Raw genomic sequence first — 72089 nt, 5'->3', positions numbered from 1 at the left:
TCTTCTGGGAAAATGATTTTTCTTATGAACATGAAACTATATCCAAAAATCATGGTTAAACTCAAAGTGGAAGTATGTTTTCCAAAATGGTCATCTAGACGTCGTTCTTTCGACTGAAATGACTACCTTTACAAAAATGACTTGTAACCTGTAATTTTGACTATAAACTTATACTTTTTCTATATAGATTCATAAATTTAAGTTCAATATGAAACCATATCAATTTGATTCACTCAAAACGGATTTAAAATGAAGAAGTTATGGGTAAAACAAGATTAGTTATTTTTGCTTGTTGTAGCTACGTGAAAATTGGTAACAAATCTATATTAATCATATCCTAGCTAACTTATATTGTATTATACATGTATTCTAATATATTATGTAATCTTAGGATACCATAGTATGCAAATGTTTTGACATATCATATCGACCCATCTATATATATTATTTGGAACAACCATAGACACTCTATATGCAGTAATGTTGGAGTTAGCTATACAGGGTTGAGGTTGATTTCAAAAATATATATAGTTTGAGTTGTGATCTAGCTTGAGACGTGTATACACTGGGTCGTGGATTGATTCAAGATAATATATATCGATTTATTTCTGTAAATCTAATTATGGACAACTAGTTGTAGGTTATTAACGAGGACAGCTGACTTAATATACTCATATCTTTAAAACATAATAAAAATGGTTGTAATTATATTTTGATCATACTTTGATATATATATACATATTTGTATAGGTTTGTGAATCGATCCGTGGCCAAGTCTTATTTTCGAGGAAGGAAATATCTGTGAATGTGAGTTATAGTCCCATTTTTAAAATCTAATATTTTTGGGATGAGAATACATGCAGGTTTTATAAATGATTTACAAAATAGACACAAGTACGTGAAACTACATTCTATGGTTGAATTATCGAAATCGAATATGCCCCTTTTTATTAAGTCTGGTAATCTAAGAATTAGGGAACAGACACCCTAATTGACGTTAATCCTAAAGATAGATCTATTGGGCCTAACAAACCCCATCCAAAGTACCGGATGCTTTAGTACTTCGAAATTTATATCATATCCGAAGGGTGTCCCGGAATGATGGGGATATTCTTATATATGCATCTTGTTAATGTCGGTTACCAGGTGTTCACCATATGAATGATTTTTATCTCTATGTATGGGATGTATATTGAAATATGAAATCTTGTGGTCTATTATTATGATTTGATAATATATAGGTTAAACCTATAACTCACCAACATTTTTGTTGACGTTTTAAGCATGTTTATTATCAGGTGATTATTAAGAGCTTCCGCTGTTGCATACTAAAATAAGAACAAGATTTGGAGTCCATGCTTGTATGATATTATGTAAAAACTGCATTCAAGAAACTTATTTTTGATGTAATATATTCTTATTGTAAACCATTATGTAATGGTCGTGTGTAAACGGTATATTTTAGATTATCATTATTTGATAATCTACGTAATGCTTTTAAACCTTTATCGATAAAATAAAGGTTATGGTTGTTTTAAAAAATGAATGCAGTCTTTGAAAAACGTCTCATATAGAGGTCAAAACCTCGCGACGAAATCAATTAATATGGAACGTTTATAATCAATATGAACGGGACATTTCACTTTTAGCTGAAATTTCATACAATATCATCTATCACTCAAGTAGATCCCCACTGTAATTAAGTGTAAACTTTGCTTTAACAAAACGTTGGCCGAATGGTAATTTTTTTGTCAACACTTCCTGTTAATTAAAGTTCATACATTTCACATTTCGAATCTTAAAAAGTGTCTTGTTGATGACATACTCGTTATTCCCTTGGATGATCTTCGCAATGATGATAAATTGCACTTCACCGGAAAACCTATAGAAGTTATGGATCGTGAGGTTAAACGTTTGAAACAAAGCTCTATTCCTGTTGTTAAGATCCGTTGGAATTCACGAAGAGGCCACAAGTATACCTGGGAATGTGAAGACCAGATGAAGCGGAAATATCCTTATATTTTCTCAAACGTTGATGCATCCGAGAAGTCTTCCTGAAACTTCGGGACGAAGTTTAAATTAACGGGGAGGTACTATAACAACCCTCATATTTCCATTCCAAAGTGACTAAAATGCCCTTAGGGTTTCACCAGGTTGTTTTGTATATTTGAGTTAGGGTTGTTATCCGTTCATAATTAATGATCTTAATTAATACTATAATTTATTAATTAAAACCCAAACCCTAATATTATTTAAAAATCCTAAACCTAACCCTACCTATTAAATACTAAACCCTAACCCTAAAATATAAACTATAAGTATTAATTTAAGTGTGACATTATATAACCTTTAAAAACCAATATAAACTAATTAAAGTCAAGTTAAAAAAAAATTAATAAAAGTTAGGGACTAATAATTAAATAAAATGTAATGTAAATAAATGTAACTTTAATAATAATAATCATAATAACTTTAATAAAAAATTAATATAAGATATATATTTAAATATAGACTTTCCGAAATAAAAAAATATATAAATAAATACATGTATAACAATAAATCGGCTAGGCTAGGAAATAAAATAGGAAAACATCTTGACCACTAAGTTAACCACTAATCATAATCTAATCCTAATTCCTAACCCTTTTATCTCAAGAAAACCTTGATCTTTAAGTAATTCTAATGGGATTAAGACTTCCAAAAGTCATCTATAAAAGGCTCGTGATTTTTCCTTATTGAGCATCACAAAATAAATCCCATAAATCTCCTTTTTGTTGGTGCATTAAGTCGACAGGTTACCAGCTGTTCTCCCTCCTCTTTGTCGACTAAAACTGTAACGACCCTGGATTTTCCAACGTTTATTTATTAATAATTATTATTATTAATACGTGTGATTAAACGAATGTATGTTATTACATTTACATGTAGCCATGATTGCCCGTACTTGACTTTAATTGCCCGAAACGTCTTTGTGACACACGAAACTTTCACGAATAATATTTTAGATATTATTTACATTCATGATTAAGTTTTATTAATCATTTTAATTAACTATGGTTATTAGTTAGTTACATGGGCTTTAATTGGACTTTTATTGGATTACTTGTTAATTACTTACAAACTTGGGCTTTATTTTTGTACATGGACTTGATTAGCCCACTCTACTTCTTTAATGGACTATTTAGCCCAAGTCTTTCATGTGTAAGTATCACTTAGGATGGAAACTAGTTAGTTTGTGCAATTGGAATCTTGTTAGCTCATAATCCCCATGAGACCCCATCCAATAACCACCATTTTGAACTTTAACATACAAGTAACCACCAAACAAAGTCCTCCCTCCATTTTTCTGCTGGAAAACCGTGGCCTTTAGGCCATGTGATAGAGTTTTGTTTTTCATTTTTCATTACTTACACTCATCCATTCCTCTCATTCAAACACACACACATTTACTTGCAAAATCCTCTCAACATTTCCTCTCTTTTTCTCTCTAAACTTGTAAGTTACATGAGACTTTTTCTCTTCCTTTCTTCTTGTCTAAACCGAATTCAAACACCCCTTTAATCATCATCATCTTTTGTTACTTGTTCTTGATTATTATTTAACTACTTGTCTTTGTTAATTGTTGTTACTTACTTACATGTTACAAGAATAAACTTTCTAGTTTGATTCTTCTTTTATCTTGTATCTTCAAAAACACACAAGAACTTAACTTACTAGTTATGTTCTACATACACTTTCTTAAAAGATTGCAAGTTCATGTGTTGCAAATCATACTTGAAAGTCATGTTAGTAAACTTTAAAGTTTACTTTCTTAAAGATCAAACTTTGGTTTGAATCTTTAAAGTATGAACAAACCATGAACTAATTACTTGTTTACTTAGTTTATTTCTTCATATTATACACTTTAATTTCTTGTTTGTTGGTTGTGATTGGTCAATTGTTACTAGTTAACTTTGGTCTCATTAATCTTGAACTAAAAGTAACTTTAAAAGTTCAAGAACATGTAAATGAAACATTTTAATTATAACTTTGTACACTTATGTTAGATCTAGACTTTTGAGTCTTGGATCTTCAAGATCAAACTAAGAACTATGTTCTACAACTTAAGATCTTGATTTCATAAGTTCACTTTCAAGTTTGTAACTTATCATTAGTCTTAAAGTTCATGTATGTGTTAGATCTAAGACTTTGATGTAACTTTGGTTCATCAAAACACTTACAACTCTTAAGTGAAGTTGTGCTACATGTCTTAGACTTACACAAGGGTTATGATGGTCCAACCTTGGTAAAGATGATGTAAACACATCAATGAGTTGTACACTTGAAGCTATAGGCATCAAGGATGGGAACCATGATGAACATCAAGCACCAAACTCACCGGAACCCATTATTTTTCTGTTTTCTGTCTGCTAAATAATGTTTTATGGTTTCTGTAACAGACCAGTAGACCTGGGCTGTTGTGATTATGATTTTCAAATAGCTCTTTTTGAGTAGATAACTTTTCATTTAATACTCGTCTTCATCCGAGTTACGGTTTAGGATTTATGGCCCTCCGATCGTCACTAGGTCCTTTTAACGTTGTGCAGAAATTTCAGACCTACTCACACTTAAACCGTCACCACGGTTAAACGAAGTCGAGTTTGCTTTTGTAAATTTTACCACACTTAAGGGACTCATATACGGAGCCATGGCCACTGGTCTCACCTTAATTCAGTAAGTTTAGAGGCCGTGGTGACTGATCGAAGTCAGCTTTTGTTTTAAACTACTTTCATGAACGAAACCTACTTTACACCTTTTGTTAAATGATGAATGATGATGACCCTTAAGACCTTATTTACATACTTTTAAACCTATTAAGACGATTTACTGACTTAGTACTATTTGCCTTAGGTTGAGGACCTTCGGACCGATTACTTGCACACCTTTTCCGAACCGACTTTACGACTATACTATCATTGTGAGTTATAGCATTCCCTTTTTACTTTAACTTATTTTGGGAACTGAGAATACATGCGGATTTTATGTTTTACATACTAGGCATGAGTACTTAAACTTATATATGTGTGGGTTATACAACGGCATAAAAATTCCGTTTAGCTCGGTAACGTTTAATCATTGGTTTTTGAACCGTGAACGCGAATCTTAGATATGGATCCATAGGGTTTGACATCCCCACTCGGGCTAGTAGCGCTAGCATTTAACGAGTGTTTAATACTTCATAAACATACGCACTTGCCAAGTGTACTTTCAGGGGGTATAAACGTTAAGTTAGTTACCAAGTGCCCACGGTTAACATATACTTTATCATACTGTTTTGAAAAGCTCTTTGTAGCACTGAAATCTCGTGGCCTACCTTACATACTGTTATACTTAAACTATAGCTCACCAACTTTTGTGTTGACGTTTTTAAGCATGTTTTTCTCAGGTGCTTGAGGTTAGCTTCCGCTGTGTACTAGTCGTGCTGTAGACACCCGCTGCTTAGAGTTGTCATCGCATGAACTACTTTACCTTGCATTCAAACTTTAGTACTTTTGAACTATGACTTGTAACGACCATTGTGGTCACATACACTTATTATTTGCTTCTACTTAGTGAAGCATGCTTTTGGAATGTAAAACATTCGATGTTGGTTTAGACATCACTTTATTAATGAATGCAAACTCTTTTTAAAAATGCAAATAGTACTTAACCTTGTAATGATCCTGTTGTTGATGATTCGTACACGATTATTTTGTACGGGGCATAAAATTTGGTATCAGAGCATTGGTTGTAGGGAATTAGGTTGCATTAGTGAGTCTAAGACCGACCCGAGTAGGATTCACTAATAGGACTAATCTACAACTTGCTATATTACATGTTTCTGCTGAACTTACTGCATGCTGCTGCTTACTTTTACTGCTATATGCCTTATGCTATTACATGATTTCACTACTGCATGCTATTACTTGCTTTCGATTGCATGCTACCTTCGTACGATTTGCTGTTATTGCCATGCTACTTATTGTTATACATGATTTAAACTGTTGGCCTAATACGTGCTTGCTTTATGACTTACTGACATGGAAAATTTATTTTCCTTATTCAGATGTCGGATGTACCACCTGCTAGCGTTTTGGGCAGTTTAGACTCTTCAGCTACTCCACCTACCACCGTTGCCGATCCACCGATCCCGATACGCACGAGTGACCCCGGTGCTTCATCTTCCGGGACTAGCAGCCAGCCGCCTGCACCAGTGGCTACTATCGATGGACACATGGACCCTGCGGAGATTCCAGCTCCGTCTGCTCCCGGACCCTCGGAGTCACAGCCCCGCATCGGTGGTGTTGTGATCCCCACGGAGTTCGGGGAAGGGCCATTTCGTAACCATATGCGCGTGTCGTGCCGCCGCGCTCCAGATGGACGTTTAGTGCCGATTCCGCCAGGCAGACACAGAGAGATGTTGGCCGCCTTCGGACTGCCAGTTCAGCCACACGTACCACTACCACATGATTCTGATGATCCTTCATCCGATGACTCCTCTACAGATGACTCCAGTGACTCCGACGAAGAGAACCTTGATGACGTACCTATACAGGCACCCTCCACCCCGCCGAAGAAGCGGTACAGTCCTGATGGCACCGTCATTCCAGGGGTGAATGGAGGTCGTGCTTTCACTGACGCTTTTGGTCAGCGTCGGAGGGTTACTGCCCGTAAGCGGCTTGTGCCGTACCCTGCCGACCCACTCATACGTAAGGCACCTCGTTACGTGCTGACTATTTCTGGAGCCGGGACATCTGCACCCCGTTTCGTGCGGTCTGCACCACCCGCTCCACCAGCACCATCTGCTCCACCGGCCCCACCTGCACCTCCAGCACCACCTGCCCCACTAACTTCCACTGTCAAGGAATTGACAAAGGAGGTGGAAATCCTCCGAGCTCGGGTTACTGAGCTCGAGGAGCAGTTGGCTCAAGTTTTAAACATCCTTCACCCACCTTCACCGTAGGACTTTTGAATTTAGATTTCGTTATGTAATCTAGTTGTAGTTTATTGTATTACTCATGTATTGTACGGACTTATCCAGATGTATGAAACTTATTATTATTAATGGAACTTTGCGTTATTTAAATTCTTGCACGATGTTCTATTTACATTACTGTACGATGATTATGTGGTATTTGTACCTAGATGCGTTATTTAATAACATGTGATGTTTTGATTCCATGTTGGTTACTATATACTGTATTATTACTACTTATATACTGGATTTTGACTTGAGTCAAAATTTTTGTTTAGAACACCATGGCTAATGGTCGATCCACACCTACTGCTGCTCAAATTGAAGAGATGATCCAAGAACATGTAGCCGCAGCCCTAGCAGAAAGAAACCTCCAAGCTCCACCGCCACCACCACCGGTTATCCCACCCGTTCAAAATGGATGTACTTACAATGAATTCCAGAGCTGCAAACCACATAACTTCAGTGAAACCGAGGGACCGGTTGGTCTCACCAGATGGTTCGAGAAACTTGAATCAGTATTCCGAGTTAGCAACTGTTCGGAGGACAGCAAAACCAAATTTGCTTCTTGCACGCTATCTGACGGCGTGCTCACGTGGTGGAACACAATGGCACAGGCACAAGGCATTGATGAGGCGTATGCTACGCCATGGGAAGCATTTAAGTGTGCCATGATTGAGGAGTATTATCCGAGAACCGAAATACAAAAGATGGAGATGGAATTCATGCAGTTAAAGTCCGTTGGGAAAGACCTTGATAGTTACAACATGAGATTTTTGGAACTAGCCCTGATGTGTCCGACAATGGTCACCCCGGAATTCAAACGAATGGAAAGGTACTTCTGGGGACTCCTTAAGAGCATTAAGGGAAACGTCACCTCATCCAAACCCCCAAATGTTCCCGAAACGATGCGCATGGTGCATATTTTAATGAATCGGATAACCATTGATGAACCGGAGAAAACTAAGTCTGAAGCGCGTACTAGTGAGAAACGCAAATGGGATAACCACAACAACAACAACAACAACAACAACAGGGGAAGAAACTATGAACAGAACCCGGCGAAACGACATGAGGGTTTCAGAGGAAACAACAACGGTGGAAACCCCAACCCCAACAACAACACCAACTCCAACCCGAACTACAAGGGAACCCTACCTCAATGCAAGAGGTGTTACAAACATCACACTGGGTATTGTAATGTTGTGTGTGAGAAGTGCCAACGGGCTGGGCATATCGGAAAAGACTGCAAGGTCACCACTTTGAATGGGAAGCCGAATACCAATGGACCTAAAAAGTGCTACGAATGCGGGCAGACGGGCCATTTCAGAAATGCGTGCCCAAATAAGAGAAAAAATGGCGGACCACCGCGCGCTAGAGCTTTCAACGTTAATGCAAGGGACGCACGCGAAAACCCCGACTTGGTGACAGTTATATTCAAAATCAACAATATTTTAGCTTCTGTCTTGTTTGATACTGGTACGGATAGAAGTTATATATGTAGACATTTTTGCGATAAGATTAATTGGTCATTAGTCCCGTTAAAAGAGAGTATGCTTGTCGAGGTCGCCAATGGAAAACTTGAAAAAGTTGACCATATTAGTCAAGGAGCTATTATCAACATAGCTAGTGCAGATTTCGAAATTGATTTGATACCCATCAAACTGGGAAGTTTTGACGTGATCGTCGGTATGGATTGGTTGAGCAAGATAAGGGCCGATATTATCTGCAGAGATAAAGCACTTCGCATACCACAAGGAGATGGCGAACCACTGGTTATCTATGGAGAAAGATGTACCTCGAAGTTGAACCTCATTAGTTGCGTGAAAGCGCAAAAGATTATGAAGAAGGGACGTTTTGCTATCCTAGCACATGTGAAAGCGGTAGAAACTGAGGTGAAGAGCGTGAACGACGTTCAAATTGTGAACGAATTTTCCGATGTCTTCCCAGAGGAACTTCCTGGATTACCGCCACAGAGAGCAGTAGAGTTTCAAATTGATTTAGTGCCAGGAGCTGCACCTGTAGCTCGCGCACCTTATAGACTCGCACCTTCCGAGATGCAAGAATTACAAAGCCAACTACAAGAACTACTTGACCGTGGATTTATCCAAACAAGTTTCTCGCCTTGGGGCGCACCTGTTCTGTTTGTGAAGAAGAAGGATGGATCCTTCCGTATGTGTATCGACTACCGTGAACTCAACAAATTGACTATCAAGAATCGGTATCCTCTTCTACGAATTGACGATCTTTTTGATCAACTACAAGGATCGAGCGTTTACTCAAAGATCGGTTTACGATCCGGGTATCACCAGCTGAGGATGAAGGAAAGTGACGTGATGAAAACTGCATTCAGGACCCGTTATGGTCATTATGAGTTTCTCGTGATGCCATTCGGTTTGACAAATGCACCTGCCGTGTTTATGGACCTCATGAATCGTGTCTGCAAGCCGTACTTGGATAAATTTGTTATCGTCTTCATATATGATATCCTCATCTACTCTAAGAGCGAAGAAGAACATGAGCAACACCTCCAACTAGTGCTTGAGCTCTTAAGACAAGAGCAACTTTACGCCAAATTCTCCAAGTGTGAATTTTGGTTGAAGGAAGTTCAGTTTCTGGGTCATGTTGTGAGCGACCAGGGTATCAAAGTTGATCCCGCCAAGATTGAAGTCATCAGCAAGTGGGAGACCCCCACTACTCCGACGCATATTCACTAATTCCTAGGTCTCGCCAGTTACTACCGAAGATTCATCGAAGGATTTTCTCTGATTGCACGTCCTTTGACCGCACTGACTCACAAGGGCAAGAAGTTCATTTGGGAACCCGCACACGAATCAGCATTCCAAACTTTGAAGAAGAAGTTAACCACCGCACCTATCCTATCACTTCCTGAGGGCAGTGATGACTTTGTTGTTTATTGTGATGCATCGAAGAGTGGTTTTGGTTGTGTACTGATGCAATGATCGAAGGTTATCGCTTACGCCTCCCGACAACTGAAGATTCACGAGCGGAACTACACTACGCATGATCTTGAACTTGGAGCCGTTGTATTTGCACTCAAATTGTGGAGACATTATTTGTATGGAACTAAGAGTACTATCTTCACCGATCACAAGAGTCTCCAGCACATCTTTGATCAGAAGCAACTGAATATGAGACAGCGTCGATGGATCAAGACGCTCAACGACTACGATTGTGAACTTCGTTATCACCCTAGTAAGGCCAATGTTGTAGCTGACGCTTTAAGCCGAAAGGAGAGGACGACACCTCTTCGTATCCGGGCACTGAACATCACCATCCATTCGAACCTCAACAGCCAGATCAGAGTAGCCCAAGATAAGGCTCTCAAGGAGGAGAACATATCTCACGAACATTTGAACATACTTGTCTCTCGATTCGAGATTAGGGAGTCTGGACTCCGATGTTATGCCGGAAGAATTTGGGTACCTTGTTATGGAGATTTACGGAACCTTATACTTGATGAAGCACACAAATCAAGATATTCGATTCATCCTGAAGCGGGCAAGATGTACCACGACCTTAAAGAATAGTATTGGTGGCCGAATCTTAAGAAGGACGTTGCGACTTATGTTAGTAAGTGTTTGACTTGCTCGAAGGTTAAAGCCGAGCATCAGAGACCTTCTGGGTTGCTTCAACAACCAGAAATCCCACAATGGAAGTGGGAACAGATAACAATGGATTTCATCACCAAGCTGCCGAAGACGGTGGGCGGATACGATACTATTTGGGTTATTGTTGACCGCCTTACCAAATATGCACACTTTGTAGCGATGAAGGAAATAGATACAATGGAAAGACTTGCTCAGCTATACATCAAGGAGGTTGTATCTCATCACGGTGTACCTTTATCGATCATCTCAGATCGCGATCCCCGTTTTGCCTCTAGATTTTGGCGTTCTTTGCAAGAAGCCATGGGAACTCGTCTTGACATGAGTACTGCTTATCATCCTCAGACTGACGGGCAAAGTGAATGAACGATTCAGACGTTGGAAGACATGTTGCGTGCATGTGTCATTGATTTTGGAAAGGCCTGGGAAAGGCATTTGCCACTAGCCGAATTCACGTACAACAACAGTTATCACTCGAGCATTAACGCTGCACCTTTTGAAGCATTGTATGGCCGTAAGTGTCGATCCCCTATTTGTTGGGCCGAAGTAGGCGAAAAGCAAATCACTGGACCCGAGGTAGTCCACGAAACGACGGAGAAGATTGCTCAGATTCAAGCTAGACTTAAGACTGCCCTCGATCGTCAAAAGAGTTATGCAGATCTTAAACGTAAAGACTTTGAATTCAACGTTGGTGATCGTGTAATGTTGAAGGTTGCACCTTGGAAAGTTGTGATTCGCTTGGGAAAACGTGGAAAGTTGAACCCACGATACATTGGTCCTTTTGAAATTTTGGAACGCGTTGGACCCGTTGCTTACCGGTTAAACCTACCAGCCCAATTGAGCTCAGTTCATCCTACCTTCCATGTGTCAAACTTGAAGAAGTGTCTTGCTGCACCTGAACTTATCATACCACTGGAAGAACTTACAATTGATGACAAACTCCACTTTGTGAAGGAACCTGTTGAAATTATGGATCGTGAGATCAAAACTTTGAAACGCAACAAGATTTCGATCGTCCGAGTGCGATGGAATGCCAAACGAGGACCTGAGTTTACTTGGGAGCGAGAGGATCAAATGATGCGGAAGTATCCTCACCTTTTCCCGACTCCTCCATCTACCTCAGCTTAAATTTCGGGACGAAATTTTCTTTAACAGGTGGGTAATGTAACGACCCTGGATTTTCCAACGTTTATTTATTAATAATTATTATTATTAATACGTGTGATTAAACGAATGTATGTTATTACATTTACATGTTGCCATGATTGCCCGTACTTGACTTTAATTTCCCGAAACGTCTTTGTGACACACGAAACTTTCACGAATAATATTTTAGATATTTTTTACATTCATGATTAAGTTTTATTAATCATTTTAATTAACTATGGTTATTAGTTAGTTACATGGGCTTTAATTGGACTTTTATTGGATTACTTGTTAATTACTTACAAACTTGGGCTTTATTTTTGTACATGGACTTGATTATCCCACTCTACTTCTTTAATGGACTATTTAGCCCAAGTCTTTCATGTGTAAGTATCACTTAGGATGGAAACTAGTTAGTTTGTGCAATTGGAATCTTGTTAGCTCATAATCCCCATGAGACCCCATCCATTAACCACCCTTTTGAACTTTAACATACAAGTAACCACCAAACAAAGTCCTCCCTCCATTTTTCTGCTAGAAAACCGTGGCCTTTAGGCCATGGGATAGAGTTTTGTTTTTCATTTTTCATTACTTACACTCATCCATTCCTCTCATTCAAACACACACACATTTACTTGCAAAATCCTCTCAACATTTCCTCTCTTTTTCTCTCTAAACTTGTAAGTTATATGAGACTTTTTCTCTTCCTTTCTTCTTGTCTAAACCGAATTCAAACACCCCTTTAATCATCATCATCTTTTGTTACTTGTTCTTGATTATTGTTTAACTACTTGTCTTTGTTAATTGTTGTTACTTACTTACATGTTACAAGAATAAACTTTCTAGTTTGATTCTTCTTTTATCTTGTATCTTCAAGAACACACAAGAACTTAACTTACTAGTTATGTTCTACATACACTTTCTTAAAAGATTGCAAGTTCATGTGTTGCAAATCATACTTGAAAGTCATGTTAGTAAACTTTAAAGTTTACTTTCTTAAAGATCAAACTTTGGTTTGAATCTTTAAAGTATGAACAAACCATGAACTAATTACTTGTTTACTTAGTTTATTTATTCATATTATACACTTTAATTTCTTATTTGTTGGTTGTGATTGGTCAAATGTTACTAGTTAACTTTGATCTCATTAATCTTGAACTAAAAGTAACTTTAAAAGTTCAAGAACATGTAAATGAAACTTTTTAATTATAACTTTGTACACTTATGTTAGATCTAGACTTTTGAGTCTTGGATCTTCAAGATCAAACTAAGAACTATGTTCTACAACTTAAGATCTTGATTTCATAAGTTCACTTTCAAGTTTGTAACTTATAATTAGTCTTAAAGTTCATGTATGTGTTAGATCTAAGACTTTGATGTAACTTTGGTTCATCAAAACACTTACAACTCTTAAGTGAAGTTGTGCTACATGTCTTAGACTTGCACAAGGGTTATGATGGTCCAACCTTGGTAAAGATGATGTAAACACATCAATGAGTTGTACACTTGAAGCTATAGGCATCAAGGATGAGAACCATGATGAACATCAAGCACCAAACTCACCGGAACCCATTATTTTTCTGCTTTCTGTCTGCTACCTAATGTTTTATGGTTTCTGTAACAGACCAGTAGACCTGGGCTGTTGTGATTATGATTTTCAAATATCTCTTTTCTAGTAGATAACTTTTCATTTAATACTCGTATTCATCCGAGTTACGGTTTAGGATTTATGGCCCTCCGATCGTCACTAGGTCCTTTTAACGTTGTGCAGAAATTTCAGACCTACTCACACTTAAACCGTCACCAAGGTTAAACAAAGATGAGTTTGCTTCTGTAAATTTTACTACACTTAAGGGACTCATATACGGAGCCATGGACACTGGTCTCACCTTAATTCAGTAAGGGTAGAGGCCGTGGTGACTGATCGAAGTCAGCTTTTGTTTTAAACTACTTTCATGAACGAATCCTACTTTACACCTTTTGTTAAATGATGAATGATGATGACCCTTAAGACCTTATTTACATACTTTTAAACCTATTAAGATGATTTACTGACTTAGTACTATTTGCCTTAGGTTGAGGACCTTCGGACCGATTACTTGCACACCTTTTCCGAACCGACTTTACGACTACATTATCATTGTGAGTTATAGCATTCCCTTTTTACTTTAACTTATTTTGGGAACTGAGAATACATGCAGATTTTATGTTTTACATACTACGCACGAGTACTTAAACTTATATATGTGTGGGTTATACAACGGCATAAACATTCCCTTTAGCTCGGTAACGTTTAATCATTGGTTTTTGAACCGTGAACGCGAATCTTAGATATGGATCCATAGGATTTGACATCCCCACTCGGGCTAGTCGTGCTAGCATTTAACGAGTGTTTAATACTTCGTAGACATACGCACTTGCCAAGTGTACTTTCAGGGGGTATAAACGTTAAGTTAGTTACCAAGTGCCCACAGTTAACATATACTTTATCTTACTGTTTTGAAACGCTCTTTGTAGCACTGAAATCTCGTGGCCTACCTTACATACTGTTATACTTAAACTATAGCTCACCAACCTTTTTTGACGTTTTTAAGCATGTTTTTCTCAGGTGCTTGAGGTTAGCTTCCGTTGTGTACTAGTCGTGCTAGTCGTGCTGTAGACACCCGCTGCTTAGAGTTGTCATCGCATGAACTACTTTACCTTGCATTCAAACTTTAGTACTTTTAAACTATGACTTGTAACGACCATTATGGTCACATACACTTATTATTTGCTTCTACTTAGTGAAGCATGCTTTTAGAATGTAAAACATTCGATGTTGGTTTAGACATCACTTTATTAATGAATGCAAACTCTTTTTGAAAACGCATATAGTACTTAACCTTGTAATGATCCTGTTGTTGATGATTCGTACACGATGATTTTGTACGGGGCATCACACAAACACTCTCCATCACAGCCCATTTATAGTCGACAATCACCACCACCAAACCTGCTGTTTTCTATCGACTAAAAACAGCTTTCCCCAGCCTCCTGCAATTTTCCAATCAACCCACAAAACAAGCCTGCAGTCGACTTCCATTAACCCCAATCGAACAGCCTTTCTCCAGCCTGCAATTCGCCACTATCCTGCTCCTGTCCAACTACTATTTTGACACCCAAACAGCCCACAATCATCCCTTGTTGCTGCGTTCTGTTGGGTTTTTCCTGCTGCTGCTGTCGAGTTCAAACAAGCCAAGAAAAACCTTGTTTTGGGTCGTAATTGTTCCTGCTGTACCTGCTGTGTTTGTCAAGCCAAAAACAGTCCAAGAAACCTCAAGTGGGTCGTTGTTGCTGCTGCTACTGGTTTCTATTTCTGTCTCGCATCACCATCATCATCATATTCTTAGTCTCATTCCTCATAAGGTAGTCTAAAACCCTAGTTTAATCATGCGTTTGAATCAATTACTCTTAAGTTGTTATTAAATTTTATGTTAAGTATTATAAAGTTGATTAATGAATAAAAGATTATGAATGCATGTGAATAAGGTTAAAAGATAATGAAGATTATGATTAATAAGATTGTAAAATTTAAAAGTATTAGGTTATAAACTAGTAATATAACTATGTATGAATAAAAAGTTTATGATTTTATGTGTTAAGGTTTAATGAATTAGTGTTGAACATGATTTAGTAATTGATTTGATCATGAAGCAAGTAAATATTAAAAATTGAAGATAAAGGTTATGATCATGATTATTGGATATGAATATGAATTGATTAATAAGTTGTTAGGTTGTGATTAGGTGTATTAAAAGATTGAACATGAGTTGATTATGATTATTAGGGTTATAAGATTTGGATAATACTTATGGTTAATAAAGATTAGGGTTGGTGAATGTTAATGTTATTAGCTTATGATTACGTTGAAAGTTATGATTTTATGATTAGTAAAGTATAATGATCATGATGTACTTACATGCATGCATGCATACGTACGTATGCACATATATATAGGTAGGTATATGCTTGTGTATATATTTAGATATATACATATGTGTATGTGTATATGTATGTGTATATATGTATGTATATGTACGTGTGAGTGTATGTATGAATGTGTATTATGTAAGTTATATTAATTTAGTAAACATAATAAGAAAAGTAATAAGTGCATATATATATATATATATATATATATATATATATATATATATATATATATATATATATATATATATATATATGCACTTATCATCTTACACTTATATATATATATATAACAGATATACCTAATATGTATATACTATATAGTTATGAACGTGTATAATAGTAATAAAGAATATATATGTATGTATCATATAGGTATATTCATACATGTAACATAATAGTTGATTAATTAAAGAATAATACTATTATTAGTATAACTTATACACCTAACTATATAGTAACACCATAAAGTACACTAAGTATATTATCACTTATATATATAACTAATAAGTACATTAATAACTTGTTATGTGTATACACCTTATAACATGAAGGTTATAATTAAAGATAGCGTACAAAGACTACAAACATCACCGCTACTTGTGGCCTAGGGTGATCCTTGTTGCTATTATGGGATACGCTTGTGGATCTCGAATGCCAAGACTTAGATTCTGGTCAAGAGTCCTGGGCTCCCGGTAACAATAGATCATTCGAGTGACTTGCATGTTAGCAACGAAGTTTGGGCGAGATTGTACAACATCTTTGTTAAAATTATAACCCAACTTCTTAAACTAGAAGCTTACTATAAGTGGAAGCTTTCCATAAATAGTAGGTTTCCAAGTATAGAAACTTTTGAGAAATAGTAACTTTTCTCGAAAACCGTCACTGTTAATATAGTTTGCTATATTAATAAACAAATTTATGTCTATTAGACATTAACTAATTAAAAATTATATCTCTAGGTTGAGATCTCCGATTACATACTCCGTTCATACAACTTGCGTGGAATTTCTTAATTGCTATTAAGGTGAACTTCATAGCCCCTCTTTTTACTATTTCTTAACTGTTTGATAAACTTTGGGGTGAGACACATGCTTGCTTTCAAACTGTTTTACGCTTAGACACAAGTACACGAAAACTTTATTTTGATTAGTTCAAACTGTGCTATGTGTAAGACCCAAATATTTATATTACGTACTTATGTACTTATAACATTCGGGTTTTGGTTGCGTTGGCTATTTGTATTAGTTAAAAGGCAAAAGAAGCTGGAACTGGCCTGTTGCGCGCCGCGCGGTTCTGGTGCGCGCCGCGCAAAATGGCGCTGACAGAACTCCCTTGTTTTTATTTAATTAAATGAGGGGTAAAAGGGTAAAATCACATGGGGCCGGATTTGTGTGCCATATTAGCTACTTTGGATCAGTTTTGGATCAGTTTTCATGTCCATTCATCCCTTCCAAATATCTAGAGAGAGAGAGAGAGATATTTAGAGAGAGATTGGAGGTTTTGGTGAAGAAGAAGCTCGAATCGTTCAAAGTCTCGGGTTTTAAAGTTGTTCCTTTCGTTCTCGGCTACACGGTGATAGTATTGGTAAGCTCAAACTCCGAATTTCAATTATTTAATTTGATATTCAAGTTAGGGTTTTGAGTTAATTAGTTGTAAAACCCTTTTATGTGATGAAATGGGTTTAGTGAAGCTAGTAATCGGGTTTGTTGTTAATTGTTGGTGGATTTTGAGTTGGCGAACTAATTGGCCATGTTTAGAACTTTAATTTGAGTTTAATCACTTAAGTAGGTGATTATGGAAGTGTTGAAACCCATTTAGGGTAATTTGGTTGACTAGTTGTGACTTTGGGTCAAATTAGGGTTTGGTGGTGATTATGACCCATTTGGCGATTTAATGAGGTTTGTAAACTTAAAATGGATTAAGTTGAAGTATTAAACCAAGTTAAATGTGTTTTGGTGTAAAAACTTGTAAAGGATGAGATTTTGACCTTTATGGGTCAAAATTAGGGTTTAAGTGTCAAAATGGGTATGACACGTGTTTGGCACTTGTGTTCGGGTTTAATGGATGTATTAGGACCATTCTCACTCGTGTTAGTGATTATTGATTAGTTTTGGGCGCGGTTTGTACTTGGAAGTGCATTTGGGTCGAATTTGCACTAAGGGTCGAATTGGGTGGTTTATAAATCCATCCTAATTGTATTGTTGTAATTGTGATAATGGAATAGGTATCTTCCATTAGCAAGTTACGGATTCACTTGGAAGCTTCTTCAAGACTTCAAGGTGAGTGATAATATCCTATGTGCATATGTATGTGTAGGATGGGTGCGGGTCGGGTGAAGTGATTCTCGGTTATAGAGCTCACTTCACATATAGGTGGTTTTGATGGACTTGTGTATAAGTCCAATCGGCACGTTGTGCGTTTTGGTTGACCATCTTTGGCGAGATGCACATTTTGTGTGCACATTATCACACTTGGTTGTGATTTGGTTGTTGTAACCCTAATGGCGAAGGGTTGATATGGTTGTGTTGTGGATGACCCCGATTTGGTGGATTTTATAATCCCGTGACCATGGGTTTTGGTATTGAGAAATGAATCTCGGGTAGTGCGGATTCATGGTGACTCGGGTTGTTCGGTCACCTTATTTGAGGTAGTGAATCTCGGGTAGTGCGGATTCACGATGACTCGGGTTGTTCGGTCATCTTATGGTTGAGAAGTGAATTTCGGGTTGTGCGAATTCACAAGGCTCGGGTTGTTCGGCCAATGTTCGTGTGATTGAGGTTAAGGGGTTAACCTTGTGTATTATTATTATTGTATTATATTAATGTGTTGTTGTGTTGTAGCTAACCCTCCGGGTGTAGCTATTTGGCGATGTTTACTTTGTCGTTGGTGGACTATCTTTTGTGTTGTATCTTTAGCTCGTTGCTTAGATCGTACGGTATGCTTAGTGTAGATGCTTTATACTTGGATGCTTCGGTATGCGGTATTTGTTTTGTGTGGCGTATTCATTTTATACATATATATGTATGTAGTATATTATCATTCACTAAGCATTAGCGTACCCTCTCGTTGTTGACTCTTTTTATAGATTGCATGCGGATGGTGGCTCGGGTAAGCGCGAGGACTAGAAGACTTGCATAGTTGCTTTAGTGACTTGCTTTTGGATTGTTTAGGATTGGGTAGTGTATTCCCGATCGCCATGCTCGGCTTTGTTTTGTATTAAAATCTTAAAGTCGAAAATTGTATTTTTGGTACTTAAGGTGGTAATATGGGTCGATGTCGGACCCACTCCGTAAACTTAATTTTATTAATTAAACGTGCTAGTTTTATATATATGAATTCATGGTTGAAAGCGTTTTGGCTAAAAATGTCGGGAACTAGTCGAACATTTTCGTTAAATTGACTTCCGGGGACAGCGGGCTGTCCAGGTGGTTTGGCGCGCCGCGCACCCACCTGGCGCGCCGCGCAATTGAACTGCACCAGAAATTTTTTTTTTTTGTTGTAAAATTTAACGGGAATTGCCGTGGTTTGGTTTGGGTTGTTACAAGTGGTATCAGAGCATGGTCTAAGGGATTTAGGTGACTTGAGATAGGTGCCTAGACTTAGACTTTTGTGTGCGCGTAATTTGTTGCGGGACTTGTAGGATTACGGGTCAGGAACGGGTTTAGTTAGTGCCTTGTTTATAGGTCGACTAACGTTTATATTAGTAATGCGGATATTATTAACATATTATTTGTGTTGTGGTGTAATTCTCGCGTGTGCTTCTATCGCGTAGAATTTTGTTTGTGTTTGTTTATAGCATCGAGCGAGGCGGTCGTTGTACTAACGAGTCGATGCGGCGTGCGTGCGTAATAAGAACTTGCAGACCTTATTACGGGTGCAAATCGTGTCTAACAAGTGATGTACGACGAGTGTTTAGCAAGATGGGAGGGTGTTGTGCGTGTCGTTTTATACGTGCGTGGACTAATCGTTTTGCATTCTTTAGAATGACGACGCGAAACGAGACCGAGACGAACGACACGGAATTTAACGCTAGAGTTACGGCCGCCGTTGCGGAGCAAATGAGGGCGTTTCGAGAAGAAATGGATGGGAAGTATTCCGAATTCCAAAATAGGGGTGAAATGGAGCGTTGTCTTAAGAGCTTCATGAGGACTAAACCCCCTATGTATGATGGGAAACCGGATCCTTTGGTGAGTACGACTTGGGTTTCGGATGTCGAAGGGTGTTTTCGTACTATGGAATGCCCACCCGAGAAAAAGACGAGACTCGCTACTAGTTTGTTGCGAGGTAGGGCGAAGGATTGGTTGGATGGCAAGATTGATCTTGTCGGTGGTGAGACGTTTATGGCATTATCATGGGACGAATTTAAGGAGGAATTCTTCGAGGAGTTCCGAACTTCAGCCGATTTATCGGAATTGCGTTGTGAGTTGCGAAATTTGCAACAGGGTTCTATGGACTTGAATACTTTAAAGACGACTTTTATGTCGAAGGCTCGTTTTTGCCCGGAATATTTGGGGAACGATCGTTTGTTGATGGAGGATTTCTATCGAACTTTGAGCGATGACTTGAAAAGCAAAATTAGCCGGGGTTACGCGAAGTCGTTTGCGGAGTTATTTGCGGTGGCTAGAGGTTTCGAGTCTTATACGCGATCGAAAAAGGCCGAACCTTCAAGTGAGAGAAGGGTTATTACTTATGGTGCTCCGAGTAAGAGGACTAAGGGTCCGAGTGCGAGTACGAGTAATGTGGTAAAGGGCGCGGTGGATTCTCGTGCACCTAGGTGTTTCAATTGTGGCGTTAGGGGTCACAAGTTGTGGGAATGCATAATGCCGAGAAGTGATGACGGAATGTGCTACTATTGTCATAAAGAGGGACATCGCAAGCCGGATTGTCCCGAGTTGGCGGCGGCGAATGCCGCAAGGAGACTTTGAGGTACGTTTCGTTTTAATAAATATGTCTTTTGAATATTTATTTATGTGGCGTTTAGGTTCGGATTTGTTAGATGCATTGTGTTGTGCATGTTATTGTTAAGGGTGACGTTCCTAATGGAAGTACCCTGTGACGATGTTTGATTTTTGGGACGAAGGGCGTAAGACTTGGTGCAACCAAGCATTCCTTAGTATTTGGGAAATGTTACTACCAAGCCACGGAAATGGATTTGGTGTTCGATTGTTAAGCGCGTGTTCGCTTCTGTGTTGAAGTGATGAACCATGGGGTTCGTCGGGTGATTGGAACCTTTGAGGCCGAGTGTTTAAAATCTCGATGTGTGTTGGTAATGGAGTCTTTATGACGCGACATTAGGTGCCTCTTTTATACCTACTAGCGTGGTGTCGACTCCGATTGTGTTGTGGTTACATTGTACTTAGGGTACCGGGAGAAACCCGTAGGTACATGAGTGACTAGGTGAAACTTGACAAACTAAAGCAATTGGATAATTGAGAGGGTATGGTTTGTGTAATCGTGGTACACTTTTCGTTCGAAGTGTTTAAGGATTGATTGAAATCCTTCGTGTGCTCAAGGTTAGAGCAAGGTGTGGTGATGGGTCGTGTGTACCCAATTGTTGGTAAAGTCTACCTTTGGTAGCATTGTACGGTTGTACGAGTTGTGAGATAGGAACGTGGTTCCAAGTGGGGGAGTCGCACTCCCGCACGAGGAAGTTTTAGTGTGATATTTCGGATGATGCTTTTGGTAGATCCGGAAATTTTTGTCGAGCCCTAGTTTTGGTCGATTTGTGGTAGGGTACGATTTCGGATAAATTGTACTTATGGTTTGGATTGGAATTACCACCGAGGTGGTAATGTGGTAAATCTCGTTGAGAGATAATGGACGTGTTTGGTGAGCAAGGTGAAATCCTTCGATTAAGGAAGGTGTGTGTCGGGTTCTCTTTTGGAGAATTCTTGTTCGGTACCTATGCTTGATATAGGTGGTTCTTGCTCGATTATGGTATGTGATTGATGAAGCATGACTTTCGGAGTCCGCTGACTTCATCGTGGTATTGATGATTAATGAAGCATGACTTTCGGGGTCCGCTGACTTCATTATAGTATGGTTGCGTGATGGAGCATGATCTTTAGGGTCCGCTGACTTCATCATGGGAGTACGTGATTGATGGAGCATGATCTTTAGGGTCCGCTGACTTCGTCATGAGCGTGGTGTTGAGATCGGTGAAGCATGATCTTCGGGTCCGCTGACTTCATCCGGTATTGAGATCGGTGAAGCATGATCTTCGGGTCCGCTGACTTCATCCGATATTGAGATTGGTGGAGCATGACCTTCGGGGTCCGCTGACTTCATCAAGAGGGTTGTGTTGTGGGACGTGAATATCGGGTTGTTCGTATTCACAATATTTCGGGTAGTACGAATGTCCCTGTTGGTTGGGCTCATAGTTTGAGGTAGTGAATGTCGGGTAGTTCGGATTCACTAAGGTTCGGGTTGTACGGCCATCCTCGGTTATACTATGTGGCGGTAGTAGTGAATATCGGTTTGCACGTATTCACGATGACTCGGGTTTTGCGGTCATGTCGTTGTGAGATATATGGATTGGGTTGGTGGATTTCGGGTTGTGCGAATTCACCAAGGTTCGGGTTGTTTCGACCATCCTCCATATGTGTTTTGGCTCGGGTTGTTTCGGCCATGTTGAGTTGTAATCTATTGGTTGTTTGATACACCAATGGTGGGGTCGTGAGGACCATGTTGTGGGAACTATCGGTCGTTTTATGCGTCGATGGTGGGGTCGTGAGGACCATGTGGTATGATTAGTGGTGCGATAGCCGTATTTCGCTCACATGTTTGTTACGGGTGTGACGATAGATGATTTCGTACCCCTTGGGATTTGCGTTCCCATAGCCGTTTTGGGCGCTATCGGTTTCTAACCGTTGGATTGTATCGTTACGGTAGTTGCGTATTGGTCGTATTGCGCACTACAAGGGATGTTTAATGATTAGGTGATATCCGTAAGGATTCGTTTGGTTCGGTTTCATCGTTTCGGGTTGTTGACCTTAGGTTGAGACTTGGTTGCTTTTAGCGTTGTACTCGGTAATAGTACGCTAAGGGAGTTATATCTCGGTACGAGATTGGTTGAGTTTTCCCGATGTTAGGGAAGGAGCGTGGTTGTAGTGCTCGGATTGTGGTTTTGATAAATCGCGGGTGACGATTTAGTTGTGGAAGGCGATTCGTTGGAAAGAATTTCCTAGGAAAGTCGGATTTGAAACTTATGTTTAGGACCGTGTGTGGGGTCCGTTTGGTTAAGTGATGAGGATCACGAGGACGTGATCGAGCTTAAGTGGGGGAGAGTTGTAAGACCCAAATATTTATATTACGTACTTATGTACTTATAACATTCGGGTTTTGGTTGCGTTGGCTATTTGTATTAGTTAAAAGGCAAAAGAAGCTGGAACTGGCCTGTTGCGCGCCGCGCGGTTCTGGTGCGCGCCGCGCAAAATGGCGCTGACAGAACTCCCTTGTTTTTATTTAATTAAATGAGGGGTAAAAGGGTAAAATCACATGGGGCCGGATTTGTGTGCCATATTAGCTACTTTGGATCAGTTTTGGATCATTTTTCATGTCCATTCATCCCTTCCAAATATCTAGAGAGAGAGAGAGAGAGATATTTAGAGAGAGATTGGAGGTTTTGGTGAAGAAGAAGCTCGAATCGTTCAAAGTCTCGGGTTTTAAAGTTGTTCCTTTCGTTCTCGGCTACACGGTGATAGTATTGGTAAGCTCAAACTCCGAATTTCAATTATTTAATTTGATATTCAAGTTAGGGTTTTGAGTTAATTAGTTGTAAAACCCTTTTATGTGATGAAATGGGTTTAGTGAAGCTAGTAATCGGGTTTGTTGTTAATTGTTGGTGGATTTTGAGTTGGCGAACTAATTGGCCATGTTTAGAACTTTAATTTGAGTTTAATCACTTAAGTAGGTGATTATGGAAGTGTTGAAACCCATTTAGGGTAATTTGGTTGACTAGTTGTGACTTTGGGTCAAATTAGGGTTTGGTGGTGATTATGACCCATTTGGCGATTTAATGAGGTTTGTAAACTTAAAATGGATTAAGTTGAAGTATTAAACCAAGTTAAATGTGTTTTGGTGTCAAAACTTGTAAAGGATGAGATTTTGACCTTTATGGGTCAAAATTAGGGTTTAAGTGTCAAAATGGGTATGACACGTGTTTGGCACTTGTGTTCGGGTTTAATGGATGTATTAGGACCATTCTCACTCGTGTTAGTGATTATTGATTAGTTTTGGGCGCGGTTTGTACTTGGAAGTGCATTTGGGTCGAATTTGCACTAAGGGTCGAATTGGGTGGTTTATAAATCCATCCTAATTGTATTGTTGTAATTGTGATAATGGAATAGGTATCTTCCATTGGCAAGTTGCGGATTCACTTGGAAGCTTCTTCAAGACTTCAAGGTGAGTGATAATATCCTATGTGCATATGTATGTGTAGGATGGGTGCGGGTCGGGTGAAGTGATTCTCGGTTATAGAGCTCACTTCACATATAGGTGGTTTTGATGGACTTGTGTATAAGTCCAATCGGCACGTTGTGCGTTTTGGTTGACCATCTTTGGCGAGATGCACATTTTGTGTGCACATTATCACACTTGGTTGTGATTTGGTTGTTGTAACCCTAATGGCGAAGGGTTGATATGGTTGTGTTGTGGATGACCCCGATTTGGTGGATTTTATAATCCCGTGACCATGGGTTTTGGTATTGAGAAATGAATCTCGGGTAGTGCGGATTCATGGTGACTCGGGTTGTTCGGTCACCTTATTTGAGGTAGTGAATCTCGGGTAGTGCGGATTCACGATGACTCGGGTTGTTCGGTCATCTTATGGTTGAGAAGTGAATTTCGGGTTGTGCGAATTCACAAGGCTCGGGTTGTTCGGCCAATGTTCGTGTGATTGAGGTTAAGGGGTTAACCTTGTGTATTATTATTATTGTATTATATTAATGTGTTGTTGTGTTGTAGCTAACCCTCCGGGTGTAGCTATTTGGCGATGTTTACTTTGTCGTTGGTGGACTATCTTTTGTGTTGTATCTTTAGCTCGTTGCTTAGATCGTACGGTATGCTTAGTGTAGATGCTTTATACTTGGATGCTTCGGTATGCGGTATTTGTTTTGTGTGGCGTATTCATTTTATACATATATATGTATGTAGTATATTATCATTCACTAAGCATTAGCTTACCCTCTCGTTGTTGACTCTTTTTATAGATTGCATGCGGATGGTGGCTCGGGTAAGCGCGAGGACTAGAAGACTTGCATAGTTGCTTTAGTGACTTGCTTTTGGATTGTTTAGGATTGGGTAGTGTATTCCCGATCGCCATGCTCGGCTTTGTTTTGTATTAAAATCTTAAAGTCGAAAATTGTATTTTTGGTACTTAAGGTGGTAATATGGGTCGATGTCGGACCCACTCCGTAAACTTAATTTTATTAATTAAACGTGCTAGTTTTATATATATGAATTCATGGTTGAAAGCGTTTTGGCTAAAAATGTCGGGAACTAGTCGAACATTTTCGTTAAATTGACTTCCGGGGACAGCGGGCTGTCCAGGTGGTTTGGCGCGCCGCGCACCCACCTGGCGCGCCGCGCAATTGAACTGCACCAGAAATTTTTTTTTTTGTTGTAAAATTTAACGGGAATTGCCGTGGTTTGGTTTGGGTTGTTACACTATGACATGCTTAATCCCTGCCATGATATCGTTAGTTGCTGGAATTTTGGCAAGCTTAATTGTTGTGGGTAGCGCTATTGAGAGTGACGTCTCTAACCATTTGACCGTTGGTCTTTGGTTACATAATAATGATTTAACGACACGAACGAATAATGTGATCACGGGGTAACTTGTTTAGTTTCGATATCATACACCTCAGCATTACTAACGAACTGATTAAACTTTATAACTAAATCTTGTGGTCTAAAACCCATTGTGATTATTAAACCTATGTTGTTCACTCAACTATTTTTGGTTGACACTTTAAGTATTTTTGTCTCAGGTGAAGATTGCTAGAGTTATTTGCTACTTGGACTTTGCTGCTTTTGGAGTCCGCATTTATACATTCATATTATTGCATTAAAACATTTATTGTAATGACTTAATACTTTCCGCTGCTTTAATACATTGGTTTATATTAAAAACGTCTCATATAGAGTCGTTCTCACTTTACACTTGTGTTATGATATTGGTTAGTCACATATGACCCCGGTCCCATTTAGGGGTGTGACAATCAACATCCTATATTCCTATTCCGTGAATGTGATTTGTGTTGTTATATGCTAAATTGGTTTGTTCTAGGAACCATGGATTTCTTTCACTGTCTTCATCTTGATAGAGTAGATGAAAACTAAGTATTCAGTTCGTCGTGAAAATAGTACGCAATTACCTGATTTATATAGAAAAGGTCAAAAATTCACCAACTGAAACAGCAAAATTGAATGCTAAAATTGAATCCTGCAAGAAAACTAAAAGTCCTTTTGTTGACTAATCAGAAGCATTATTACTTTTCCCTATATAACTTGGATTCTTGCATTGTCAATAATTTGCAATGTACAAACCAATGGTTCATTTCTCAATACTTTTCCTGCTTTCAACATTTTCCCTATCATTTTTAGTTGCATCACAACAAATAACAGATGGTTCATCTCTCACAGCAACTGACTGTTGGTTATAGTTTTGGTTAGAAGATGAATATGGTTGCTAGCTATATTGGTAAAATGGATAACATCCCACATAGGTGGGAGGAAGAACTTGGAAGGGGTGACTTGGTTATAAAAGGAGTGTTAAGCCTCACTTCCAAATTGCACCAATCAATACACTTTAAGTATTTGATTATTTCTTTCTTTCTTACCCTTGTTTGAGAGTTGTATTAGTTAAATATTTTGGAGAGTGTAGTTGGCTTAAGAGAGTCGTCTATATCATTGTAACAATTTGTGATATAGTGTATTTTCTCTCTTTGGGGGCCGGTGGTTTTTCTCCTGTTTTGGAGTTTCCACGTTAAATCTTGTGTTGTGTATTGTTCTTATTTCTTTACTATTATTGTTGGGCTGGGTGGTGGGAATTAGTGAGACCGTAATTTCCCAACAACTGGTATCAGAGCATCAGGTTTGACGGGGGTCTCGGTTATAGGAGTCGGAGTATGCTCTGTGGTTGCCACGGGAGTGGATCGTCCACATCAGAAACGAGTTCTATTGATCGTATAGGGTATCTGGTTAGACAATATTTTTTCTGATTCGTAGTAATAGTTGGATTTGTTAGTGGCCTAGTTGTGGATTTCCGATTTAAAGGGTCCTGGCTACCTGCTACATCTTTTGGCTATTCGAAACGTGAGCAAAATCAGAGAAAGTGTTGTTTATAGGATACGGATACGATGTCGAAGTTCAGTCCAATGAGGTTTGATGTTGAGAAATTTGATGGGAGGATCAATTTTGGCTTATGGCAGGTTCAAGTCAAGGATGTGTTGATTCAGTCTGGTTTACACAAGGCTTTGAAGGGTAAACCCACCCTTGTTCCTGGCAGTGATTCTAGCAGTAAGTTCGATGAAGAAGAATGGGATGATATGGATTTGAGGGCAGCAAGTGCGATTCGTTTGTGTCTTGCAAAGAACGTGCTTGCAAATGTGCACGGGTTATCAACGGCAAAGGAGCTTTGGGTTAAACTAGAGCAGTTGTACCAGGGCAAGGGCATCTCAAATCGATTGTGTCTTAAAGAACAATTTCATACTCTGCGTATGGATGGGGGTTCAAAGATTTCAGATCATCTAAGTATTCTTAATGGTATTGTTTCAGAACTTGAAGCTATTGGAGTTAAAGTGGATGATGAAGATAAAGCTTTGAGGTTGATATTATCTTTGTCATCGTCTTATGAACACATGAAACCTATTTTGATGTATGGGAAGAAAACTCTAAAGTTTGAAGACGTTACTAGCAAGCTCCTATCCGAGGAGAAAAGACTGGAAGGTAACGGGGTCTCGTCATCAGGAGATACGATAGTGTTGTGTTCGGATAGGCAGAAGAGAAACTCTAGAAAGAATCTGACATGCTGGAAGTGCGGGAAGACTGGACATGTAAGGGTTAATTGTCCCGGTGGAGCTAATCCGGCAAATGGCTCCAAAGACGCTAACATTGTCTCCGTTGTTACGGAGAGTGACGAATTCCTCTGAAGTCACGTCATCCTCATGGTGTGTCCGCGCTACCGTGGAAAGGGATGTTCGTTAGCGGTTCCACAATTACACATGGGCATTGGTTTGGCGTTGATGCAGGCTGTGTGGTGGAAACTGATGTTGTAGCTGATGGGACTTTCGGGAAAGCCAAACAAGGAAGTTGCACCATAAAGTTTCAGCTGGTTGTTCAACAACATGTGCCGAGGTGAAATGCTTGGAATGTGATATTCTAAGTGCTATACTCTTAATGGTGGAGTATGATAATTCTTGTTAAGAGTTATGATTGTGTGTGATGACAATGATTGTCGGTTTAGACAATGTTCGATGAAGATGCAAGTTTTGTCTTTTGGGAGATAATGTCAACGGCATGAAGATGAGGATCTTGAAGTTGTCGTCAAGGAAGCATCTACGTCGGTTATCCTTGCAATGTGGAAGCATGGTTATCTCCTTCTATCCAAAAGGTGGAGATTTGTTGGTTATAGTTTTGGTTAGAAGATGAATATGGTTGCTAGCTATATTGGTAAAATGGATAACATCCCACATAGGTGGGAGGAAGAACTTGGAAGGGGTGACTTGGTTATAAAAGGAGTGTTAAGCCTCACTTCCAAATTGCACCAATCAATACACTTTAAGTATTTGATTATTTCTTTCTTTCTTACCCTTGTTTGAGAGTTGTATTAGTTAAATATTTTGGAGAGTGTAGTTGGCTTAAGAGAGTCGTCTATATCATTGTAACAATTTGTGATATAGTGTATTTTCTCTCTTTGGGGGCCGGTGGTTTTTCTCCTGTTTTGGAGTTTCCACGTTAAATCTTGTGTTGTGTATTGTTCTTATTTCTTTACTATTATTGTTGGGCTGGGTGGTGGGAATTAGTGAGACCGTAATTTCCCAACACTGACGGCGTCGTACCACGGCTATCACCTTCAGGTGAATTTGCATTCGGGTTCCAACAAATTCAGGGCCAATCAGATAACTTCGTGTTATCCATTTGGTACGACAAGATACCTGAAAAGACGATCGTATGGTATCTACAAGCAAGTTCTATAGTGTCTAACGGGTCGAAAGTTGAGCTAAGCAACGGGCGTGGGCTCGTGCTCAGTGACCCTCAAGGCAGACAAATATGGACTTCCGGGACTTCGTCTAGTCTTGCATACGGTGTTATGAACGACACGGGTAACTTTGTACTTGTTAGTAACGATTCAAGCAATCTATGGGAGAGTTTTAAATCTCCATCTGATACCTTGTTACCTACTCAAGTTATGAATTTAGGGTTTGTGATGAATTCGAAGATGAGCAGGACGAATTTTAGTGGCGGACGATTTCAGTTACGCTTGCTTCCAGATGGGAATCTTGTTCTTAACGGTAGAGATATAGCTTCTGATGTCGCTTATAATGCGTACTACATCAGCGGTACGTATGATTCTTCGAACTCAACAAACAGTGGTGATCAGTTGATATTTGATGCAAATGGATACTTGTATATATTGAGGAAAAACGGTCAAACATTTGACGTTGGCCCACGACAAACAGTTCCGTCTGGCGATTATTATATCCGGGCCACGCTTGATTTCGATGGAGTGTTTACGCTGTACTATCGAGCCAAAAATAGTGTCGCTAACACGAGCTGGAGTGTCGCATGGCTGGAGCCGGAAAATATATGTGCAGCTATGAGGGCGGATAATGTAGGAAGTGGTGCTTGTGGGTTCAATAGTGTTTGCAGGCTCGATGGTGCGAGCCGACCTATCTGTGAATGTCCGGAAGGGTTTTCTTTACTGGATCCAAAAGATCCGTATGGTGACTGTAAATTTAATTTCATTCCAAATTGTAACGAAAAGGAGTCAGATTATGAAGAACATATCGATTTCATAGAGCTTGTGAACATAAATTGGCCGTTTGCGGACTACCTGAAATTACTTTCAGGTAGCATGAATGAATGTAAAGAATTATGCTTGTATGATTGCTTTTGTGCAGTGGCAGTTTATGATGGAACTAACTGTTGGAAGAAGAGGTTGCCGCTTGCGCACGGATGGATGAATGATACGGAACTTGGGTGGGCGTTCGTGAAATTTAGAAAAACCGAACTTCCTTCAAATAACCCGACCCAGTTTCGAGAGAGGACGAAAGGCCAGAAAACGGTTATTACCGTAGTATCGGCCCTTTTAGGTAGCTCTGTGTTTGTAAATGTCATATTAGTTGGAGCTATCTGTCTTGGTTTTGTTCTGAGCTACAAAAAAGGTTATAACCAAGTTGATAAGGTTGTCGAAACCAATCTGACTTGTTTTTCGTATAACGAGCTCGTTGAGGCTACGAACGGGTTCAAGGAACAACTGGGAAAGGGCTCTTTTGGGATAGTCTTTAAAGGGACGTTAGGAACGAAGACTGTTGCGGTCAAGAAGTTGACTACATTGGTCGAAGATGGCGACAAAGAATTTAAAAATGAGGTTGACATTATCGCGAAAACTCATCATAGAAATTTAGTACAACTTCTTGGCTACTGTGATGAAGGTCAGCAAAGGCTATTAGTTTACGACTACATGAGCAACGGAACGTTGGCAACGTTTCTTTTTGGAGACGAGCGACCGAGTTGGGAACAGCGGAGCAACATCGCGTTAGGTATCGCAAAGGGACTAGCGTATCTTCATGAAGAGTGTTGTACGCAGATCATCCATTGTGATATAAAGCCTCAAAATATACTTCTTGATGAGTATTTTAATCCTAAAATTGCGGACTTTGGATTGGTGAAACTTTTGAAGATGAATGAGAGCCGAACGAATACAGGAATACGAGGAACTAAAGGTTATGTAGCTCCAGAATGGTTTAGGAATACACCAGTTACCGCGAAAGTTGATGTGTATAGCTTTGGTGTGTTGTTACTTGAGATTGTTTCATGTCGAAAAAGTGTGAAGGAATATGAGAGTGGGAATGAATATGGAGCGATCTTGACTGATTGGGCATGGGACTGTTTTCACGATAAAACTTTGGATGCGTTGGTTGGGAACGATTTGGAGGCTTTAGACGACTACAAGAGGCTAACCGCGTTTGTGATGGTTGGTCTTTCGTGCGTCCAAGAAACCCCGTCTATGAGGCCAATTATGAGGAACATCATTCAGATGCTCGAAGGAGTTGTCGAAGTTAATGAACCACCATGCGCATATCCTTTCTCTATTACATCAAACTGATCATCTATTTTTTTCTGGCATGTCCTATATATCTCTATCTCCAAAATATAAATTTGTGTTCAAACTGTTGGAGATAATCGGTATGTAAAGCATAGTCTCACATCACATCGGATATTGAAAGAATCAAATGTATGCTAATAAGTGTAGAGTACCTCCCTCTGTCACCAATTGATTTTAGAGTATAATGGAATTTATGGGCTTAAATGTTGGACGTGTTTTTGGGCTAAAGCGATCCTACACAAACGACGTTATATTATGCTAGTTTATACTCCGTAACTTTGTTATTGGAAGGTACTATTATGTTCGTGTAGAAATGAATTAAAACAAGCCTTCTGTTTTCATGTATGTTGTTTGAGAGCAAACTTTACTCATTTGAGAAAACACATACTATTTGAAGATATACGGTTTCCTGTGGTATCTTATCAAATACAGTATTATGCACCACCAAATATAGAAACCTCGATTGCTATAAAAATGCTCCAACATGTATTATAAATCTTACTGTATTTGTTTTGTTACTCCTTCTTAGAGTTTTAAATTATATAATTTCCGTTAATAAAAACATGCACTACAAGAATAAATAAAGACTTTTGCCAAAAAAAAGTATAATAAATACTAGTATGTCCCTTGTTAATCACAAAGGACTATCTGCGATGGTCCGGTTATATTGACGTGCGGACTCACAATCTAATTCTACGCCGAGATAAAAAGATCAGAAAGGTAAGGAATATTTGGTTGATTTTTTTAATGTGTTAAATCTAACTTACAAGAAATATTATTATCAATTAACACACTAATACTAATAGACATCCGGTTCATCCTATGAAAAGCGAATGTAATTAAAAATTTAATATTAAAAATTTATATACCGTGCGTTACCAGTAACTAATATAATATTAGTACACAAATCCTCCCCTTACCCGACCCATTTTCTTTTAAACCCTATTCTCCCTGATTCGGTTGCTTGCGTCTATCATACCTATCCTCAAAAAGGTTTTCAGGCAGTTCGCTCCACCAATTGTCTAATCGAAATTCAGCTCTTTTCTGTGACAATTTGGTTGTGCTTTGTTACATCACAGGTACCTATTTCGTTCAGTTTTTGTTTATATTTACAATTATATCTTACTTCTTAAAGTCTGTAACAATTGGTGCTAATACAAATTTGGCAATACGATGAAAGACAACAGTAGGATTAAAACTTATTAGCTTTCAAAAACTTATACACTGTTTGCACTCAAATAACCTAATTGTTGTTAATTTCTTTCTTAGTCGATGATAATCTGAAACAATATCTAGATCTACTGTTCATATTGCTATATAGATGTTATAATTTACATCATAATTTATCTACTCCTTTTAATTGATGAGAAATTCCATATTATCACAATATACATCGAGTATATTCTGAAAGTATATATCAATAGGAATCAAGAATATCGTAATTTTGTTCACTTCATTGGCAGTAACCTGAGGTCAAATAGATTAAGCTACTGCGTCGAGTAACTGATAAAATGTCAAACAATCATTCTCTCAGGTATGTAATATAGATGTAATTTTTCCCATAAATATACTACTATATAAATATATAAGTGTAACTTTTGTTATGTTAGTAATGATGACAACTATATTTCCATGGACATATTCTACGGTGGAAAAGTTACTTCAGGGTGGAGGTGGTATATAAATGGAAGGAAAAAATCGTTCAAAGTATGTGAGTCGACGATTTTCTTCCTCGATTGGTTACATGATCTTATTGCGGAAGAAATAACAACCGAATATTCTTCAGTTATGTACTTTGATGAACATGAGATCAAGTTGAAGTTTATTGATAGCGATGACGAGTTTGAGCGTGTCAAATGGAGAGCTGCTCGAAATGGCTCAAAGCTTAGGTTGTATTTATTACATCAAGATAATTTCAATGATGATGATGCCTATCGTTTTTAATCGTCTCAGGTTATGCCTATGGTTAATAAATAATCGTTCTTTAGAATGTAAATAGGTAGTCGTTTGTTAGCATGTGAACGAAGTCAATAAACTATGTATTGTATAACATTTGTAAACGCTAGATGCCATGTAATAAAGTATATGTTAGTATATATAAGTTACTAATATTAGAAATCTTTGTTTACGTAAATAGCTTACAAAAATGTCCTTTTATAGTAAATGATGAAACAAGCTGCATCACATTTATATATGACAACATTATCAATCGAAAAACCTAACATGGCAACTCATTCGACACAAACAAATATGATTATTAAGCAAAAAATATTTATCCAAATTATATAATAAACAAAATGCACAGTATTAATATAAAATAAAAAGGATTATTGTAAACTTAACCCAATAGCTATTCTTCTAATGGGCAAAATATATTACCCACTAAAATATGTAATATGTTCCTAATACTAGAATTTTCTAAGGCAAGGGAAAAATAAATATTAAAATCAAATGCACACCTTCTTTCTCTAAATTTAGTAAAGTATCTATGTTGTTCTTATGCATAAAAGTATTGCTTTAACCTTTTCCTCTTTGTTATTGACTTCTACATAACATGTATCTTTTCCTTTCATGCTTTTTAATTTTACATGTTTAATTTCTTTTGATTACAACTTTAACTTCTTTTGAATATTATAGTATATGATTTATTTCATGTTTAGTAATTTAACATGTTTAACTTCTTTAGATTACAACAGTAGATGATTTAGTCCCATCCTACAGGTTCTTTTTTTTTTTCGCCTCACTTTTTTGGCTATAATTACTAATGTTAGAGCAATGAAATAATAATAATTTTTTTTTTTTTTTTTTTTTTTTTGTGGGAGCTGTTCCCTGTAAGATGGCAAAATAGGTATAACTAATAAAACCATGTTAATATTATTAGGGTCTTCTTCCTTAACTAAGATCTTACTAGCAAGTGTTAACACAGATAGATATGACTGACGATAACTTATCCAAGGATATTGTTCCTTATTTAACTTCGTCGAAAAGACGTAACGTATGCCGTACAAAACGTCCAGCTGATGTATCTTCCTCGGACTATATGATCACAAACATTGGAGTCCCTTCTAATGCCATGAATATATTATCACAGAGATCGGATTCATCTATGTCAGCTAAAAGACGTTCATTGCAACGCCAAAATTTATCATCATATCCTTCTTATACTTTACCCGTAAATGAATCTTCTGTGTTTAGTAACCTACAAGGATGTTCACAATCGATTCACCAATGTTAGTTTCTTAATTTATTTACATTTGTTACTTACAGAGGTCAATTTCTAACTTTTATTTTTTTTTTCTTAAATGTAGTTCATCCAGGTGATGATCAATATGCTAATAGTACCAGAAAATCAAGTCTGCCAATCTTTACTAATATAATATACTCTCCTAAGTATATTTCTGTGTAACTATGTATGTCATCCGTTATTTTTAATCTCGGGTTGTTATGTGTATAATAATATGCTCTTTGTTTTATGTCAGGGATGACTCCATTCTATCGCGATTTGGGTCGTTGTGATAACGTTTGTATTCATTGTGGTGCATTTTTTTGGCTTGAAGAAACACTAACGCATACATTCTCAAATCATCGCATTCATTACCATCAATGTTGTGCTGATGGTCGCGTGGTCATTCCTTCACCTAAAGACCCACCCATTTTGATGAAAGCTTTGTTACAAGATAGCCACTTTATGACCAATATTCGAGCATATAATCAAATGTTCAGTATGACATCTCTTGGAGTAAACATTGATGAGTCCGTTAACAATCGAGGTGGCCCTTATGTTTTTAAAATATCTGATAGGTTCACTTTGTCCAGGGGATGGAGATGCCTAAATATTTACAACTTTTTATATATGATACACAACATGAGGTAACTAATAGGATGGCTCATTTTGGTGGACATGAAGGTATAAAGTTATCAGCTGATATAGTTGTAAAATTGATAGAAATTGTGACGACCCAGAAATTTTCGACCAAATTTAAACTTAATCTTTATATGAATTCGACACGATAAGGAAAGTCTGTAATGTTGAGTCTCAAAATTTGAACTGTTTCATATATTCAATTGACCTTCGACTGTTCCTGACGATTCACGAACAATTAGTTATAAATAGATGTGCATATAATTAAATATATATATATATATATATATATATATATATATATATATATATAGACAATAAAAATAAAATATTATATATTGTAATTGATATAATTATTTATGTAAACAATAATAATACATAATAAATATTATTCAGAAAGTGTATATATGTGTGTATATATATATATATATATATATATATATATATATATATATATATATATATATATATATATATATATATATATATATATATATATATATATAAAGTGTATAGAATATATATTTAAAGTGTATAGAATATATATTTAGTGAGTTCGAGCCTAATTAATAAACGTCAGTTATACTCGGTTGACGTTTTGTTAGTTTTAATATAGATATATTACATGTTCATGAAGAACTAAAAAAAAGTTGGATTGTAATTTAATTACGAAGATGTTAGGTTTGATAAAAATATTTTTTTTCCTTTTTAGATTAAGTTTTAGCACTCCGTGCATATTATTTGGAACAGAAAATAAGTAATTAACGGATCTTTTTGATCAGGTTTCAAACATTTAATGACCTGTATAAATAAATAGAATTAATTTAAAAATTTAGAATTTTACGGGGAACTTTTATCCATAACTATGTAGCAAAGGACCACGAAATAATATTCCTATTAAAATTGTCGGTAGATTAAAAACAAATATCTCGGGTCACTCTTTGATTCTGTTTTCCATCCAATCCTTCATTTGAATTATTGTTATTATTTTTTTATATTTTTCCTATTATCAATCAGATATCGAACAGATATAATATGATTGATTTTGTACCAAAAATTGAGGGTCATTAACTACTTTAAATTATGTTATATTTCAATTCATCTGTTGTGTGTAAAATTATTATAATATTATTATTAGATTATTAAATCCACCTGTGATTTGTGAATGGAACTTAGTGTACTGTTTTAAATTGTGTTGATTGAACTACTTGACCTACTATCTATCTTTATAATATCTCCTATCTATTTATACATATCATATATGTGATATCAACGGAGATTAAAAACCTTCAAACCTCTCCCGCTTCTTCTTCTTCTTCGTGAACAACAACTTCCCACCATCTACTATGACGACCTTACGCCACCACTAGCAACCACCAAGACCAATCTCCTTTCCTTGCTTCTACTTACTATCATTGATCACTTCACAAAACCCACCATAATCTCATTCGACCACGCTATCAACGAAACCCGATTACTAATCCCTGTTCATACACGCTGAGGCAGACTTAAGTGTTTTCGTTTAATAACCATCGAGAACAACCACCCAGGACCACTGGTATTACCACTTTCCATACAACTTCTTCTTTCTTATTCTTCCATCTATCTAGTCTAAACTTTCTTCATAAATATAAATATACATAACCATAAATATAAATATACATATTCATAGACAAACCCAATTACCACCTATGTTTTCCATCACCACACATGACTACAAATCTTCATGACACCTATATCATCACCAATATTTAAAAACGCCACCCTCGACTTCCATCACCACCGATCACTACAACAACGAACCCATTTAAACCATTGTTGCCGTGTTTATTTTTTTGATTCGAACTAAAACCATAACCACCCCGATATTTTCTGCTATCTCAGTAGTCTACACCCACCACCACCGTAAACAATCATATCTCTCTCCCTCTCTACTTGTAAACCGTCACCATTGTGCACCAAACCCAAACCATACCTGCCACATTTACAACTACTACTCGACACCTATCTGTTTTCTGTGATCAAACCCAAACACCACGATCAAACAGTCCCTGCAACATTGAACCCAAAACCCGCAACAGTAAACGATATTGGGTGAAGAAAAGAAATACCGTTCCATAAAAATGATGGATATAGTGATTTAATATTGATAAGATGAATGATGCTCCACTTGCTTTTTCCTGTTCCCTTTTTCTGACCAAACCCCACTATCCGTATTAATCAACTATATCCTCAATAATTTCGGTAGTATTGATTAATAGATGGGACACCACATATTAATACATTTGGACCGATGGTTATTAGTGGACTTAACTAATTTAGATTGTTGGGCCATGTCCTTGTTTTTGGGCTGTGGACATATAAAAACCCACTCGTCAATCTATTAAATTCGATGTGCTGCACGAAACCTAATTAGTGATGATGGATATCGGGATATTTTGATATTGTTGATTATAACAGGAAATCATGGTACGTAATAATCATATAAATGAGGTTAAGATGATTAACATAATAATGACGGTTAGATTATGATTAGAATATATGGTATATGATTATGTTGATCTTGTGAAGATAATGATAATGGTTACCGAAGTATGATGACGATGGATTATGATAATGGTATATTAGTGGTGATAGTGATACCTTAGGTGATGATATAGACGATTAGCGAATAAATAATGATATAGATATAGATGGTGAAATGAAGAAGAAGAAATGGGGTACGGACAGGTATAGGTTATATAAATAAGTTTGAGTATGAAATCAAATAAATCAGAAATAGACTGATGGTTAGTCATGTGTTGGGTAAATGGGAGGTCGCGGGTTTGAACCTCGGTTATGGCATGTATTTTTTTTTTTTTGAAAAGAAGAAGAAAGGGAAACAGGAAGAAAAGGGGTTATATAATATAGGTATCATTTTAATCAGATAAAACGAGACAACGTAATGGTTGGGTGTTGGTTCTGGTTAGCGAGAGGTCTCGGGTTCAATTCCAGGCTGGAACTTTTTTTTTAGAAAGCTTGTTAAGGTAGTATTTATTTTATATCTTTTATTATTATTATTATTATTATTATTATTATTATTATTATTATTATTATTATTATTATTATTATTATTATTATTATTATTATTATTATTATTATTATTATTATTATTATGATTACTACTTTTACATTAACAATATTATTATAACAAATAAATATTTTCTATATAAGTATATATATATTCCAACTACCATAATATTACATATAATTATATATAAAGATTATTTATATAAATATTTACATATAACAAATTATTGATTTTATATATAATATTAAACTATATAAATATCAACTATTTTAAATATATACAAATTAAATATATAAGATATATAATTTAAGATATAATATATGAATTTATTTGATTACAATTATATGTGTTAATATATATATGAATGATATAGGTTCGTGAATTCGAGGCCAACACTACACTTGTTAAATGACGTCATATGTATTTTTACTACAAAATACAGTATGGTGAGTTTCATTTGCCTTTTTACTCATTACATTTTTGGGCTGAGAATACATGCAAATGCTTTATTAACTGTTTTACAATATTTATATGCGTGAGTTCATTTGCTCCCTTTTTACTCATTATATTTTTGGGCTGAGAATACATGCAAATGCTTTATTAACTGTTTTACAATATTTATGTGCGTGAGTTTTCATTACTCCCTTTTTAAATGCTTTTGCAATATACATTTTTGGGACTGAGAATACATGCGCTGCTTTTATAACTATTTTACGAAATAGACACAAGTAAATGAAACTACATTCTATGGCTGGATTATTAAACCGAATATGCCCCTTTTTATTTAGTCTGGTAATCTAAGAATTAGGGAACAGACACCCTAATTGACGCGAATCCTAAAGATAGATCTATCGGGCCCAACAAGCCCCATCCAAAGTACCAGATGTTTTAGTACTTCGAAATTTATATCATGTCCGAAGGAGGATCCCGGAATGATGGGGATATTCTTATATGCATATTGTTAATGTCGGTTACCAGGTGTTCAATCCATATGAATAATTTTTGTCTCTATGCATGGGACGTATGTTTATGAGAAATGAAAATCTTGTGGTCTATTAAAATATTGGAAATGATTATTTATGTTAAACTAATGAACTCACCAACCTTTTGGTTGATACTTGAAAGTATGTTTATTCTCAGGTATGAAAGAAACATTCCGCTGTGCATTTGCTCATTTTAAAGACAGTATTTGGAGTCGATCATCGCAATGGAACCAGTTGTTGGTGACTTCGTCCAGATGGATTAGGACGGGTCCTTTCAGTTGGTATCAGAGCGGTGGTCTTAGCGAACCAGGTCTTGCATTAGTGTGTCTAACTGATAGTTGTTTGGATGCATTAGTGAGTCCGGACTTTGACCGTGTCTGCATGTCAAAAGTTTTGCTTATCATTTCATGTCAAAAATTATCTGCTTATCATTCTTAGTCTAGACACATCTTACTGCATTGATTTCATGAATCGTGTATAGACAAAATTCATATCTTAGCGTACCTGTTACTGTAGACCTTGCCTGACTGATTCCGTAGAGCCCTCCGTAATTTATGAGATTTTAGTGTTTTATTTGCATATGTAAATTATGTATTGCAGGATACTAATCTACATCCTATAATCTAATTCTTATCAAAAATCCTTCATCTGATGGTACGAGATGAATTCCTCAACTAGTTCGAGTCCCTCAGATTTCGATAGCTATTCCGATAGTTATTCCGACAGCTATTCCGACATGGATATTCACCTAAGATCCGAAAGCAGTGTCACCAGAATGAATCAATCAATCAGCTATTCCCAATTCATTTAATTCATTCGTAGTCGACTTAATCAATGGAGATACGAAGAAGGCGATCCCTTCCATCAACCGAATTCACCTTTTGATGAAGAACCTGAAGCACTTACCGGCGAACCTGTTCGTAACACCATTTTCACCCTCATTTCCCGAATATCTCGCCACGATTATATCATAACTCAGATTCTAAACCTTATTCATTCGCCCGTTCTTACAGACAATCATCCCGGAGTAATAAGTCAACGAACTACGCGCCCAAGTTGTAGCCTTGAAAAATATGGTGCAAAACGTACCAGCTTCAGCAACATCAACGGCACCAACAGTACCATCAACATCAATACCAGTACCACCAACTACCCAAGTTCAACATCTCACACCTCAACATCTCATTATGTACCTCAAGCATAATCATCAATCTGTGAATCATACTACATCATTATCTTCGTTCTTCACGGCGATTATGTAATCTCTAATGTTTTAGAGATTATGTATTATAGTTCTAATGATAAATCAAATGAGATTAATATCATATTGACTCATTAAAATTCATGATTACATCTGAAGAAAATATATATATGTATATATGTTCTCATAAAGATTGTAATTAAAAATTCTTTTGTACAAATTGTTGATGGGGAAAATATTTTAACGGGTAGGTAATACCCGAGGGATATTTAGATTTCACATTAATAAGTTACACTGTACATTCGACGAAGCTGATTCAACAGTCATTTACTATCTTACTTACAACCACCGATATACGTATTCGTTCACCACAGAATAACCATTTTCATTCAATTTCATATTTGAATTTTGACCTATCAGAATCCGACAAGTGGCATAATGAAGAAAACATTGAACAAAATAAAATTTGTTAGAAACAAACAAATTAACTATGAGAAATTTTGTTAAGAATCCACGCTAACGAAATCCTAGCTAACTGTTCCAAGCTAACTGTTCCAAGCTAACTGTTAATTCCTAATTGTACATTTAATTATCGCAATTTATTTTATCTCAATTTTAATTCTTGCAATTTTATTTATCGCCATTTAATTTCTGTTATTTACCTTACACACTTTATTTATCGTCATTTAATTTCTGTTATTTATTTTTACGCACTTTAAATATCGGGACACGTATACAAGGTTTTGACATATCATATTGACGCATATATATATATATATATATATATATATATATATATATATATATATTATTTAGAATCACCATAGACACTCTATATGTAGTAATGATCGAGTTCTCTATACAGGGTTGAGGTTAATTTTCAAATAATATATATACTTTGAGTTGTGATCGAGTCTGAGACATGTACACGGGTCACGATATGAATTAATTAATTCGAATATTATATATTAAACTATGTATGAATTATTGGATTGTTAACTGTGGACTATCGACTGTGGACTGCCAACATTGGACAATTAAAATGAATTAAAATACTGTTTATAACATATGAAACTAAACAATTCTTCAAGTTTGCCACTTGATTTCATCTTAAACCTCATTTGTATCTTGACGATTACAATCCGCGTTCAAACCTTTCATGATTCTTGAAAACACCTCAATCGAGAGGATGAACCAACCGTACTTCATCTACGGGAGGAAAGATTTATGCATATAGTTATGCACCTGAAAACACTCGAAACATGAGTAAACGTTTAACACATATCTGTGCTAGCTTCTTTGGCATTATTATTACCCAAAATAACTTTACAATCCCTTCTCAAGATAGCAAATTTTGTCACGGCTCCAGCAAGTCAACTTCGATTTTTCGTTCGAAACAACCTTACTATAACCTTGATATATATATATATATATATATATATATATATATATATATATATATATATATATATATATATATATATATATATATATATATATATATATATATATATATATATATATATATATATATATATATATATATATATATGCGTGCTCTTTTATTGTTACCGGGGAACCTTTTATATTTCACCATATTACCAGCAGATGTACCAGCAACCTCGTCGCTCCTTGGTTTAATTCCCTCCGACCAATCACTATATTTATCTATTGAAGTCTCATCATGTACTCATCCGCATCTTGTAACAAGAATTGTCATACCAATTACCGGGAATCAACAAATCTGTATGGTGAGTCTCGCAACGTTTCCACATCTACAGTTATATGTATTCATATAACATTTATCTCTTATAACTATGATCTTCCATTCTGAAATTCTGAAAGCATCCAGTCTGCGAATTAATACTTTGAATTTTGAAAAGTTGAATAAAGTAACAAAAACTGTAAACAACCTCAACAGCCAAAAGTTTGATGATGAAGAATAGTGTGTTGACAACGCTCAGAAAAAGTTTGAAACGAAAAAAAAATGGATTGAGCAAACTATGAAGGAGTCTCTGGAAAAATCACAAGGACTAAACTTGTACATTAAGAATCCTGATGATTCTGTTTCTGATGAAATCTTTAGTGAATATCTTGCTTCTGACTCCAAACTCTTGCGGACAAATTTTTTTTTTCACCATCCTTCGATATTAGAAATTATAAGATATCACCGTATCTTTCATTATAAATATCCTCCATATTTCTGAAGATATTTTCATAACTATTCTTATCTGAAATCATTAATCTCTTCGTGCTATCAGTGTTACATCATATAGAAACTGTTAGTTTCTATATTCTGTAAACTTTCGAGCTTAAAATATGAATGTTATTGAAGTAATGTTGGGAACTGATGCATGAGTTAGTATAATATAATGACACTTGATCAACGTGATTATATTACAGTAAGTCATGCTGAATTTCTAATGAAACGTGATGATTCACAGACCATAACGTCATCATGTGCCATGTTACATGACTTTTACATTCTATCTAATCTATAGACATATCAATAACCTATTTTCTTGATATTTCTATCTTTTCTCCCGAAATCTGGTAATCTAACCAATCAAGATCGTGCTATTACAGTCTCTCTCTTAGAACAATAGTCATGTTCATTCCAAACTCTATATCTACAAATTTTGGACCATTATTCGCTTGACTTGAAGTCGGGAAGAGAAAACAAAAGCATAGAGCTTCAAAATATACGAGAAAATATAAATCCCAATAACAACACGGAAATTACAAATCGTGTATATCAATGTTTATCACAACATAAAGACACGGGAGAATTAAAAACACTATAACCCCAAGTGCGAAGTAAAAAAAAAGCAGATTCCTCCGGTGGAAGTTGGAAAAGGAAAAATGATTGTTGCAAAAGTAAGGATAAGGACAAGGATCAGAATTGGATTAAGCATTTTCACAATCTTTTGGATGTATGAACTAAGAAAGAAAGTATAGGAATGATGAGAATAATGGAACGGAAGAGTTTAATTTATAATGGAAATATCAGACAGAGTAATCGAGACAGATCACCGTATTTAATTATAGAGATTCTAATTTCCTTATTCACCGAAGAACCATATCTTGTAGACTTTGAAGATTTTCTTTAAATCCCTTAAATTTCGAAAATCAATCGGGATTACGTCACCGGTTAAGTCGAATCTTCATTTACTCATTTCACTCTTTTGTGATAGCTTCATTCGTGCTCTTCGAATAATCGAATTGTTTTATCCGTATTACTCAATGATGATAAAACTCTATTTATCAACTCATATTCGTCATGAAAACATTTTTAATGTTAGCCATGACCACCTCACTCAAATTTCGGGACGAAATTTCTTTAACGGGTAGGTACTGTGACGACCCATAAATTTTCGACCAAATTTAAACTTAATCTTTATATGAATTCGACACGATAAGGAAAGTCTGTAATGTTGAGTCTCAAAATTTGAACTGTTTCATATATTCAATTGACCTTCGACTGTTCCTGACGATTCACGAACAATTAGTTATAAATAGATGTGCATATAATTAAATATATATATATATATATATATATATATATATATATATATATATATTTATATATATAAATATATGTAGACAATAAAAATAAAATATTATATATTGTAATTGATATAATTATTTATGTAAACAATAATAATACATAATAAATATTATTCAGAAAGTGTATATATATATATATATATATATATATATATATATATATATATATATATAAAGTGTATAGAATATATATTTAAAGTGTATAGAATATATATTTAGTGAGTTCGAGCCTAATTAATAAACGTCAGTTATACTCGGTTGACGTTTTGTTAGTTTTAATATAGATATATTACATGTTCATGAAGAACTAAAAAAAAGTTTGATTGTAATTTAATTACGAAGATGTTAGGTTTGATAAAAATATTTTTTTTCCTTTTTAGATTAAGTTTTAGCACTACGTGCATATTATTTGGAACAGAAAATAAGTAATTAACGAATCTTTTTGAACAGGTTTCAAACATTTAATGACCTGTATAAATAAATAGAATTAATTTAAAAATTTAGAATTTTACGGGGAACTTTTATCCATAACTATGTAGCAAAGGACCACGAAATAATATTCCTATTATAATTGTCGGTAGATTAAAAACAAATATCTCGGGTCACTGTTTGATTCTGTTTTCCATCCAATCCTTCATTTGAATTATTGTTATTATTTTTTTATATTTTTCCTATTATCAATCAGATATCGAACAGATATAATATGATTGATTTTGTACCAAAAATTGAGGGTCATTAACTACTTTAAATTATGTTATATTTCAATTCATCTGTTGTGTGTGAAATTATTATAATATTATTATTAGATTATTAAATCCACCTGTGATTTGTGAATGGAACTTAGTGTACTGTTTTAAATTGTGTTGATTGAACTACTTGACCTACTATCTATCTTTATAATATCTCCTATCTATTTATACATATCATATATGTGATATCAACGGAGATCAAAAACCTTCAAACCTCTCCCGCTTCTTCTTCTTCTTCGTGAACAACAACTTCCCACCATCTACTATGACGACCTTACGCCACCACTAGCAACCACCAAGACCAATCTCCTTTCCTTGCTTCTACTTACTATCATTGATCACTTCACAAAACCCACCATAATCTCATTCGACCACGCTATCAACGAAACCCGACTACTAATCCCTGTTCATACACGCTGAGGCATACTTAAGTATTTTCGTTTAATAACCATCGAGAACAACCACCCAGGACCACTGGTATTACCACTTTCCATACAACTTCTTCTTTCTTATTCTTCCATCTATCTAGTCTAAACTTTCTTCATAAATATAAATATACATAACCATAAATATAAATATACATAAATATAAATATACATATTCATAGACAAACCCAATTACCACCTATGTTTTCCATCACCACACATGATTACAAATCTTCATGACACCTATATCATCACCAATATTTAAAAACGCCACCCTCGACTTCCATCACCACCGATGACTACAACAACGAACCCATTTAAATCATTGTTGCTGTGTTTATTTTTTTGATTCGAACTAAAACCATAACCACCCCGTTATTTTCTGCTATCTCAGTAGTCTACACCCACCACCACCGTAAACAATCATATCTATCTCCCTCTCTACTTGTAAACCGTCACCATTGTGCACCAAACCCGAACCATACCTGCCACATTTACAACTACTACTCGACACCTATCTATTTTCTATGATCAAACCCAAACACCACGATTAAACAGTCCCTGCAACATTGAACCCAAAACCCGCAACAGTAAACGATATTGGGTGAAGAAAAGAAATACCGTTCCATAAAAATGATGGAGATAGTGATTTAATATTGATAAGATGAATGATGCTCAACTTGCTTTTTCCTTTATGTTCCCTTTTTCTGACCAAACCCCACTATCCGTATTAATCAACTATATCCTCAATAATTTTGGTAGTATTGATTAATAGATGGGACACCACATATTAATACATTTGGACCGATGGTTATTAGTGGACTTAACTAATTTAGATTGTTGGGCCATGTCCTTGTTTTTGGGCTGTGGACAAATAAAAACCCACTCGTCAATCTATTAAATTCGATGTGCTGCACGAAACCTAATTAGTGATGATGGATATCGGGATATTTTGATATTGTTGATTATAACAGGAAATCATGGTACGTAATAATCATATAAATGAGGTTAAGATGATTAACATAATAATGACGGTTAGATTATGATTAGAATATATGGTATATGATTATGTTGATCTTGTGAAGATAATGATAATGGTTACCGAAGTATGATGATGATGGATTATGATAATGGTATATTAGTGGTGATCGTGATACCTTAGGTGATGATATAGACGATTAGCGAATAAATAATGATATAGATATAGATGGTGAAATGAAGAAGAAGAAATGGGATACAGACAGGTATAGGTTATATAAATAAGTTTGAGTATGAAATCAAATAAATCAGAAATAGACTGATGGTTAGTCATGTGTTGGGTAAATGGGAGGTCGCGGGTTTGAACCTCGGTTATGGCATATATTTTTTTTTTTGAAAAGAAGAAGAAAGGGAAACAGGAAGAAAAAGGGTTATATAATATAGGTATCATTTTAATCAGATAAAACGAGACAACGTAATGGTTGGGTGTTGGTTCTGGTTAGCGAGAGGTCTCGGGTTCAATTCCAGGCTGGAACTTTTTTTTTAGAAAGCTTGTTAAGGTAGTATTTATTTTATATCTTTTATTATTATTATTATTATTATTATTATTATTATTATTATTATTATTATTATTATTATTATTATTATTATTATTATTATTATTATTATTATTATTATTATTATTATTATTATTATTATTATTATTATTATTATTATTATGATTACTACTTTTACATTAACAATATTATTATAACAAATAAATATTTTCTCTATAAGTATATATATATTCCAACTACCATAATATTACATATAATTATATATAAAGATTATTTATATAAATATTTACATATAACAAATTATTGATTTTATATATAATATTAAACTATATAAATATCAACTATTTTAAATATATACAAATTAAATATATAAGATATATAATTTAAGATATAATATATGAATTTATTTGATTACAATTATATGTGTTAATATATATATGAATGATATAGGTTCGTGAATTCGAGGCCAACACTACACTTGTTAAATGACGTCATATGTATTTTTACTACAAACTACAGTATGGTGAGTTTCATTTGCCTTTTTACTCATTACATTTTTGGGCTGAGAATACATGCAAATGCTTTATTAACTGTTTTACAATATTTATATGCGTGAGTTCATTTGCTCCCTTTTTACTCATTATATTTTTGGGCTGAGAATACATGCAAATGCGTTATTAACTGTTTTACAATATTTATGTGCGTGAGTTTTCATTACTCCCTTTTTAAATGTTTTTGCAATATAAATTTTTGGGACTGAGAATACATGCGCTGCTTTTATAACTGTTTTACGAAATAGACACAAGTAAATGAAACTACATTCTATGGCTGGATTATTAAACCGAATATGCCCCTTTTTATTTAGTCTGGTAATCTAAGAATTAGGGAACAGACACCCTAATTGACGCGAATCCTAAAGATAGATCTATCGGGCCCAACAAGCCCCATCCAAAGTACCGGATGTTTTAGTACTTCAAAATTTATATCATGTCCGAAGGAGGATCCCGGAATGATGGGGATATTCTTATATGCATATTGTTAATGTCGGTTACCAGGTGTTCAATCCATATGAATGATTTTTGTCTCTATGCATGGGACGTATGTTTATGAGAAATGAAAATCTTGTGGTCTATTAAAATATTGGAAATGATTATTTATGTTAAACTAATGAACTCACCAACCTTTTAGTTGACACTTCGAAATTTATTTATGTATTATAGTTATCAACTACATAGTAGAATGGGCCTTTATGATTTATTGCTTAGAACAGGAAGGTTGTTTCAGCAATATGTGGTTACAGCATACTGCAGTATAGAATTAAGTAGAATATATTATATAAGAAATAAGCAGCAGGATATAAGAAATGATTACTTAGCTGGTATATATGATGGTATTAACAGAGGGGATTAAAATGGATTAGATATTAGTTCTAGATTGATACTTCCTGCATCATTTACAGGTGGTCCAAGATATATGTATAGCCATTATTTGAACGCGCTAGCTATATGTCAAACTCATGGAAATCCAAAAATTTTCATCACGTTCACTTGCAATTCAAAATGGCCAGAGATCCAATATTTTTTTGTCTCCTTTTCCACATTTAACACCAAGTGATCAGCCTGATATTGTTGTTCAAATATTTCAGCAAAAGCTTAAACAATTTCTTTCACTTATTAAAGAAGATGAACCTTTCGGCCACGTAAAAGCAAGTTTTTATATATATATATTATTTGTTACACATGCTGAAATTCAAAAATATATTTACTAATTTATTAATCATTAATGTAATATATTTTGGAACTGATATTAAACTATATCAGGAAAATATCTAACTTTTATTATTTGTAATATATATTTATTTGATTTTTATTACATCTAACCTTTAACTTACTTATATGCAGTTATTTACACAGTTGAATTTCAAAAAAGAGGCATTCCTCATTGCCGTACACTAATATGGACAGATTTACCATTGGCGAATCTTTCTCCAAATGATATTGACAGGTACATATCTGCCGAAATACCTGATCCACATATTGATCCTTGGGGTTATAAAGTTGTATCGGACTTGATGATTCATGGTCCATGTGGCCTAGACAAACCAGATGCACCGTGTATGAAAGAATCCAACTCATCTGTAATGGAACTAAAATGTTAAAAAAAAATTCCCAAAACCTTTTAATCAAGAAACTTTCTTTGACAAAGATGGATACGTTCATTATCGAAGGCGTAATATGTAGTGACCCGAACTTTTCCATGTTTATATATATTAAATGAAATTGTTATTTACATGATTAAGTGTTTCCAACATGTTAAGCAATCAAACTTGTTAAGACTTGATTAATTGAAATAGGTTTCATATAGACAATTGACCACCCAAGTTGACCGGTGATTCACGAACGTTAAAACTTGTAAAAACTATACGATGACATATATATGGTTATATATATAGTTAACATGATTTTATTATAAGTATGTATCTCATTAGGTATTTTAACAATGAGTAATATACATAAAAATGAGACTATTAATTTAAGAAACTCGAAAACGATATATATAACAATTATCGTTATAACAACATCTTACTAGGTACATATGAATCATATTAAGATATTGATACACTTGGTTAATTATGTTAAATGATAAGTAAATATATTATTAAGTGTATTAACAATGAAATACATATGTAAAAATAAGACTACTAACTTAATGATTTCGAAATGAGACATATATGTAACGATTATCGTTGTAACGAAATTTAACTGTATATATATCATACTAAGATATATTATATATCATAATATCATGATAATATAACAATTTAACATCTCATTTGTTATAATAAACAATGGGTTAACAACATTCAACAAGATCGTTAACCTAAAGGTTTCAAAACAACATTTACATGTAACGACTAACGATGACTTAACGACTCAGTTAAAATGTATATACATGTAGTGTTTTAATATGTATTCATACACTTTTGAAAGACTTCAAGACACTTATCAAAATACTTCTACTTAAAAAAAATGCTTACAATTACATCCTCGTTCAGTTTCATCAACAATTCTACTCGTATGCACCCGTATTCGTACTTGTACAATACACAGCTTTTAGATGTATGTACTATTGGTATATACACTCCAATGATCAGCTCTTAGCAGCCCATGTGAGTCACCTAACACATGTGGGAACCATCATTTGACAACTAGCATGAAATATCTCATAAAATTACAAAAATATGAGTAATCATTCATGACTTATTTACATGAAAACAAAATTACATATCCTTTATATCTAATCCATACACCAACGACCAAAAACACCTACAAACACTTTCATTCTTCAATTTTCTTCATCTAATTGATCTCTCTCAAGCTCTATCTTCAAGTTCTAAGTGTTCTTCATAAATTCCAAAAGTTCTAGTTTCATAAAATCAAGAATACTTCCAAGATTGCAAGTTTACTTCCATGTTTTCTAAATCCATTCCAAGTAATCATCCAAGATCAAGAAACCTTTATTACTTACAGTAGGTTATCTTTCTAATACAAGGTAATAATCATATTCAAACTTTAATTCAATTTCTATAACTATAACAATCTTATTTCGAGTGGAAATCTTACTTGAAATTGTTTTCGTGTCATGATTCTGCTTCAAGAACTTTCAAGCCATCCAAGGATCCTTTGAAGCTAGATCTATTTTTGTCATTTCCAGTAGGTTTATCCAAGGAACTTGAGGTAGTAATGATGTTCATAACATCATTCTATTCATACATATAAAGCTATCTTATTCGAAGGTTTAAATTTGTAATCACTAGAACATAGTTTAGTTAATTCTAAACTTGTTCGAAAATAAAAGTTAATCCTTCTAACTTGACTTTTAAAATCAACTAAACACATGTTCTATATCTATATGATATGCTAACTTAATGATTTAAAACCTGGAAACACGAAAAACACCGTAAAACCGGATTTACGCCGTCGTAGTAACACCGCGGGCTGTTTTGGGTTAGTTAATTAAAAACTATGATAAACTTTGATTTAAAAGTTGTTATTTTGGGAAAATGATTTTTATTATGAACATGAAACTATATCCAAAAATTATGGTTAAACTCAAAGTGGAAGTATGTTTTCTAAAATGGTCATCTAAACGTCGTTCTTTGGACTGAAATGACTACCTTTACAAAAACGACTTGTAAATTATTTTTCCGACTATAAACCTATACTTTTTCTGTTTAGATTCATAAAATAGAGTTCAATATGAAACCATAGCAATTTGATTCACTCAAAACGGATTTAAAATGAAGAAGTTATGGGTAAAACAAGATTGGATAATTTTTCTCATTTTAGCTACGTGAAAATTGGTAACAAATCTATTCCAACCATAACTTAATCAACTTGTATTGTATATTATGTAATCTTGAGATACCATAGACACGTATACAATGTTTCGACCTATCATGTCGACACATCTATATATATTTCAGAACAACCATAGACACTCTATATGTGAATGTTGGAGTTAGCTATACAGGGTTGAGGTTGATTCCAAAATATATATAGTTTGAGTTGTGATCAATACTGAGATACGTATACACTGGGTCGTGGATTGATTCAAGATAATATTTATCGATTTATTTCTGTACATCTAACTGTGGACAACTAGTTGTAGGTTACTAACGAGGACAGCTGACTTAATAAACTTAAAACATCAAAATATATTAAAAGTGTTGTAAATATATTTTGAACATACTTTGATATATATGTATATATTGTTATAGGTTCGTGAATCAACCAGTGGCCAAGTCTTACTTCCCGACGAAGTAAAAATCTGTGAAAGTGAGTTATAGTCCCACTTTTAAAATCTAATATTTTTGGGATGAGAATACATGCAGGTTTTATAAATGATTTACAAAATAGACACAAGTACGTGAAACTACATTCTATGGTTGAATTATCGAAATTGAATATGCCCCTTTTTATTAAGTCTGGTAATCTAAGAATTAGGGAACAGACACCCTAATTGACGCGAATCCTAAAGATAGATCTATTGGGCCTAACAAACCCCATCCAAAGTACCGGATGCTTTAGTACTTCGAAATTTATATCATATTCGAAGGGTGTCCCGGAATGATGGGGATATTCTTATATATGCATCTTGTTAATGTCGGTTACCAGGTATTCACCATATGAATGATTTTTATCTCTATGTATGGGATGTGTATTGAAATATGAAATCTTGTGGTCTATTGTTACGATTTGATATATATAGGTTAAACCTATAACTCACCAACATTTTTGTTGACGTTTAAAGCATGTTTATTCTCAGGTGAATACTAAGAGCTTTCGCTGTTGCATACTAAAATAAGGACAAGATTTGGAGTCCATGTTTGTATGATATTGTGTAAAAACTGCATTCAAGAAACTGATTTTGATGTAACATATTTGTATTATAAACCATTATGTAATGGTCGTGTGTAAACATGATATTTTAGATTATCATTATTTGATAATCTACGTAAAGCTTTTTAAACCTTTATTGATGAAATAAAGGTTATGGTTTGTTTTAAAAATGAATACAGTCTTTGAAAAACGTCTCATATAGAGGTCAAAACCTCGCAACGAAATCAATTAATATGGAACGTTTTTAATCAATAAGAACGGGACATTTCAGTTGGTATCCGAGTGTTGGTCTTAGAGAACCAGAAAATTTGCATTAGTGTGTCTTATCGAGTTTGTTAGGATGCATTAGTGAGTCTGGACTTCGACCGTGTTTTCTTTAAAAATGATTGCTTAACATTTTTGTTGGAAACTATATATTATTAACATGTATATATTATGTGATATATTAATATCTTAACATGTTTGATATTGTGTGATAGATGTCTACCTCTAGCACAAATCCTATTGACTCACCTAATAATAACGAAGAGTCGAATATATATTGGACTGATTCACAAGTTCTCGAAGAGGAACCGGAAGAAGAATCAGAACCGGAAGAGGAGGAACCGGAGGAGGAAATAGAACCGGTGGGGGAAATAATGAAACGGTTAAGTAAAAGAAAATCCTCAACCAACCGACCAAGGTTAATTATGGTCAATGGTGTTTCCGCCAAGGAAGCAAAATATTGGGAGGATTATCAATTCTCCGATGAATCGGATTCCGACGAGAATTCCGATGATGTTATAGAAACTACCCCAACTGAATTTAAAAAAGCAAAAGAAAATAATAAGGGAAAGGGCATAAAAATAGAGAAATCTAATTCCAACCCCGATGAACTTTATATGTATCGTCAACCCCCGAAGTCCTTAAGTTGTAACAATGACCCGGGAACCTCTAAACCACCAGGTTTTTCTAAACCGTTATGGAAAACGACAGCTAGTATTATGGGAACATCATATATCATTAGAAACTTGGCAAAACGAACCAAAACCAAAGAAGAAGAAACGAGCGAGTCGGAATAAGATAGTTGTATTCGTGTGGTGTAATATATGTAATATAGTGTGCTTATGCTTTATGATATATGTAAAAATTGCTTGTATTAATAAGTATTTTTTATGAATCTAACTCTTGTTTATTTTACAGTTTAAAAACACAAAATGGATAGACAACCCAATATTTTAAGAGACCTACCCGGAGACATGATTGATGAAATCTTGTCTAGAGTCGGTCAGAATTCCTCGGCACAACTATTTAAGGCGAGATCAGTTTGTAAGACATTCGAAGAACGTTCCAAGAATGTCTTGGTTTATAAAAGACTTTCATTTGAAAGATGGGGGATATCACATTGGGAAACCCATAAGTTACGATGTGTTTACTTTGACGCATATATTGCGGGGAACCCAAATGCTATTTTACGCAACGGGTTAAGAAATTATTTTGATTCAATGTATCCGAATATAGGACTTCATGATTTAGAAAAAGCGGCTAACATGCAACATAAAGAAGCATGCTATGCTTACGGGTTAGTAATGTTCACTTCTCACCAAAGTGAGAAAGAGAACATCGGGCTACAACTATTAAACAAAACGTTCCCACAAGTGACGGAGTCGGTAATTGGGGTAAGAAATGAGGTTTTTAGGTTATTACGAGACTGTTGGTCATTACGTAACCCTCATCCCTTTGACGACGTTACAACACGCTGTCTTATCAACGGCCATAACGGTTATGTTCCACAAGACCAAGGATGGGAAGTAGTCCTAGTAAAACCAGAATGCATGACTTGTTTCTGGACGTATGAATTACGTGTCTTTATTGCCTTTGCTGAACGACTTGTGTACTAGCTAGAATTATCTTCACAACTATCTTGTATCAAAGTTATTGTGTGCTATATTTCATGCTTTATGTAAAATAAGCGGTATTGTAAGTTTGTAAAATATTGTATAAAAGTTTGAACGCGAAATATTATTATAATCAGTTTTTCATATAGAATTGTAGTAGTTGAATTGTATATTAGCTACTAAGTATGAACTTAATGGGTAGGTACTACCCGAATTTAAACTTATAAAACGCTAATATGAAGAAAAAGCTTTTATAAATGAGTTCATATTATGCTACGAAATGCTATTAACTACTCTTAATATTCTGTATGATTAACTTGTTCCATTTGACTATTTTGAAGGAAATGGCACCGACTACTCGACACACCGTGAATATGAATGAAGAGGAATTCCGTACTTTTCTAGCTTCAAACATAGCCGCAGTACAGGCTGCGCTACATACCAACAATAACCTTGGATCTAGCAGTACAGGAAATTGTGTAGGATGCACCTACAAAGAATTCACTGCCTGCAAACCTTTGGAATTTGATGGAACCGAAGGACCGATCGGATTGAAACGGTGGACTGAGAAGGTCGAATCGGTGTTTGCCATAAGTAAGTGTACTGAAGAGGACAAAGTGAAGTACGCTACGCATACCTTCACAGGTTCTGCGTTAACATGGTGGAATACCTATCTAGAGCAAGTGGGACAAGATGATGCGTACGCACTACCGTGGTCAGCATTCAAGCACTAGATGAACGAGAAGTACCGTCCCAGAACCGAGGTCAATATGCTCAAGACAGAACTTAGAGGGTTACGAACCCAAGGATTTGATATTACCACGTACGAAAGACGATTCACAGAATTGTGCCTATTGTGTCCGGGAGCGTTCGAAGATGAGGAAGAGAAGATCGACGCGTTTGTGAAAGGATTGCCGGAAAGAATCCAAGAAGATATAAGTTCACACGAGCCCGCCTCCATACAACAGGCATGTAGAATGGCTCACAAACTAGTGAACCAGATTGAGGAAAGAATTAAAGAACAGACGGCTGAAGAGGCCAATGTGAAGCAAGTCAAAAGAAAGTGGGAGGAAAACGGTGATAAGAATCACCAATACAACAACAACAGCAATTACAATAATAATCGCAACAATTATCCCAACAATCGCAACATCAATCGCAACTACAACAAACGGCCCAACAACAACAACAACAACAACAACTACAACAATCATCCCAACAACAATAACAACCGCAACAACAACAACAATCAGAAGCAGCTATGCCAAAGGTGTGAAAAGTATCACTCGGGGTCATGCACCAAATTTTGCAACAAGTGTAAAAAAAATGGTCATAGCGCGGCGAAGTATGCGGTCTATGGACCAGGGGTTAACAGAACGAAAGGAACAAATGGTGTTGGAACGAGTAATGGTGGAGCAAGTAGTGTCGGAGCAAGTTATGCCAATGTAGTTTGTTATAAATGTGGAAAATTGGGCCACATTATTAGAAATTGCCCGAACCAGGAGAACACGAATGGACAAGGCCGCGGAAGAGTTTTCAATATTAATGCGGCAGAGGCACAGGAAGACCCGGAGCTTGTTACGGGTACGTTTCTTATTGACAATAAATCTGCTTACATTTTATTTGATTCGGGTGCGGATAGAAGCTATATGAGTAGAGATTTTTGTGCTAAATTAAGTTGTCCATTGACGCTGTTGGATAGTAAATTTTTACTCGAATTAGCAAACGGTAAATTAATTTCAGCAGATAATATATGTCAGAATCGAGAAATTAAACTGGTTAGCGAAACATTTAAGATTGACTTGATACCAGTAGAGTTGAAAGAAGTGAAAGCAGAGATTGTATGTTATAAAAATGCAATTCGCATTGTACGAGAAGAAGGAGAACCCTTAATGGTGTACGGAGAAAAGGGCAACATGAAGCTACATCTTATTAGTAATTTGAAGGCACAAAAACTAATAAGAAAAGGTTGCTATGCTGTTCTAGCACACGTTGAGAAAGTGCAAACTGAAGAAAAGAGCATCAATGATGTTCCCGTCGCAAAAGAATTTCCCGATGTATTTCCGAAAGAATTACCGGGACTACCTCCACATCGATCTGTTGAATTTCAAATAGATCTTGTACCAGGAACTGCACCAATAGCTCGTGCTCCTTATAGACTCGAACCCAGTGAGATGAAAGAACTGCAAAGCCAACTGCAAGAACTATTAGAATGTGGTTTCATTCAACCAAGCACATCACCATGGGGAGCTCCTGTTTGGTTTGTCAAGAAGAAGGATGGTACATTTAGGTTGTGTATTGACTACAGAGAGTTGAACAAACTTACCATCAAAAACCGTTATCCACTGCCTAGAATTGACGACTTATTTGATCAACTACAAGGCTCGTCGGTTTATTCGAAGATCGATTTACATTCTGGATATCATCAAATGTGAGTAAAGGAGGATGATATTCCAAAAACTGCTTTTAGGACGCGTTATGGTCATTACGAGTTTATGGTTATGCCGTTTGGATTGACTAACGCACCAGCTATGTTCATGGACCTTATGAACCGAGTGTGTGGGCCATATCTTGACAAGTTTGTCATTGTTTTCATCGATGACATACTTATTTACTCAAAGAATGATCAAGAGCACGAAGAACATTTGAGAAAAGTGCTAGAAGTATTGAGGAAAGAAAAACTGTACGCTAAGTTTTCAAAGTGTGCATTTTGGTTGGAAGAAGTTCAATTCCTCGGTCACATAGTGAACAAAGAAGGTATCCAGGTGGACCCGACAAAGATCGAAACCGTTGAAAAGTGGGAAACCCCAAAAACTCCGAAGCATATACGTCAATTTTTAGGATTGGCTGGTTACTACAGAAGATTCATTCAAGATTTCTCCAAAATAGCAAAACCCTTGACTGCATTAACGCATAAAGGGAAGAAATTTGAATGGAAGGATGAACAAGAGGAGGCGTTTCAATTATTGAAGAAAAAGCTAACTACGGCACCTATATTGTCATTGCCTGAAGGGAATGATGATTTTGTGATTTATTGTGACGCATCAAAGCAAGGTCTCGGTTGTGTATTAATGCAACGAACGAAGGTGATTGCTTATGCGTCTAGACAATTGAAGATTCACGAGCAAAATTATACGACGCATGATTTGGAATTAGGCGCGGTTGTTTTTGCATTAAAGACTTGGAGGCACTACTTATATGGGGTCAAAAGTATTATATATACCGACCACAAAAGTCTTCAACACATATTTAATCAGAAACAACTGAATATGAGGCAGCGTAGGTGGATTGAATTGTTGAATGATTACGACTTTGAGATTCGTTACCACCCAGGGAAGGCAAATGTGGTAGCCGACGCCTTGAGCAGGAAGGACAGAGAACCCATTCGAGTAAAATCTATGAATATAATGATTCACACTAACCTTACTACTCAAATAAAGGAGGCGCAACAAGGAGTTTTAAAAGAGGGAAATTTAAAGGATGAAATACCCAAAGGATCGGAGAAGTATCTTAATATTCGGGAAGACGGAACCCGGTATAGGGCTGAAAGGATTTGGGTACCAAAATTTGGAGATATGAGAGAAATGGTACTTAGAGAAGCTCATAAAACCAGATACTCAATACATCCTGGAACGGGGAAGATGTACAAGGATCTCAAGAAATATTTTTGGTGGCCGGGTATGAAAGCCGATGTTGCTAAATACGTAGGAGAATGTTTGACGTGTTCTAAGGTCAAAGCTGAGCATCAGAAACCATCAGGTCTACTTCAACAACCCGAAATCCCGGAATGGAAATGGGAAAACATTACCATGGATTTCATCACTAAATTGCCAAGGACTGCAAGTGATTTTGATACTATTTGGGTAATAGTTGACCGTCTCACCAAATCAGCACACTTCCTGCCAATAAGAGAAGATGACAAGATGGAGAAGTTAGCACGACTGTATTTGAAGGAAGTCGTCTCCAGACATGGAATACCAATCTCTATTATCTCTGATAGGGATGGCAGATTTATTTCAAGATTCTGGCAGACATTACAGCAAGCATTAGGAACTCGTATAGACATGAGTACTGCCTATCATCCACAAACTGATGGGCAGAGTGAAAGGATGATACAAACACTTGAAGACATGCTACGAGCATGTGTTATTGATTTTGGAAACAGTTGGGATCGACATCTACCGTTAGCAGAATTTTCCTACAACAACAGCTACCATTCAAGCATTGAGATGGCGCCGTTTGAAGCACTTTATGGTAGAAAGTGCAGGTCTCCGATTTGTTGGAGTGAAGTGGGGGATAGACAGATTACGGGTCCGGAGATAATACAAGAAACTACCGAGAAAATCATCCAAATTCGACAAAGATTGAAAACCGCCCAGAGTCGACAAAAGAGCTACGCGGACAGTAAAAGAAAAGATATAGAGTTTGAAATTGGAGAAATGGTCATGCTTAAGGTTTCACCTTGGAAAGGCGTTGTTCGATTTGGTAAACGGGGGAAACTAAATCCAAGGTACATTGGACCATTCAAGATTATAGATCGTGTCGGACCGGTAGCTTACCGACTTGAGTTACCTCAACAACTCGCGGTTGTACATAACACTTTCCACGTCTCGAATTTGAAGAAATGTTTTGCTAAAGAAGATCTCATTATTCCGTTAGATGAAATCCAAATCAACGAAAAACTTCAATTTATCGAAGAACACGTCAAAATAATGGATCGTGAGGTTAAAAGACTTAAGCAAAACAAGATACCAATTGTTAAGGTTCGATGGAATGCTCGTAGAGGACCCGAGTTCACCTGGAAACGAGAATATCAGATGAAGAAGAAATACCCGCATTTATTTGCAGAAGATACGTCAACACCTCCAACTGCTTAAAATTTCGGGACGAAATTTATTTAACGGGTAGGTACTGTAGTGACCCGAACTTTTCCATGTTTATATATATATATATTAAATGAAATTGTTATTTACATGATTAAGTGTTCCAACATGTTAAGCAATCAAACTTGTTAAGACTTGATTAATTAAAATAGGTTTCATATAGACAATTGACCACCCAAGTTGACCGGTGATTCACGAACGTTAAAACTTGTAAAAACTATACGATGACATATATATGGTTATATATATAGTTAACATGATTTTATTATAAGTATGTATCTCATTAGGTATTTTAACAATGAGTTATATACATAAAAATGAGACTATTAATTTAAGAAACTCGAAAACGATATATATAACGATTATCGTTATAACAACGTCTTACTAGGTACATATGAATCATATTAAGATATTGATACACTTGGTTAATTATGTTAAATGATAAGTAAATATATTATTAAGTGTATTAACAATGAAATACATATGTAAAAATAAGACTACTAACTTAATGATTTCGAAACGAGACATATATGTAACGATTATCGTTGTAACGACATTTAACTGTATATATATCATACTAAGATATATTATATATCATAATATCATTATAATATAACAATTTAACATCTCATTTGTTATAATAAACAATGGGTTAATAACGTTCAATAAGATCGTTAACCTAAAGGTTTCAAAACAACATTTACATGTAACGACTAACGATGACTTAACGACTCAGTTAAAATGTATATACATGTAGTGTTTTAATATGTATTCATACACTTTTGAAAGACTTCAAGACACTTATCAAAATACTTCTACTTAACAAAAATGCTTACAATTACATCCTCGTTCAGTTTCATCAACAATTCTACTCGTATGCACCCGTATTCCTACTCGTACAATACACATCTTTTAGATGTATGTACTATTGGTATATACACTCCAATGATCAGCTCTTAGCAGCCCATTCGAGTCACCTAACACATGTGGGAACCATCATTTGGCAACTAGCATGAAATATCTCATAAAATTACAAAAGTATGAGTAATCATTCATGACTTATTTACATGAAAACAAAATTACATATCCTTTATATCTAATCCATACACCAACGACCAAAAACACCTACAAACACTTTCATTCTTCAATTTTCTTCATCTAATTGATCTCTCTCAAGTTCTATCTTCAAGTTCTAAGTGTTCTTCATAAATTCCAAAAGTTCTAGTTTCATAAAATCAAGAATACTTCCAAGATTGCAAGTTTACTTCCAAGTTTTCTAAATCCATTCCAAGTAATCATCCAAGATCAAGAAACCTTTATTAATTATAGTAGGTTATCTTTCTAATACAAGTTAATAATCATATTTAAACTTTAATTCAATTTCTATAACTATAACAATCTTATTTCGAGTGGAAATCTTACTTGAAATTGTTTTCGTGTCATGATTCTGCTTCAAGAACTTTCAAGCCATCCAAGGATCCTTTGAAGCTAGATCTATTTTTCTCATTTCCAGTAGGTTTATCCAAGGAACTTGAGGTAGTAATGATGTTCATAACATCATTCTATTCATACATATAAAGCTATCTTATTCGAAGGATTAAACTTGTAATCACTAGAACATAGTTTAGTTAATTCTAAACTTGTTCGCAAATAAAAGTTAATCCTTCTAACTTGACCTTTAAAATCAACTAAACACATGTTCTATATCTATATGATATGCTAACTTAATGATTTAAAACCTGGAAACACGAAAAACACCGTAAAACCAGATTTACGCCGTCATAGTAACACCGCGGGCTGTTTTGGGTTAGTTATTTAAAAACTATGATAAACTTTGATTTAAAAGTTGTTATTCTGGGAAAATGATTTTTATTATGAACATGAAACTATATCCAAAAATTATGGTTAAACTCAAAGTGGAAGTATGTTTTCTAAAATGGTCATCTAGACGTCATTCTTTCGACTGAAATGACTACCTTTACAAAAAAGACTTGTAACTTATTTTTCCGACAATACACCTATACTTTTTCTGTTTAGATTCATAAAATAGAGTTCAATATGAAACCATAGCAATTTGATTCACTCAAAACGGATTTAAAATGAAGAATTTATGGGTAAAACAAGATTGGATAATTTTTCTCATTTTAGCTACGTGAAAATTGGTAACAAATCTATTCCAACCATAACTTAATCAACTTGTATTGTATATTATGTAATCTTGAGATACCATAGACACGTATACAATGTTTTGACCTATCATGTCGACACATCTATATATATTTCGGAACAACCATAGACACTCTATATGTGAATGTTGGAGTTAGCTATACAGGGTTGAGGTTGATTCCAAAATATATATAGTTTGAGTTGTGATCAATACTGAGATACGTATACACTGGGTCGTGGATTGATTCAAGATAATATTTATCGATTTATTTCTGTACATCTAACTGTGGACAACTAGTTGTAGGTTACTAACGAGGACAGCTGACTTAATAAACTTAAAACATCAAAATATATTAAAAGTGTTGTAAATATATTTTGAACATACTTTGATATATATGTATATATTGTTATAGGTTCGTGAATCAACCAGTGGCCAAGTCTTACTTCCCGACGAAGTAAAAATCTGTGAAAGTGAGTTATAGTCCCACTTTTAAAATCTAATATTTTTGGGATGAGAATAAATGCAGGTTTTATAAATGATTTACAAAATAGACACAAGTACGTGAAACTACATTCTATGGTTGAATTATCGAAATCGAATATGCCCCTTTTTATTAAGTCTGGTAATCTAAGAATTAGGGAACAGACACCCTAATTGACGCGAGTCCTAAAGATAGATCTATTGGGCCTAACAAACCCCATCCAAAGTACCGGATGCTTTAGTACTTCGAAATTTATATCATATCCGAAGGGTGTCCCGAAATGATGGGGATATTCTTATATATGCATCTTGTTAATGTCGGTTACCAGGTGTTCACCATATGAATGATTTTTATCTCTATGTATGGGATGTGTATTGAAATATGAAATCTTGTGGTCTATTGTTACTATTTGATATATATAGGTTAAACCTATAACTCACCAACATTTTTGTTGACGTTTAAAGCATGTTTATTCTCAGGTGAATACTAAGAGCTTCTGCTGTTGCATACAAAAATAAGGACAAGATTTGGAGTCCATGTTTGTATGATATTGTGTAAAAACTGCATTCAAGAAACTGATTTTGATGTAACATATTTGTATTGTAAACCATTATGTAATGGTCGTGTGTAAACAGGATATTTTAGATTATCATTATTTGATAATCTACGTAAAGCTTTTTAAACTTTTATTTATGAAATAAAGGTTATGGTTTGTTTTAAAAATGAATGCAGTCTTTGAAAAACGTCTCATATAGAGGTCAAAACCTCGCAACGAAATCAATTAATATGGAACGTTTTTAATCAATAAGAACGAGACATTTCATAATACTGGTATAAATGTCAATAAATCTGGAACTATTCTTGACAACAGCTATGTAGTACCATATAATCACCATTTATGTCTAATCTTCAATGCCCATATTAATATTGAATTTTGTAGATGGACGATGCTTATCAAATATTTGTTCAATTACATCTCAATGGGCACAGATCGAGTTATTGCCCAAATAAGTAAACATGATTCTGAATCTTTTTCTGCTTCAACTTCTTCCAAACCAATGATAGATGAAATTAAGAATTTTATTGATGCAAGATTTATATGTCAAGCATGTTGGCGCATATTTAACTTCCCTATTCACAATAGGGAACCTGCGGTCTTAACACTTGCAGTACACTTAGAAAACTTACAATCGATAACTTTCAAGCAAGAGAATCGTTGAAATCAATAGCTAATAATCCTGGAAAGAAGAAAACTACTTTAATAGAGTGGTTAACATATAACAGAGATTCATCAGATGGTCACCACCTTACTTACAAAGAATTTCCTTCACAATTTGTTTGGTATGCCTCCGACAAGTTTTGGAGCCGTAGACGGAGATCTAATGATACAGTTATTGGAAGGTTATCATATGTGCATCCTACAGCTGGCGAGCTATTCTATTTAAGTATGTTATTATGTCATCAACGCAGATGTACTTCATTCCTCGATATTAAAACCGTAAATGGCATAATCTGTGAAAGCTATAGAACTGCGTGTTGGGTAATGACCGTGAATGGGATATTGCCCTTTAAGAAGCTAGCATTTTAGATACGTTTTCACAAATACGTAATCTATTTTCAAACATACTTATGTATTGTGATGTCACAAATCCTGCAAAACTCTTTAAAACCCATTAGAAATCAATGTCTGATATGCTACTAACGGACGGTTTTATTTGTGCAGTGTCGTTAGGTCGCAGGATGTCCGATTCGGTAGCACACAGTGTCTTCGTTTATTTATATTTTTGCGGGGCCTAAATTTACTTTTACTTTCTAAAGTGTAGAAGGTGTAAGTTAACCTAGTGTCATATTTTTATGCTGATTAACGAATTGAAGATCAAGTGGATAGTTGTCTTTTAGTTAAATTACCTGGATAAAAGATAGTAGTTGATTTTAGCTAAAGGTCCTAAATGCAGAAAAGTAAATAAAGTGGAAGGATATCCGGAGTATGCAGATCAGGGAAATGTTGACCAAGATATCAGTATTGGGTTAGGGAAAGGTAATTATGCTTATGTTAAGACTATTCTTGGAATGATGTAGATCTGGTTGGATGAGCCAATTACACAGACCTACTTGTCTCTGAACTCTTGGAGTCCTCTTTGAGTAGCGAGAAGTATATCACTTGGTCGTACAATTGAAAGGTAACAATACCTCGGAGGTTATCCTTAGTAAAATGCTAGGTTGATTAGTGAGTTAAGCTCTAATCCTAACCCTCGTTATCAGTTTAGGTAACTGAATAACAACGTGCCGTGTTGATTGAACACTGATCACAAACGGAAGGAATCCGTCGGTTTAAGTTGGCAAAATCTTAAATGAAAACTAACAACCATTCCATCATACTAATGAGATCACAATAATTCAAACATTATACAGAATCACAGTTAATATACTTATAGTAAAGCAGATAGAAACCTAATGAATACCTAAGACCTAGGGCAACAATCAGACAAGAACATGCAATAGGCTTGGGTCATACAGTATGTAATGACCCGCACTTTTTTGATCGTTCTATACTTATAAGATTAATATTTACATAAATTAAACCTTACCAACATGATAAGCAATCCAAATTGTTGAGATTTATGTTTTTGAAAAGAGTTTTACACAACGTTTGACCGTCTAGTTTGACCGATGATATCACGAACTATATAACATATGATAATTATACGTTTGTGTATATATATGTATATATACATATTTAACATGATCTAAGAATGTTTTAATACCTCATTTTGTATTAATAACAATAAGTTATAAGTATATTTTGAAACTACTAACTTAAGTTTTCAAAACGATAACCATACGTAACGTCATTTGACATAAATACTTATGACCTATAATGTTTATACATATATCGTATATATAATGTATTTAATCACTTTTTAAGGACTTAAATACATAAAACCATATAAGTATATTCACAAAAGATAGCTGTATTTGAATCCTCATTCCGTTTTCACAAGATTTCTATACGTATATCTGGAGTATATGTACCCGTATCATACCTAGCTTCTATACGTATTTACTATTGGTATATACACATCAAATCACCACCAACCAGCCCTTGTTCATGCCCTAGGTATAAGGTAATTGGAATTTGGAAGCTTATTGACTAATTACATAAGATAACAAACTAAAATCTTGTCATGAACACCTTAGTTCCACGTTTTTTATAAGCTTCATGGGCACTTCATTTTGATTCAAATTTCTACATCATTTCTTAGTTAAACACACACTCTTCCATAACCCTTAAACACCTTCAACAATTCAGCAAGTTACCATGAAGATCTAGCTCAAAAACAACCCTTAATCATCATAAGAAAAACATTCCAAGAACACTTCAATAATCCTTTCAAGAATACAAGTTTATTTCCAACCTTTTGATCCAACTCCATTATTCTTTTGGTTCTAAGTTTTTACTCTTCTTTTACAGCAATCTTGTCCAAGTAACTTGAGGTAGTAACTTTGTTCATAACCTTATTCGATTCATATATATATATAGCTATCTTATTTTATGGTATAAAATTTTAACAACAAGAACATAGTTTGAATGTTTTCAAACTTGTTTGCAAACTAAATAGATCCTTCTAACTTAACTTTTAAAATACTTCAAGACATGTAATATATCATAAATATATGCTAATTTAACAAGGTATAACTTGGTTTTTCAAAGAACACCTTAAAAACTGTTTTTACGACGTCGGAGTGCAACCGGGGGCGGTTTTGGGTTGGATAATTAAAAACTATTTTGAACCTTGAATTGGAGGTTTATTTTCTGGAAAAATGATATTTACTATGAATATGATAACACATAAAAATTTCATGATTTAACTCAAAGTATAAGTATTTTTAGAAAAATAATCATTTAATGTTGTTTACATAAGGGAAAATGATTAACTTCATAAGTTTCACCAAAGTTTGACCTATGACCTGTGATTTCGAATACAAACTAAGGTATTTACAGTTCATAGTCTTAAAGAAGAACTCGATCCAAGGAAGTGGCAAGTTGAACCAATGAAAACGGAGTTGTAACGAAGAAACTATGACCAAAACAAGATCGGATATCCAAAACTAGTTTAGCCACGAAAATAATTGGAGAAAAATTAAATGAATCACATCTTTCTAAAATAACATGATATTTTATATATATGTACTCATAATTTAATTTTATATATTTCAGGACCACCCGTAAACAATACGAGAAGATTAATCATAAGATCCCATGATTGTACGCAACACGTCATTTGACAACACCGGTACTTTATGTACGCAACACGTCATTTGACAACACCGGTACCGTGGGTCAAGATTAATCCCGACCAATACAAATATGATGGGGTTTTATTTATTTCGATGGGGGTTTTATTTACTAAACACCTAAATATGAACCATTAAAATTGAATTACTAACATCGGACTGCTAACTACGGACTAAGAAATTATTAAAACTATTAAAAGTATAATAAGTATATATATGTGACGATTGTTTAAAATAGAAATATATTGATAAACTATATATGGATAGGTTCATGATATCAACCGGAGACCAAGTCAAAATATATATATCTTCAAGGTAAAAGTGAGTATATAGTCCCACTTTTAAACTCTAAATATTTCGGGATGAGAATACATGTATTTTATGTTTTACGATATGGACACAAGTAACTGAAAAATATATTCTACGTTGAGTTGTACCACTGGCATACTTCCCTGTAGCTTGGTAACTATTATTTACAGCGGTATTGTAAACGCGAATCCTGTTGATAGATCTATCGGGCCTGACAACCCCAACCGGACTGGACGACCAGTATTCAACGGTTGCACAGTACTTCGTTTCGTGACTACACTTGGTACGGTGTAGTAAGATTTCATAATAAAGGGAATATGCGACGTGATTAAATGTTAAGTATGGTTATCAAGTGCTCAACCACTTAGAATATTTTTATTAAAATGTTTATATATTAAATCTTGTGGTCTATATATTTATATCGATGCCGGCATTAAACCTATATCTCACCAACTTTATGTTGACGTTTTAAACATGTCTATTCTCAGGTGATAACTAAAAGCTTCCGCTGCAACATGTTGAATTTAAACAAGATCTTGAGTATGCATATTTGTGTCAAAAATAAAACTGCATATCGGAGGATTTGTAATGTAAAATATGCTAGAAATCGTATTGTTATCATCACATGTAAAGTTTGTAAGTCTAAGATTATCGCTAAACGATAATCATCTTTTTATTGTCTAAAGCTTGTATTAAAATAAGAGTTATGGTTTGTAATGTAAAATAAATGCAGTTGTTTTTTTAAAAATATCGCATATAGAGGTCAATACCTCGCAATGAAATCATACGTTATCTAACTCGTTCTTATGGTTAAGGACGGGTTATGACATGTGGTATCAGAGCGGTGGTCTTAGCGAACCAAGTTTGCATTAGTGTGTCTAACTGATAAGTCGTTAGGATACATTAGTAAGTCTGGACTTTGACCGGGTCTGATTTAAAAACCATTGCTTATCATTGTTGGTTAAAATTTATATGTAAATATTATGTAGTACTAATGGGTTAGTTGTTGTGTGATAGATGTCGGGCTCAAAACTTGTTATCACATTCAGCGACTCCGAATCAGAATCTTCAGATGGTGTTCCAGTCATTAACCTATCCGATGATGAAAATGATATCTTTGGGGAAGACTCACAAATTCCGGATGAACCAACTATAAAGAACTCGGAAAGTGAACCCGAGGAGGAAAGTGAACCCGAGGAGGAAAGTGAACCCGAGGAAGAAATACAGGAAATTACAAAAGACAAGTTCGAACTAGGAAAGAAACGAAAGGCTAATGAATTAGAAAATTCAAATCCCGAGTTTAGTGAGGATGATGTGGCACCAACTCCACTAGACACTACCACCCCTATTCCCGCTATCCCTATTCGTTCTATCCCGGCATCTAGTTCTTCAGCCCCACTGCCAAAATATAGGCAGACAGCTAGGATAAGCGTTAGGCCATTCCCTAAACCTAAACGTCCTAGAAAATAGACCAAACGATGCACTGCCGTATTAAACCATGGGATCATATAATGTTTTATATAATATTACTAGTGTGGTTTGCTTAATATTCGATGTAAGATAAGCATATGTAAAATAGTGAAGTATGAAATGCAATAATTTTTCATGGTTAAGTATTATTTAGATGGTAGTAATTGGTTCTGTACTAAGCTATTAAGTATGGACATTAACGGGTAGGTACTACCCTAGATATAATTATAAAATGATAATAAGAAGAAAAGGCTTTTATAATAATACCTGGTTCATATTATTAACAAGCTATAATGTACTATAAATACACACTACATCTATAATAATCCATGTGAATAATTATTTTCTTTCATTAGGAAATGGCGCGATTGAATCGAATGACGGAATAAGAAGTCGAGGAATTCATCAACCAACGAGTGAACGACAGAATGTTATGGGTCGAGGCTGCAAGAGCTGCTGCAGTTAACCCAAATCCTCGTGTAGGATGCACCTACAAAACTTTTCAAGCTTGCAAGCCCTCATCATTCAGTGGAACAGAAGGACCGATCGGTTTAACCCGGTGGATAGAAAAGATGGAGACTGTGTTTAAAATCAGTGGTTGTGTTGAAAAGGACATGACCAAGTATGCATCGTGCACTTTACAAGATAGTGCACTCACGTGGTGGAAAAATTTTGTGAAGGCTGTAGGAGGAGATGTAGCTTATGATACTCCATGGGAAGAATTCAAAACAATGTTAATCAACGAGTATTGTCCAAGGAACGAGGTTAGGAAGTTGGAAGATGAATTACGAAGCCTGAAGGTTGTTGGTACTGAAATCACCAACTACAATCAGCGATTCATGGAATTAGTTTTGCTATGTCTTGAATTGGTTCCAACCGAAGAACGGAAGATTGAAATGTACAAAGATGGTTTGCCCACAAAGGTCAAGGCAAACGTTACAGCATCGAAACCTAAGACAATTCATGAAGCTATAACCATGTTAAACGAGCTAATGGATCAGGTCATCTTGGATAAGAAAGCATCCAATACTGATGTGAAGGTATCAGGTAACAAAAGAAAGTGGAATGGAAGTTATGATCGAGGTAATCAACAACAATCTTTTAAGAAACAAGAAACCACGCAAGGTGCGGGTAGTGGTTTAGGCTTTGGTTACAAAGGACAAAATCCTTTATGTAACCGATGCCGCAAACATCACTCTGGCTACTGTAATGTGGTATGCAACAAATGTAATCGAAAGGGTCATCTTGCTGAAGATTGTAGGGCTCTCGTTACAAATACAAATGGTATCAAGACTCCTGCCACCAATGAAAATAGAACTGCTTTGGCTACCATTACTTGTTATGGGTGTGGAAAACAGGGTCATTATAAGAGCCAGTGTCCGAATCCAGAGAAGAATAATGGATCTGCACTAGGAAGAGCATTTGTTATTAATGCTAGAGAGGCGTGTGAAGACCCGGAGCTTGTTACGGGTACGTTTACCATTAATAACTTATCCGCATCTATTATATTTGATACTGGTGCTGATAGAAGTTACGTGTGTAGAGACTTTCACACTAAATTGAATTGTTCATCATTACCTCTAGATGCTAAGTACATGATTGAGTTAGCTAATGGTAAACTAATTAAAGCCGATAAAATTTGCCGTGATTGTAAAATAAATTTAGCCGGAGAAACATTTAAAATTGACTTAATACCCGTAGAATTAGGAAGTTTTGATGTAATAGTCGGCATGGACTGGATGTCCAAAGTAGGAGCTGAAGTTGTGTGTGCCAAGAAGGCAATTCACATTCCTTGTAAGGATAAAATGCCGGTGATGATTTATGGAGAGAAGGGTAACTCAAAGCTAAAACTCATTAGCTGTTTGAAAGCCAAGAAGTGTTTAGAAAAGGGATGTTATGCTATTCTAGCACATGTTAATAAAGTCAAAAAGAAAGAAAAAGAGAAGTGCATCAACGACGTGCCTGTGGCAAGAGATTTTCCTGAAGTTTTTTCGGAAGAGTTGCCGGGATTACCTCCATTTAGATCTGTAGAATTTCAAATAGATTTAGTACCAGGAGCTGCACCAGTTGCCCGTGCTCCATATAGACTTGCACCGTCCGAGTTAAAAGAACTTCAGAGTCAGTTAAAAGAATTACTGGATCGTGGATTCATACGACCAAGTACTTCACCGTGGGGAGCTCCGATTCTATTTGTTAAAAAGAAAGATGGATCTTTTAGGATGTGTATAGATTATCGTGAATTAAATAAGTTAACTATCAAGAATCGGTATCCACTACCGAGAATTGACGACTTATTTGATCAACTCCAAGGATCATGTATGTACTCGAAAATTGACCTAAGATCGGGCTATCATCAATTACGCGTCAAAGAAGAAGATATACCGAAAACTGCTTTTCGGACACGTTATGGTCATTACGAATTTTTGGTCATGCCGTTTGGGTTGACAAATGCGACAGCTGTATTCATGGACCTCATGAATCGAGTTTGTAGTCCATATTTAGATAAGTTTGTTATCGTTTTCATTGATGATATTCTTATCTATTCCAAGAGTGAGCAAGAGCATGAGCAGCATTTAAGGTTGATATTAGAGTTGTTGAGAAAAGAACAGCTATATGCTAAATTTTCTAAATGTGCTTTCTGGTTGAAAGAAGTGCAATTTCTTGGCCACGTTGTTAGTAGCAAAGGAATTCAGGTTGATCCAGCAAAAATTGAAGCCATTGAAAAATGGGAGACTCCTAAGACACCAACGCAGATACGCCAATTTTTGGGTTTAGCCGGTTATTATAGAAGGTTTATTCAAGATTTTTCCCGAATAGCTAAGCCGTTGACAGCGTTAATGCAAAAAGGGAAGAAATATGAATGGACATCTGAGCAGGAGAGTGCATTTCAATTACTAAAGAAGAAGTTAACTACGGCGCCTATTTTATCGTTACCAGAAGGGAACGATGATTTTGAAATATATTGTGACGCTTCGCGATAAGGTTTTGGTTGCGTTCTTATGCAACGGAAGAAAGTTATTGCATACGCATCCCGACAATTGAAGATTCACGAGCGGAATTATACGACGCATGATTTAGAACTGGGAGCAGTCGTGTTTGCATTGAAGATATGGAGACACTACTTGTATGGGGTTAAATGCACTGTGTTCACTGATCATAAAAGCCTTCAACATATTTTTGATCAGAAACAGCTGAACATGAGGCAACGTAGGTGGGTCGAGTTAATAAACGACTATGATTGTGAAATTCGTTATCATCCCGGGAAAGCGAATGTGGTGGCTGACGCACTAAGCAGAAAGGAACGAGAACCAATTCGAGTACGAGCGATGAACATAAAAATTCGCATGAATCTCAACTCACAAATCAAAGAAGTTCAACGAGAAGCACTTACTAAAGAAAATATAGGAAATGAAATAATGAAGAAGTATGAAAAGCAACTCGTTATACGGGAAGATGGAATTCGATATTTTGCAAATCGTATTTGGGTACCGAAGTTGGGTGGATTAAGGAAGTTGATATTGAACGAGGCACATAAGACAAGATACTCGATACATCCTGGAGGTGGAAAGATGTACCAAGATCTTAAGACACATTATTGGTGGCCTAATTTAAAGACAGACGTTGCAACATATGTTGGGGAGTGTTTAACTTGTTCCAAAGTCAAAGCAGAACACCAAAAGCCGTCAGGGTTACTTCAACAACCAGAAATCCCAGAATGGAAATGGGATGGTATTACCATGGATTTCATCACGAAGTTACCAAAGACTGCCTGGGGATACGACACCATTTGGGTGATTGTTGATCGTCTCACCAAATCTGCACATTTCTTGCCTATAAAGGAAACGGATAGAATGGAGAAATTATTACGATTGTATATAAAGGAAATTGTTTCAAGGCATGGAATACCTATTTCCATTATAGCCGATCGTGATAGTAGATTTACCTCAAAGTTCTGGCAATCACTACAGGAGGCACTAGGAACTCGTTTGGATATGAGTACCGCATATCATCCGCAAACTGACGGGCAGAGTGAAAGAACAATTCAGACTCTTGAAGACATGCTCAGGGCATGTGTGATCGATTTTGGAAACGGATGGGATAAGTATTTACCGTTAGCAGAATTCTCGTATAATAATAGTTATCATGCGAGCATTAAAGCTGCACCATTCGAAGCACTGTATGGAAGGAAGTGTAGATCTCCTATTTATTGGAATGAAGTAGGAGATCGACAATTAACTGGTCCCGAGATCATACACGAAACGACTGAGAAGATAGTACAAATTAAGGAGAGATTGAAAACAGCCCGTAGTCGCCAAAAGAGCTACGCCGATGTCCGAAGGAAACCATTAGAGTTTCAGATCGGTGACATGGTTATGTTAAAGGTGTCACCATGGAAAGGTGTAATACGCTTCGGAAAAAGGGGTAAACTGAACCCAAGATATGTAGGCCCGTTCAAGATCATCGAACGCATTGGACCGGTAGCTTATCGACTCGAGTTACCGCAACAACTCGCCGGAGTACATAATACATTTCACGTCTCAAACCTTAAGAAGTGTCTTGCAAAGGAAGATCTCATCATTCCTCTTGAAGAAATCCATGTCGATGAGAAACTACAATTCATCGAAGAACCAATCGAAATCATGGACCGTGAAGTTAAACAGCTCAAGCAGAGCAACATACCGATCGTTAAGGTTCGTTGGAATGCTCGAAGAGGTCCTGAGTTTACTTGGGAACGAGAGG

At 35.6% G+C, this 72089-nt stretch overlaps 1 protein-coding gene and 1 long non-coding RNA gene across 2 annotated transcripts; both read left to right on the top strand.

Annotated features, from left to right (window-relative positions):
- Positions 1-28968: 28968 nt before the first annotated feature.
- Positions 28969-31424, top strand: LOC139844451 (G-type lectin S-receptor-like serine/threonine-protein kinase LECRK3). Its single transcript, XM_071834674.1, has one exon. The coding sequence runs from the start codon at positions 29054-29056 to the stop codon at positions 31070-31072; it is 2019 nt and encodes a 672-aa protein (XP_071690775.1). The 5' UTR covers positions 28969-29053; the 3' UTR covers positions 31073-31424.
- A 558-nt stretch (positions 31425-31982) lies between these two features.
- On the top strand, positions 31983-33148 carry LOC139845069 (uncharacterized). Its single transcript, XR_011758192.1, has 3 exons — positions 31983-32151; positions 32536-32606; positions 32683-33148. It is a non-coding gene; the product is annotated as an uncharacterized lncRNA (long non-coding RNA).
- The last annotated feature ends 38941 nt before the right edge of the window (positions 33149-72089 follow it).

Source organism: Rutidosis leptorrhynchoides, chromosome 4 (genome assembly GCF_046630445.1).
Source record: "Rutidosis leptorrhynchoides isolate AG116_Rl617_1_P2 chromosome 4, CSIRO_AGI_Rlap_v1, whole genome shotgun sequence".
Classification (NCBI taxonomy): Eukaryota; Viridiplantae; Streptophyta; class Magnoliopsida; order Asterales; family Asteraceae; genus Rutidosis; species Rutidosis leptorrhynchoides.
This window is presented reverse-complemented; position numbering and strand designations above follow the sequence as displayed.

Coding starts and splice junctions, on each gene's coding strand:
- LOC139844451 (XM_071834674.1), top strand. CDS start 29,054: ATGAACGACACGGGTAACTTTGTACTTGTTAGTAACGATTCAAGCAAT.